This window comes from Diadema antillarum, unplaced genomic scaffold (assembly GCF_040938485.1).
Source record: "Diadema antillarum isolate AM-2024a unplaced genomic scaffold, OU_Dant_1.0 scf00000163, whole genome shotgun sequence".
Lineage (NCBI taxonomy): Eukaryota > Metazoa > Echinodermata > Echinoidea > Diadematoida > Diadematidae > Diadema > Diadema antillarum.
Window position 1 is genome coordinate 1345831 of NW_027271052.1, and position 58292 is coordinate 1404122.

A 58292-nucleotide genomic window follows, 5' to 3' on the forward strand; every position below is an offset into this window, starting at 1 on the left:
AAGAATTTCAGGAAGTTTTCAGGCATAATCCAAGTAAACTATATCCCATAGAAATACAAACTGAGGAAGCTTTTTGAACATCAAGTACAATGTACCACAATTGGAATTGTATGACTCATATCTAGACAAACGTTATTTTAAAGGGATCGAATACTTTCGGTTGAGACCTAACTTGATGTTTTTAGCATTTTTGGTGAGATAATGAGAAAACTCTTATGAAATGTAAAAGAACATGCCATTCCGAGAGGGATTCAACGTTTATTTGATGAAAGTTGGCTTTGAAATGGCCGAAATTTCGAAAAAAGAGCAATCCTAATAAAATGTGGGACCCACCTGTTATTACGATCGCTTTGTTTTACTTTGTTTTTTGATGTCTCAGCTATTCCAAAACTGATTTTTCAGTCAATAAAACGTTACTTTGAATTCCTCTTAGAATGGTATGCCGTGTATTACTTCATTAGTGGTTTCTTGGAATCTCGCACAAAGTTAAAAGCCCAATCCTCATCAGATTCTCCACCAATACGATACCATCCCTTTAACGACTCCTTATCTTCACCTTATTTATAGACGGTAACCGTTTTCTATCAGTAACAACTTTTCCACATGAATACATTACGTGACTTTTATGATGCACTTCGACATTTAATTGAAATTAAGTACAATTACATGCGAGGTTGAGAAACTTGTGATTCATCTGTTCTTAAAAGAGACCGTGATAGGTAGGCCTAATCTCGGCGTTGTTTTTTTAATCTATATTCGTTTATCCTCCAACTATACACTCTTTGTATAATGTATGATGAAAATATGTGACATAAATATAATTCATATTAAATTATCATGTTTTCCGTCCAAACGTCTGCCCTATAAACAGCAGAAAGAAAGTTTGTTCTCTGCAAATTGAGAGAACTCGTAATTGGGATCCACCAATTAGACTATAGTAATTTGCTATAGTTCCATTAACGTTTCGCACTTGCAACCTATAAAGCAACAGGACCCCTCTCATCTCCTAAAAAGAATAATAAAACAACAACAACCAACCAATTAAAGAAACAAACAAATCTATGGCAGCATTGTTGACACAGCGTATACTATCATTTTCATGTGAGCAATTGAACTGAGAGTTTGGACACAACATGGTGCACTGCATCATAATTTCTAAACTCTTGGTCAGGCTTTGATCTTACATGTTGGTGTGCATGCACTAGAAGTTGGCGTGGGCTATAATTATAACCCTACTTTGCAAATAAATGGATCAAGAGTATTTCTTCTGTGAATACAGTTTGTCGGAATCTCTAACGAGAATTTGCTGACCCATTCACACCAGTCATATGACGTTCTCACCCTACTGTCAATTGATCGTGACTAACAAGCTGGAATGCGTACTGACCAATGTGTATTACGGTCCAATAATTTGCATACAAACTGTAGACCTGTTTGACGTCTCGGCTCATTTATTTATTTTCTTTTTATTACATATCAAAACCATCGCGACTGAAAATTAGTTCATGCAGTTATTCATTGTATGCTTAAAGGGCACTGTGCAGAACCCATGTGCATATTGATACTGTTCTTTTAATTGTTTCTGAACATTTCCCCTTATTACTTGTGCTGCAGTGAAGTATTTCAGTAGCGTCAAGCTGTATTACCAATCGGTTTGTTTCGTGTACACTTTATATGAAAAATAATTTCCTCCGAGTTAATCAATGTCGAAGCCAGTCCCTGTGGTCAAATGGTCAAGACGCTTGATTTGCACATCAAGAAATCTGGGTTCGAATCCCAGTGGGGACAGACCATGACAACGACAAGACTCGTTGAAACAATAAGGGCATGAAAATAGCTTCTTGGTATTTTATGGTATTTTTTTTTTATTGCTTCTTAGGTCTAATGATTAAACCACAATAATTGCCTACAGTTTCTTTTCCTGTTGTCACGGCAGAGCAATTCAACGTCGTTTCTACTTCCGTTTTGCATTCTACTGCTCACTGGGACCTAATTTTCTGGTGTGCCCAATACCTTACTCTATTGACTTTGTTACTGGGCCTACTGTCACCTGGTGCTGTACGCGACTCGCAATCATCAAAGTCCGTATGCCCGTTCTGGGCATAGGCCCACTCTTTCAGTGTCACAGTTTGTACTCCTTGAAATGCATGCAATAGGCCTATAAGCCTTACAGTTCATTTTCTTTGGCATTTCAATTGTATTTTAGGTTTTTGTTGTTGTTCGTTAATTGTTCTATCAACGATGAGCATGTTCATGATGGCTTGTTTACGTTTATTTGCTTAAATGTTTGTTTTCATAACGCCTACCAGATTCTTGCTGTCAAATTCTGCAGTACATTTTGTGAAGCTGTTATTCTGCTTCAAAAAAAGAAAAAAGAAATCACCATACTTTGATACGGATATCGTCAACATAACTGGAATTCTTAATACCTTTGTCATCGCACTGATTACAAAGCGCTGCCATGAACACAAATGGTACAAAATCAGGCTGGGGATGATTCTTGCAGAAGTTTATTTACTTTTCATTTCTTCATATGACTGCGCACTGAAGTCAACATATTACTGCAAACAGTATAGAAGCTCGAGGCGGCACGTTTTCACGTTGGCGTGCATGCCTGTGACAGCCTTTTGCTTTAGATCGAATTGTTTGGTTGTGCTAAACAAAGTTTGACACGCCATACGGCATAAGATGTCTCAAATTTGTTCAGTTTTCTATTCTGTTTACGCTTACTAAACACAGCCGTGCTTCTTACTGCACCCATCGATGTATTCATGGACGATGTATCAATTCAATGTATGTAATATCAACATCTGATTAACAAGGCAAATACATGTCGTCATACTAATATGAAGTTACTGCCCATATCTAGGTCTAAGCCAATAAGTATACATCAGATCGAACTTGGATTGCACTTTTTTTTTCCTGAAGTTTCCCCTACGGTCGCATTGGAGCTATTGGAGACTGAATTAATGACAAAAGCCAATTTTTTAATACTATTCTTTAATCTACCCACTCCATTCTCGCTCTTCCTCTGTCTGCCTGTGCCTAATTCATACATTGTATTTCCACATTTGTCGTGTGCGTGCATGTGTGTGTGTGTGTTCGTCCGAGATCCAGACTAGGAAGAATTTAAAATTGTGTGAATTTTATGATTAAAGTTCGTAGGAAAAACACATGATGCCATGTAAATAGAAAATCTGATAAAAATTGAATTTTTAAGGTACTGTATGTAATATGACTAGTCACCACTGATCTCTCCAAGACGTCACTCACAAGATTCGTGTGACGAATAAACAGCGCTTGAGGGCGCTATACCATATCCACAGACGGTACAGCCATAAAAATGACTTTACCCCCTTCTCAAGCGCACAAAGGGTTACCAAATTGTACATGTATTATACATGTACTGTACTGTACACTCTGGGTCGTGCAAATTCATGACATTCTTTTAATGATACCTCGGGTAACCATTAAAATAAACTTAAAAATGCCACCCTGTCTGCTAAAATCGTGACGGAACAGACCTTTGTGATCACCATCTAGTGGTAATTTTTGGCTTGTTTTCAATTGTTTAGTTTGTAACTTACTATCATATTCAATGCAAGCCCACCGCTTTTTGCAGTCACTGACGATATGACAATAAAAGTGGGCCTGTAGATCACAGTAGGCCCTACACATGACATGTTAGGCTCCATACTCAATGGATAGTTTATCATTGTCATCAGATTTTTGTTGCTCATACAAGGGGTGAGAATCTAAAGAGAGAAGAGATAGACAGATGGATAAATACAGTGCATAAATATCGATGGAAAGATGAGATATATAAAGTAGATAGATAGATAGATAGATAGATATACAGTAGGTAGATAGATAGATGGAATTGACAGATAGATAAATACACGTGTAGGTACAGTAGACACACAAATAGGTAGGTAGATAGATAACACACAATGTACCGTGCTTTCCCAATGGACAGACATGGGGGAGGTGTTGATGGATTGCTACCTACTGCAAGAACCATGATTACAATGTATTTCCAATGTTTTGAACATGTGTGTAGTGACAGGCTGAATTTGCACTGCGTCAGTCATCATAATATGACATAGTAAATGTGCAAGTACGTACATGGTAACTACATGTAGTGCACTACTGCAATGTTAGTATGATATTCTCGCACTGGGGAGATGTTTCACACAAGAACGATGCACTTTCTGTCCTGCATTATGCTACACTACACACACTTCAAATCCGAATTACATGTACTGTGAAAAGTGGAAATTTCCACATGTGCAATTTTTCAAGCTCAGTCGGGTGGGATGACTTTCATGTCTTTAAGTCCATGGAAAGAAATCATAAAATGATGTTTCATATAAAAAGCAATAAATATTGTGTGTTTTCATTTTCACGCTGGTTGATTGTTGTGCAAAATTTCTACACTGCAAAAATCTCCACATTACTTAGTAAGCCCTCAAGCTATTCTACTTTGCCTTAGCCATCTGCCTTAGTGAGACAAACTTCACTTACAAAAACATATGTATTGTTGTGCATAGTTAAAGGGGAAGGCTAGTAACTGATCAGTGGGAATGACTGGAAATGCCGGGAGATGATTGTTCCAACCCTTATGGGATTCATCCAAGAGTACATTATATATCTATTGTTGTGTGAAAATTATTTGCTTCAGAATGGTCTCATATTCAAGTAATTTGCAGTTTAATGTTTCCAGGTTAGCATGCCTGGTCAGTGATGGGGCATTAAGCTGCACATTACATGAATATGAGACCGTTTTGAAGCAAATAATTTTCACACAATAGATATATAATGTACTCTTAAATGAATCCCACAAGAATTGGAACAATCATCCCCCAGCATTCGCACCGATTCCCACTGATCAGTTACTAGCCTTCCCCTTTAAACAGACATTGTACATTATTCATAAAACATGCAGCACACACCAAAGCATTGTCACAACACCCCCTTCCTTACTTTCCAATATCTCATAAACTCATATCAGGGCACATGTTACAAAATGTATTGACAATTGTATTAAGACATTTCTGAAAAATTCTCACAAAATCAAAGAAAATGACACAATACAAACAAAATTACATGACGCAAATCTCTCGTTTGAAGAGGCTACACCCCAGTAAATAATGCCAGTGCATATCTTGGCAATCAATGACTTAAAGTCAAAGATATAAAACACCTGTTTCTTGACCCTGGCCTAATCTAAGCATCAGTCATCGCCACAGCGCCACAGGAGGGGGGGGGGGGGGGGCACCGCGAGAGGAGGAGATTGTTTTGGTTTTGGCATGGGCCATGTAGCTCCATGGTGCGTGTGTGTGTGTACGTGTGTGTGTGAGTGTAGACATTCAGCGTATGCAGACAGAGCATGCCTGTACTGTAGTGACCGGAACTATTGTCATTCCATTTTGCTCTCCCCTTCTCCCTCCCTCATCTCTCCCCCCTCTCCCTCCCTCTCTCCCCCTCGCTCTCCCTCTCTCTCTCTCTCTCTCTCTCTCTCTCTCTCTCTCTCCCCCTCTCTCTCTTTCTCAATGATCCAGTCAGCAGGCTGATTGTAACCAGGGAGGTAGTCTCACCTCCCCGTTGTAACTCACTGCCAAATAGCACATTGTCAGCACCGGCAAACTGGCAATGCTCTCCTTCTTATTCCTGTATTTTCGTTATTTACGGGTCAATTTTTTTCGTTCGAAATGTAAAATGGATGACCATAGAATTTCTCAATAGAATATAAAATTGAAAACTTTAGAAAGGATAGAGAAAATTGAGTTCACTTTGAATGGTCTGCCACAGGCAGATATCCTTATCATGCTCTTACGTAATACGACAGCTGCTTTCTCAATGATCCAGTCAGCAGGCTGATTGTAACCAGGGAGGTAGTCTCACCTCCCCGTTGTAACTCACTGCCAAATAGCACATTGTCAGCACCGGCAAACTGGCAATGCTCTCCTTCTTATTCCTGTATTTTCGTTATTTACGGGTCAATTTTTTTCGTTCGAAATGTAAAATGGATGACCATAGAATTTCTCAATAGAATATAAAATTGAAAACTTTAGAAAGGATAGAGAAAATTGAGTTCACTTTGAATGGTCTGCCACAGGCAGATATCCTTATCATGCTCTTACGTAATACGACAGCTGCTTTCTCAATGATCCAGTCAGCAGGCTGATTGTAACCAGGGAGGTAGTCTCACCTCCCCGTTGTAACTCACTGCCAAATAGCACATTGTCAGCACCGGCGAACTGGCAATGCTCTCCTTCTTATTCCTGTATTTTCGTTATTTACGGGTCAATTTTTTTCGTTCGAAATGTAAAATGGATGACCATAGAATTTCTCAATAGAATATAAAATTGAAAACTTTAGAAAGGATAGAGAAAATTGAGTTCACTTTGAATGGTCTGCCACAGGCAGATATCCTTATCATGCTCTTACGTAATACGACAGCTGCTTTCTCAATGATCCAGTCAGCAGGCTGATTGTAACCAGGGAGTAGTCTCACCTCCCCGTTGTAACTCACTGCCAAATAGCACCGGCAAACTGGCAATGCTCTCCTTCTTATTCCTGTATTTTCGTTATTTACGGGTCAATTTTTTTCGTTCGAAATGTAAAATGGATGACCATAGAATTTCTCAATAGAATATAAAATTGAAAACTTTAAAAAGGATAGAGAAAATTGAGTTCACTTTGAATGGTCTGCCACAGGCAGATATCCTTATCATGCTCTTACGTAATACGACAGCTGCTGGAGTCATCAAACCCTGGCTTGGCCTCCAGGTTTGTCACGCCTGAGCAGAAAGCTTATTTGCAATGGACAAGTACTTCGACTCCCAGCTCCCAAACGACAAATATACGCACCCCACTTTGGGTATTCCCCAGTTGGGGACTCGCCTCAAACGAGGGATTGACGGCATGAATACAAAATAGATTGTGTTTGTTTTTTTCAGGGCTTGCTTGGTATCATTCATTTCATTTCTCTTCTTATCACACAGTCAACTTTTACTCACTTTCACTTTACAATTTCTCTGCCACTACATAGCTTTGAAGAATATAATCTGCTTACAGTTATCAGTGAAATTTACATTGGCACGTGGTAAATAGAATGTGAAAAAAAAAAACACACACACACAATGTATGCAAATGTTTCAAACATGAAATTTGTAAATCAATGCACCCCCATCCCGCAAAGAAAACCCAACAATACTGTACTTGTACAATACATGTATAACAAATAATCCTCACAACATCATCCAGAGTGGGTACATGTTTGTTATCACTTCTTGGTATTCTGAATACGCTTAGAAACGTCAGTATGAAGCGCCATATAAATGCAATTATTATTATTATTATTAAGGGAGAGGATTTATTTATAATGAATAGATAAAATGAAATGAAATGATATCATTTTGGCATGGCAGACCAAGAGACCAAGGAACTACCACAGAATATCAACATATTATTGAAATGGTCGGTACATTGTACATTAGCTGCCCGGTGTCAAAAGTAAGAAGTGGTACATGTACAAGTTTACAGATTGCAGTCATGATTCAAAGTCCTCCCATTGCCTACAGAATGAAAATGGTCAATATAAAATCCTTAGTACTTCCTATTCGTAAACCATGACAATCAATACTTTGCCTCACATTACCTTGTACTCCTAACACAGATTGAGGTGAATTTTCTCCACAAGCCACTTTTTTTTTTCCTTAGTGAAGAAGACAACCAGACCCCGTACTGCCCCAGCCCTCCCCCAAGAAACAAAGAAAAAAAAGGAGAGAGAGAGAGAAAAGAATCAGCATTCCATAAGAAGTACGTCACGTAATCCAATATCATGTAATCAGCACTAGACTTAAGTACAATTTAAGCCCTAAATATAATTTCGGCTAAATCTCTTAGAGTTGAGAAATTACACAAATGTACATGGCTTCATATCACACATCATACATTGTATTCAGTTCACTCGACATGAGCCGAAAATATACATTGAAGGAAAAGAAAGGTTACAAATCATAATCTGCCATGTACAATTTTAAAGCAAATTCATATATATCTCATAGTTACATCTGGAAGAAGTTTCAATCTTCATCAAACTTGATCAAGATTTAATCTCATGCCACCTAAAATATAAGCTGGATTGACAAGATGAGATATACTGTCTATCAGAGGCTGCAAACTTTACGCGGCTGAGCAAGTAGCCAGAGAGTCTGGGTTAGAGGCAGCATGCAACCAGGGTAATCTACTGCAGCGGAAGGTTTCTCCTTGAAGTCCTGCTGCTCCGGCTCGTCTTCAGTGAGCCAGGCGCCGATTTGCGCCTGGCAGAGTCCACTATTGGTGAGTTCATGAGGCTGTAGAGCCCTGAGGCAGACAGGGGTGTGGTTACAAAGTTGGGCTTTCCGGACTGTGTGGGTGGGGTTGAGGCCACACCCACAGGGGAGGTGTATGATGATGACCCCTCCTCAAAGACGTCATCATCTGCCGAGGATAGACTGGATTCCTAGTAGTAAAGGGATAACACACCACAAATTGTAAGTTTTAATACACATGACTACTACATGTACTTAAACAGCAAATTAACAACATTACATTTATCATTAGGCATATTTATTAGGCTAACAATAACATTAACTTTCGTAAGAATCAGCACACACTAAAATAATATTTCTCTCTTTTTTATTAAGTAAGATTTAATTCACTGTGTATTCTCAGGCTTGAACGACTAGATATTTCATCAATTACATAAAATATTATGATGACTTCATTTCAAGCAGCATTGATCTAGTGCATCAAATTATGTATGCTCTTGCCCATTCAAAACATTCAAGGCAAACATGCTCATAACTTCAGATCATCTCAAAATGGGTAAAACAAAATAAGTAATACATGGGGTACTGATGTATGAAACAAGCTCAACATCTGAACAATGCTAAGCCTTGCATTACCATCTTGGCAGAATGACTGTTTTCGTTGATTCACATCAACCACTGCCGTGTATTTCGAGAGGACATCTTTCCTTTTGAAACAAAGTGCTTATACAGACTCCGCATAAAACTTTGAATTACGGAAGAATAATTGCCACTTGAAACACCTATTAAATGCATTAATCTACTGATTGCCAATGGCCAATTGACACCAAATGTACACAAAATGAAAAAGAAAAAGAATACACTGTATTCCATGAAACTAGGGATGAAAACTACACTTCAAGCTCCAATTCCATATACTGTGCTACCTGCATTTAAATCTGATTAGGGCCTAAACTGATGATATCTTAAAAGAAAAAATAACAAAATGGCACATTTACCAGTGATGAGAAATCTCTAGAAACAGTGCCATGTAGTGTTGCAGGCTCAGGTGAATCAGTTACTGTCCAGTCCTTGCCAGTGCTGGACCGTTTCAGGCTCACTGAGAGTCTGGAAGGAGTAGACTTGCGTTCAAGAGACTGTGGCAATCGGCTAGAGATTGTAACCTTCTTCTTCTGCTTGGAGATGTTCTTGGGTCTCTTGTTCTCTTCATCTCCAATGTTATCAGCCTTTGCATCTTTGGCAGATGGCTGAACCACCACAGACATAAATTGTGCCTCAGCAGCTTCTTTATTTTCATTCACATTGTCTCCACCATCACCTTTCAAATCCTCTTGACGATATTTCTCTGAAGACCTCTTTTTCCTCAACACCCTTCTTGGACTGACAGCATCACCATCTCCCTTGTTTTCCCTCTGGCTCTGTTTCTGTTGCACATCTTTGCTCTCTGTTGACTCCCTGGACATGGTTTGGTTATCATGGTCCTTTGGTTGAATGGATGAAGCTTTGACTGAATTAGATCTCTGTAAGCTCCTAGAGCCTGATGAAACATCCTTTGACATGTCCCTGGATCTCTGGGATGGTTTTCTCTCCTCCCTTGTCATGTCAGCAACCATTTGGCCATCACTGCTGAACATCATGACAGCATCCCAGTCTGAGAGCTGACCATCAGAACCTGTACTGGAGTGTGACTTCAACTTGGAAAGTCCACCTCAGGATCTGATTCTGTATCACAGTCCAGTCCCTGGTCAGTTATTGTCATGGCAACCCTCCCGGCAAGTTCTCCAGCAACACTGGATTCACTAGAGTTGCTTTGAGAAGATTCACCCAGGTATGAAATGCTATGTTTGCCAAATACTGGGAGAAGCTTCTATCCAATTCGTCTAGCGATCCCTCACTGTTCATGCTGCTGCTGTTTCCTTTTGCTTGGGGGGATTTTCCTCTGGCAGTTGGTAACTGCTTCTTCATAAAATGAGTGAGCTCCATCTTGCTACTTTCTGTTGGATGCAGTAACTCTGTAACATTTGATATATTTGACGATGGTTTTCCAAAAATGGGTGATATGCATCTTTCCTCCAGACTGGCTTTGGCAGTCAGTATGCTTAGTAGACTGCCCCTTGCTCTAGGTGATCTCTTAGGGGTTGTGCCCCCTCCACGTCGTTTCTTTTCACTCGATGTAACCCCTGGGGATTGTCTCTTTCGTTTTCTACCAGACCCTGTTGCTGGACACTTTTTGGTAGAGGACTGCAGTGTCTGTCGCTTTGTTCTGGGTGATGTCCATCTAGCCATGACCTGGTCAGTCTGTTCTATAGGGATATGTTTTGAGGATGCTGCATCTTGCTGGAGCATGGAGATGGCGAATTGTATCGAGGCTTTTTTCCGGGGCCAGCTGTTAATGGATTCTGGTGTTGTGCACTTTGATGCAGGCACAGAAATGGGAAATGAAGCATCCTTTGTAAAACATGATGACTTGCTTCTTGGCGTGCTAATGTCTACCTTCTCAGGGGTCACCCTCTTACGCTTTCTTCCAAACACATCTTCTTTGTCATCACTTTGTACATCATCTGGAGTCTCCATGTCAATCTTGTCTATCCATGCCAGGGACTCCTCGGGATGCATGGGTTCCCCTGAAGGAATTGATGCAGTGCTTGTTTGCCCTTGCAGTTGTTGCCCTGTACTGTCATCACATGGTACATCTTCTTGCTTAATTGTAGTTCTTGGTGAGCTCATTGCTACTTCCTCTACTTTGCATAGTGTGCCAGTGTCCTGACCGCCAGATTTTCCAATGGATTCATACGCCTCATTTCCTTCTTCAGCAATTGATTTATTGTGGCTGCACTCCTCTGGAAAATGCTCACTGACTGAGGTGATATTCACTGCATTTTCCTCTGATTCTATTTCATTTCTCACAACATCCAGGTTGCTTGGCTCTTCTTTTCCACAGCTCTTACTTTGTTCAACAATGACAACACTAGTTCTACACACTTTTCCAGGGCTCTGCCTCTGAGGTCTTTTTACTCCTTGAGTGTCTGGATCAGATTCATTCCTGTGCTCAGACATTGATGATCCAATAACTCTGAGATTTTCTGTGACTTGTGGGGAGTGTTCACTTTTCTTTTTCAGCCGTGGTGAGTGTCTACAGACAATATTTCTGGACATGCCTGGTGACTTAGCAGGGGATTTGAAAGGGGACTGGCTGGTAGTCATGCCACTGTTCACTGCAGGAGGTTTCAGGATTGCATCTTCCATCAACACATCAGTTAGGCGTCTCCTAGCCTTGGCACGTGGGGTAGTCTTTGATTCCCTCGCAGGCACTACTGAACTCTCAGCTTTAAGTCCCTCTGGAGTTCCTGTCACCTTTGATCTTGTGTTCCTACTAGGGGAATCTTCTAAAAGGCTACCTTCTTTGACAACTGGACTCATTATCTTGCTGAGGAGGAAAGAGGCAGGTGAGATCTCCTTATTGTTCTCAGAATCTTTGCCTACAGGCAGTCGAGGTTGCTCTTTGGGTTGCGCTACCTGACTATATGTGCCTGCAATTCTTGCTGCCAGCAGTTTGGCATGGTGAATCTCTTGCTTCTTGGAGTAGAAGGATGGCCTACGCTGCAGTGTGCGGATGCGGGGACTTCTCCTGGGGTCTGGATGAAGAGCTCTGACAGGCTTTTCAGGGGATTCCTCAATAACAAGCAAGTCTCCTCCAGGTGGCACCTTGTCCTTGTTGGTGTGTTTCCTGGAAAAGTACAGTCAAGGCAAACACACTGTAGATATATGAATTCTGATGATGGCACATGTGGGAAGTACATTCACACAATCCAAGCATTGAGACAACCCCCCCCCCCCCCCAAAAAAAAAAAAAAAAAAAGAAGAAGAAAAGAAATAAATTTGAAATTTGTACTAGTGTCTTGGTCGGAGGGGACCAACAAGTGATATTTGTTGCTCAAAGCTAGCATGTGAACTGGTTTGATGGGATCCACAAAAAGGAGTGCAATGTAAGCATTTATAAAATGGGTTCAAGAATGTAGCCAATAGGAAGCGCTGAAATGAGACACACCTCCTTCCTTTACTTCAGTACAATTGCACTGCCTGTAATCCTATGGTAGATTACCGATCGTCTGTGCGCGCGGCGGCTCCTTTGATGAATTGCATGCATACGCGCTGTCAATCCTGTAAACAACTTCTAGTTCGGGCTGCCGGCCGGCCGCCTGTCTTCCCTTAGGCCTTGTGCATAACATGTGTGGCGTACGTACGTATACTCTACTATACGTACACTTTGTACAGTACAGTAGACCAAGCGTTATGGGACCGGACGCGTACATGGAGTCACTTTGAAGAGCAAATCCAACGATTTAGCAGGTTAATTCTCACGCCGTTTTCAGAGTATGTTGTCTAGTAGGCCTATATGAGGAGTCTATATCAAGTCTTTAAGGTAAAGGGTGCATATTCTATGTAAAATAAGTAAGTTTTCGTATACTCTACTATACGTACACTTTGTACAGTACAGTAGACCAAGCGTTATGGGACCGGACGCGTACATGGAGTCACTTTGAAGAGCAAATCCAACGATTTAGCAGGTTAATTCTCACGCCGTTTTCAGAGTATGTTGTCTAGTAGGCCTATATGAGGAGTCTATATCAAGTCTTTAAGGTAAAGGGTGCATATTCTATGTAAAATAAGTAAGTTTTCATGCGGGAACTTAAGTGTCCGGAAACCCAACCCCCCATTATACTTATACTGTATGTGCGGGACTTCCGCGAGTGCGACGTGCGTAAATGTTTGGGACGAACATCTTCGGACGTCTTGACCCACAAAGGTACATGAAAAACGCTGAAAAATGATGTTAGTTTTCGAATTTTCGACCCATTTTATAAAACAAATGATGCACAGGATTATTTCATGGCGTTAGTGGAGGCGTAGCTCACTCTCGGGTATTTACAATCTAGTGCAACATGCACTCGGCTTCGCCTCGTGCATGTTTCACAATTGTAAATACCCTCGAGTGCACCACGCCTACACTAACACACTCTATCCTGTGCATCATTTGTATAATAATGCAACTTAGCATCTCACTGTAGAAACAAGATTTTCACATTAAGAAGTCAATTTTCTTAATTTAAGGGGGAGCTTAATTTGTCAAAATTGTAAATATTAATTCTTTCTGGTCCCCATCATAATGCACAGTTACATGTAGTCCGATTAGTTCCTATCAGTATAAGCATCCGGCTAGTTCGCTAAATCAGAATCTTCATTACAGTTAGAAAAACTTCACTGTTTCCACAATACTGTTCGACAGCAATTCAATTTTAAGAGCAGAAAATATTTTCTACAGTAGTAAGAATAACCCTTCATCTCACCTTGCTCTCTCTAACTTGTTGAGCATTGCTTTCAGCACTTGTTTCTTGCCTGGAGTCTCCTTGACAACACGAGTCTTCAGAACAGGCTTAGTGGACCGCATGGCCTTCCTTGGGCTCCTTCTGTCACGCAAAGAAACATTAATATTATAAGTGAAACAGACACTTGGTACATTGCAGGGCTTGACACTAGCTTTTTTTCTCCAGCGACCTGCTGGGGCCACTAAAATCTTTGAATTTTAAATTTTGGTGATTTGAAAAAGAGATGCAGTGTCCCCGAAATAAAAGGAAACATGAAAATTAATTTTGAATTTCAGCTGCCTGATCGAGCCATCAGAAGATAGCCTTTCTGAAAATTTGGTGACCCGACATAAATTGCTGTGGCCCCAGGCCACCACCAAGGTTGAATCCCTGCATCAATGTTATTTCCGCCCTCACAATAGGGAATACATGTAGCTTTATTTCAGTGTTTGCTCAATATGTATGAAATAATCACTAACTTAAGTTGAACTGATGAGCCCACTTACCGGAGAGCTTGACTTTCCATGACAGCAACAGATTTCCTCCTGCTGAGTTTGGTATTTTCCGTACTCTCCTCTGTGAAGAGGTTGCGACGTACCATTTTGGCCTCATTGTCCTGATCCTTCTTCGGCTTCTGCTTCTCCACGACACCCGTCTGCTATATAAATCAAAGGTTATGATGTCTGTGATTCAGAATCAGATATAGACTTCTATCATAGTTAGTACAGTAATCGTAATATTTTGTCTTGGGGGGACTTTCAGAGACTCCAACTCTCCCGCTTTCAGCGGGAGATCTCCCACTTCTAGATCACTTTCTCAAAATCTCCCGCTCTCTCCCACTAGAGATTAAATTGGTTCCACTCTAGCTGTGTGTTTTCTCACGTACAATGTACAATGTATTGTCTCTCACTCAAAATTTAGCTTCCTCCCTACCAACTTTACTTTCCTCATGAATGTTCAGGGCCCCATTTTATCGAAAGATAAAATCGATTTTGAATTTCTTTACCACACAGGCTGCTATAGACTTACAGTTGAAATCAACTATATAATCAATTTAACTCTTAATAAAACAGGGCCCAGAAATAAGTCTTAGATAGCACTATAGAGCGTCTACAACCCTAAAGCTCGCAGGACACTTGGGCGGGCCCTGGACCCTGGCCACAAGGAACATCACGCTTTGCTTTGCACAAAGGATTTATTGTTGGGACTGTGGATGATGTAAAACTGTGTATACAACCTACTCCTTCGTAGTCACTATACACATGTTACATAGTACATGTGTATGGCCTGGTCTTCATATGTGGCAAATACAATAATTGCTGCCTGATGGCACTTCAAGCCAGAAGTTCAAGCAGAGCATATACATTTCATGTAATAAGCAATTGTACCACCATGACATAGAAAGCAGAGGACTTTATGAGTTAGGACGGTTCAATCTCATCAAGAACATGGAGTACTATAAACGTCAATATTTCTGCGCGATTAAATTTTGCACTGAGCAGCCAAAAAACATATTTGTGGGTTGATTTCCTGCTACGCAATTGTCAGCCCTTTCAAGATGTGCACAGAAAACTGTGAAGATATCTTCACGGATTTAAAATTTGCGCTTGCCAGAAAGTAGCGCTAAATATGTGCAAATTAATGTACCATGAAAAATGTTCTGCATTTACAGTATCATGACTTTTTGCACTCCACATGAATTACCTGCACTCAAGGTAAAATCTAGAAGCCCACTGATGTAAAGCAATGCTGTCTCATAAGGCAAATAGAGAGCAAGTGAGAATATGCTTGTGTTGTTCACGGTTCAGATAACGACCAGTATGAGTGTAAACTGGTGTCAATATAAGCCACAGTATGAATACAAGCCACCATGTCAATACAAGCCATAGTGTGAATGCAAACTGACATCACTATCAGCCATAGTGTGAATGTAAAGTGGTGTTGATACCAGCCAGTGTGAAACTACTGAATGCAAGCCACAAAGTTATTACAAGCTACAGTGTAGATACTAGCCACAGTGTGAATATAAGCCATAGTGCAAATAAAAGCCACAGTGTATATACTAGCCACAGTGTGATTGCAAACCGCTGTGTGCATGCAAGCCACAGTGTGAATACAATCATAAGAGCCACACACAGTCTCATGTCATACCACCCTACACTTGCACCACTTACTTTCTTCTTTTCATTCTGCAGATGCCTGGTAGGAACTCCGATGATTCTCTTGGGCCCTGCATCAGCCAGACTCGGATGACGAACAAGAGCTCTGGATCTACATGAACATATTCAGGCAAAATTAGAATATCAACCTCATGACTGTGGACTTATATCACATCTCTACTTGATTTAGTAAAGAACAGAACAGATTTACTCATCGTATTTTTTGTACCTATTCAAATTCCATACCTCAAAAAATAAAAAATAAAAAAAGAGAGAAAAACAAGGATAAATGACTAAATAAATAACAAGAGACCCGCGGGTCTAGCGCTCACCTGAGTATCGCAAGTTCACCTTTCACGCAGTCACTAATCTAAATTATTCACAGCTCTACCAAAATTTGACGAGGCATTCTCAAGTGGAAGATGAAAATGTACAATAAGGGCCCAATTTTTTCAAGATTCCTTAATTTGGGGGAATTGGGGCCCCCTGGGGCCCTCTGGGTGGGGCATGGTGCCCAGTTTGATAAATTGAGATCCTGACCACCTAGGGATGCTACCTGCCAAGTTTGACAAAAATCCATCATGAGGTTTTCAGGAAGAAGATGAAAATGTACAATTCAGGCCTCCATTTGGACCCTTCCAACCACCCCCCCCCCCCACCCCCAAGAGGGGCACCCCTGGATCTCCTATGAACAAACTTGAAACTACAGTCATTACTGTACTCACTCATAGTATTATCTCAGCTCTATAACTTCTGATTCTAGAGAAGATTTTTAAAGATTCCTTCATTTGGGGGGTTTGGGCCCCCTGGGGGCCCCCTGGGTGGGGCATGGTGCCCATTTTAACAAATTGAGATCCTAACCCCCTAGGGATGCTACCTGCCAAGTTTGGTGAAAATGGGTCATGGGGTTCTCAAGAAGAAGATAAAAATGTACAATTTAGGCCCCATTAGGACCCCTCCTCACCCCCACCCCCCCCCCCCCCCCCCCCCCCTGGGTCCAAAGGGGGGCACCCCTGATTCTGCCATGAACAAACTTGAAACTACAGTCATCAATGTGCTAACTCATAGTATTAACCTAGCTCTATCACTTCTGGTTCTAGAGAAGAAGATTTTTGCGGATTCCTTAATTTTGGGGGGTTTGGGCCCCCTGGGGGCCCCCTGGGTGGGTCATGGTGCCCATTTTAACAAATGGAGTTCCTAACCCCCTAGGGATGCTACCTGCCAAGTTTGGTGAAAATGGGTCATGGAGTTCTCAAGAAGAAGATGAAAATGTACAATTTAGGCCCCATTAGAACCCTTCCCCACCCCCCTCCCCTGGGTCCCAAGGGGGGCACCCCTGATTCTGCCATGAACAAACTTGAAACTACAGTCATCAATGTACTAACTCATATTATTAACTTAGCTCTATCACTTCTGGTTCTAGAGAAGAAGATTTTTACAGATTCCTTAATTTTTGGGGGTTTGGGCCCCCCTGGGGGCCCCCTGGGTGGGGCATGGTGCCCATTTTAACAAATTGAGTTCCTAACCCCCTAGGGATGCTACCTGCCAAGTTTGATGAAAATCGGTCTTGGGGTTCTCAAGAAGAAGATAAAAATGTACAATTTAGGCCCCATTAGGACCCCTCCTCACCCCCCCCCCCCCCCCCCCCCTGGGTCCAAAGGGGGGCACCCCTGATTCTGCCATGAACAAACTTGAAACTACAGTCATCAATGTGCTAACTCATAGTATTAACCTAGCTCTATCACTTCTGGTTCTAGAGAAGAAGATTTTTGCGGATTCCTTAATTTTGGGGGGTTTGGGCCCCCTGGGGGCCCCCTGGGTGGGTCATGGTGCCCATTTTAACAAATGGAGTTCCTAACCCCCTAGGGATGCTACTTGCCAAGTTTGGTGAAAATGGGTCATGGAGTTCTCAAGAAGAAGATGAAAATGTACAATTTAGGCCCCATTAGAACCCTTCCCCACCCCCCTCCCCTGGGTCCCAAGGGGGGCACCCCTGACTCTGCCATGAACAAACTTGAAACTACAGTCATCAATGTACTAACTCATATTATTAACTTAGCTCTATCACTTCTGGTTCTAGAGAAGAAGATTTTTACAGATTCCTTAATTTGGGGGGGTTTGGGCCCCCCTGGGGGCCCCCTGGGTGGGGCATGGTGCCCATTTTAACAAATTGAGTTCCTAACCCCCTAGGGATGCTACCTGCCAAGTTTGATGAAAATCGGTCTTGGGGTTTTCAAGAAGAAGATGAAAATGTAAAAAGTTTACGCACGACGCACGACGGACGACGCACGACGGACGACGCACGACGGACGACGGACGACGGACGACGGACGACGCACGACGCACGACGCACGACGGACGCCGGACGAAGGGCGATCGCAATAGCTCACTTGAGCCTTTGGCTCAGGTGAGCTAAAAATGGAAAAATGTTGTCCTCATTTCCCCCTTTTTTTTGGGGGGGGGGGGGGGGAGGGGAGGGGAAGGGTTTTTTAATGTATATGGATAAATGACTAAACAATGGATAAATGACTAAATAAATAAATATGGAAAAATGTTGTCCTCATTTCCCTTTTTTTGGGGGGGGGGGAGGGGAAGGGTTTTCAATGTATATCTGCTGGGAACATGCACATCCCTTTGATAATCATGACAGGTGTTCTCGTTATCCTTGTCGAACAAAAAAAGTAAAAATAAAATGGATTACATACTCTGCAAGGTACCTCAAGAACCAATTCAAGATGACATTCTGAACTAAACAGAGATAACTCAGCATCATATCAAGCTCTATCTCGCCTGTTTGAATTGGAGCCCACAGCGTTGAGAGAACCTCCAGAGCTGACAGACCTGTAGGAGAGTGGCTGGAGGATAGACTGAAGGTTGGTGGTATCACTGCCTGGAGACATCAGAAGGGCAGGAATCGGCTTCATCAACCCATCATAGATGGCTCGTAGAACATGAGGGATTGTTTCCATGTAACTGTCACAAAAGAAACAGTCATCATTGAGACTTTAAAGGGGAAGTCCACACAACTTCCTTAATTTCACATCAAGTAGAAAACAAATTGACAGCTCAATGTACAGATTTGTGGAACTTATTGTGATCCTTGACCAGAGAAACCAATACTCTGAAGAACCCCAAAACAAATTACATTGAAATAAGATGATGATATAGGAGGCTCACATGCATGTATTACAGATGTGTAGCAATGTAATTCCATTACAATATTGCTGGCTTAACAAGTTCACCTGTGTAGAATTTATGCATGCTTTCTTCTTTTGTTCTGCTTCCTTGAGCCCCAATCATGCATTTTTGTGTGAAGCTTCATGTTATAAGCCTTGTTCATTTTGGTTTCTTATAAACTTTGTAAACACTCTTATTCCTCATTCCAATCACTATAAATTTTGAAACTCTGTATCCAGTATAACCAATTTACAGTTGTTTAAATGTAAAAGTATGAAAATCATCTGGAGGTCCCCTTTAAGGTACATGTAATTCTCATTACTGCATGCAAAGAATGAAACCTTCACCCATTTGGTACAGCCGCCTTCTACAAAAGCCAACTTGCATTTTAAGAGTCAGCGAGCCAGATGCTCTGTCTGCGTTTGTAACTTGCATGATATCTTTTGAAGAGATCCACAAAATGTTTAAAGTGTAATAATCATTAGTCGAGAACTCAGCTGTGCTTCCCATTAGGCAACTGATGTAACTGACTATTCAATAACAGGGTCAATGAAATAGAAACATCGTTTTATACACTCTTTTACTCACTTTGCTAGTAGAATGTCACTCAAAAAGGTGGATAACTTGTCTCCTGATGCAAGGAGTGGTACTGTGCTCAACATTAAAACAATCTGTACATGGATGATTAAAAAAAGACAAACAGATAGGCATGACTAACTCTCATGAATAAGGCAAAATAATACCAAAAACAAATATATTTGTAATATTCATTAAAGGGATGGCATAGCATTGGTGAAGATGATGATTGGGCTTTTAACTTTTAATGAGATACCAAGGATCAACTTATGAAATGATACAGAGCACACTATTCTAAGAGGAATTCAATGTTTATTCGATGAAAATCTGTTTTGAAATGACTGAGACATCAAAAAAAAAAAGAAGGAAAACAAAGCAATCGTAATAAAAGGTGGGTCCCACCTTTTATTAGGATTGCACTGTTTTGAGCTTCTCAGACCTGATCAAATAAACGTTGAATTCCTCTTGGAATTACATGCTCTTTCACATTTCATAAGAGGTTTCTCATCATCTCACCCAAAAATGTTAGAAATCTGAAGATAGGTCTCAACCAAAAATATACAATCCCTTTAACAATTGTATACATATTCAGAACATGGATGCTAACATTTTTCTGTGGAGAGCAATGCACATTAATTGGAGTCAGAAGATGCTTGGACAAGAAACAGGTTGACCCCATGACATGACAGACTGGTCACTCAGGGAGCAAAAAATTGACCCACCTCATCAACTGTGCCCATTAGAGGCTCTGGAAGATCACTCTCACTGTCCTCCTCCTCCTCCTCCTCATCTCCTCCACCGGTCTCTTCTCTCCTCCTCCTGGACTCCACCCTGGCTGCAGCCACATCAACAGGTGACATGGATTCCGCTTCCAATCGGAGCAGTGTCTGCATTTCGACCTCTCGAACTCTGACCTGTCTAACCTCAGGGTCATCACCCTTTTGGACATAGCGCTCACGAAGCTGCTTGTTGCTGATGAGGATGTTATCTGAGATGAGTTCTTTCATCTTAGCCTGCCAAATTACAACATTGAGCATTAAAAAAGCAGAACACATCCAGCACCTAGGAAGTGGACTGAACTCTTGATTCTGCTGAAAATATTCATCATCACGGTCCAATTTTATACAAGATGTTAGGATAGCAACTCTTGCTAGAATAGCAACTTCTTGTAGCAACAGCCACTTTAATAGGAAGCTGGATTCATGTCACTACCATGACACTTGCCATTCCAGCAAGAGTTGCCATCATAGCAACTTTTTTAATGAAATGGGACCCATAAGGGAACAAAAGGCTATAACAGAAGTTGAGCAGTTTGGAGTGCAATAGGGTCTAATAATCCACGTTTATATAAAACCAGTTGATCTTTTCAGTACATACAAATCATTACTACACAAGAAGTGTCACTTGTACTACATTTGATTTACTGAGACATGCATTTTTTTAAGTACACACAAACTAACTATAATTTTCAGTCTCATGATATTGAATTGTAAAGAAAATGCAGCTGCTGATATAACGACGAATCTTTTTACAAGCCAACCAGTTAAAAAAGAAAATGGATAAGGATAAAGAACATGCATTCTTAGGATTAAGGTGGCGACATGAAACCAACTCACCATACTGTCATCATGACTGCAACTCTCCTTCGATGATTTGAAGAAATGCAAAACTAGTGCAACAGTGGATTGAGTGAAGGCTAGAGAACATGAGTTCTACGAACATCAAGATGAAGAAAGCAGAAAGGCTCATTCACAATCAGTTTTTAATCCAAACAATTGAATCTAGATAGGTGTTAAAAATATTAAGCTGGAAAAGTCTACAAAAACTTGGCCTTATATACATTACCTCACTATAATTCAGCACTGATGCTAAACTGCACTTACAGATAATTCTGCAAAACAAGCTCATAAACTACATATGAACTGCCTTTGTTATAGATATCAGCTTTTCGAGAAATTAACTTCAAGTTAGCTCAAAAAGTTATTTTGTTTGTGCGTGTGTGTGTGTGTGTGTGATAACCTGAATTAACTTTGATGACACCCAGTAGGTCAAAGACCTGTACAGGACCATTTGAAAGGCCTAATTCTCAGCCTAGAAAGTTTATATGTGACCCGCTACAACAAAATGATCCTAAAGTCGGGCGAGGTCGATTATTTGAAAATTGCATGATATTATCCCCTAATCTTTCTGCTTTAAATTGATATACAACACATTTTATAAAAATAATCGGCTGCGGAGATATCGATGTTTAAAAGAGAGCATGTCGAGACGTCTGGAAAATCACTGTTTCGAGAAAAGCGCCCTAAAAGTCTTCCTTTCGACGCAATCGCGATCAAGGGACACGCTAGTCAGTTTTCACCTCTGGACAATAGAAGGTAAGCCCTAGCAACCCCCGAAGAGTTCATTCAAGCACATCAGCGTCGGCGGTCTCCTCACCAACCAATCAGTGACCAGGATGTGAGAAGCGGCTGAGCATAGCGCACCCCGCCCGCACGCACCAGTCGACTGGGCAGTGTGCGAGCTTCACACTTCGGTTAGCAGCAAGCAGCAAACTGACCAATGAGATCACTCTGGTCGTTGTTAGGGGCGGAGTCTATCTGTGGCGCTCAATCCAAATTTTCGAACCAGTTTCTGCTTCGTTGAAACGCCAAAAAACATGGCTCAGAAAAACGCTATTTTTTTATCTTTCCTTTGGTCATTTTGCTTCAAAATTTCGACAGATGATAGAAGACATGTTAGACTCCAATAATATATCAAAATCAGAAAATCGTAAGTTTTGACCAATTTTAATGCTCTGACTTCAAACTTGATTTTCACGGCTTCGACCGTGCGTGACTTTAGGACCTTTTTGTTGTAGCGGGTCACATATGATGTATCTATAGGGTGGTAAGTTTAGGCTGCCTGGATTAAATTGATTTTTCTACTGTTTCCAACAGTCATTGAGATTAGATTTGAAGGCATCAAGTGATGATTCCTCAACAGTACCACTTCTACTGGACCAGTAGAAAGACTGTTCACGGAATTCATCAATCTCTGGCTGAGTGTAACCTCTTACTAGTACAACATATTCCCTTTACATAGCTTCAACTTATGATCGCATGTAACTTGATTACTAACAAAGAGAACAGCTGGATCAAAATCTTCTACATCCTGTAATATCTTGAAGACTTGAATCATATCTGCACTCCAGGGATGATGTGCAAGCATGTGTAGTAGAGACGGCTTCAAAGGAATCAACACGTCTCTTACACTCAATATCATTCAATACATACATACCAACTCCTCCTCTATGCTTAGTTTTCTATGATTTTCCTCAAATTTATAATCATTTTAAAACCCTGTCTTCCATGACTGGCAACTACATTCTCTCCTCCTATGAGTTTGACATAGGATATTGCTGTGTAAAACAGAGATACTGTAAAACAAAATATTTTCGCGGCATGAAATTTTCGCAAGTTGCCTCTAACATTCAATGCGTATTTAGTGTAGACAAGAACTTTCACATGCAGATTAATTTTGCGAATCTTGGCTCTCGCGAAATTCGCGCAATTAAAATGCACGCGAATATTCCTCGTTTTACAGTAACCATACCTTGGAGAGAGTGTCCTCATAGCTCTGTCTCAAGTGTGTGGTCAGATCCTCCAAGACAGTAAAATCTGTACCAAGATTTAATTTACAAGTGCTGACTGGACATTTGATACGTACAATAATATGTTTAACATTAGATGTTAAGAGGATAGGTATTACTATGATCTCTTAGAGTATCTTAGCATATGAGACATGCATATTACATAGCAAGTAAGGCAAAGGGCACAAATAAGGACAAAAAACATCACATAAATTAATCTGACTAAGCAAAGAAAAATTAGTACGAACAATCCAAATATTCATTCTTTTCAACCCACTACAAAGGCTTTGGAGGCTATATGCACAAATACACTCAACAAAAAGAAAGAAAGAAAAAACACTTTTTCAAGATTGTATTTCTCATAGAACATTAGGCTAAAAGTTAATGAATTATATACCATATGTGACCCTGCACCTCAAAACAAACAAAAAGTCGCCAGACATGAATTTTTAGTTAATACCATATTCTGAAAGACCAGACTTCAAGCTTTAAAATGATGTATAACTCAAATCAAATGGACTCTCCTAACCTATCTAAATATTGGAAAGAAAGCACAAACTCAGGAAAAGTGTGAATAGAGAAAAGAGGCTCTGAAGTTTAGTGTCTATTCAAGCACTTAATCTTTACCAAACCGTGCTGGTTGTGCGATGAATGGGACAAAAAACAGGAAGTAAACCACCAGAGTAACAACAATGAAGGGATTATCAAATTAAACTGAAATTAGGCATGCCTCATTAACACATTCTGTCCATAATTAATGCCAACTTTTAAAGCAGTAGCACTATCCTTTCAAAAGTTATTAAAGCTGAAAGTGAAGAGTGTGGACAAGGTTTTTCAGAAATGAAAAAGGGATTCTAAAGACCCCACCTGATCACACTATTCTACCAAAAATGTATGAGATAAACTGCTAAATTACACACTTTCCTGCCCATTTTATGATACCAAATTTTAGCATAATGTAAAAGAAGACCCACTCTCTCAGAAAATGTGAAAAAGTCAAGTTCGGCTAGGTTGACCCATTTCACTTATTTTCAGTCCTCACGCAAAATCAGTATGTGCGACTTTATGTTCGTTTTGAGGTGCACGGTCACATATTGAAGGTAATTTAATTGGCTATCAGCCTAGTAGGTCAATAAAAAGGGAAACTTTACGCATGAGTGAACATCTTTGTTTTTCTCTTCCAAGGCACAAAAGCAAAAATTGCAAAATTGAACAAGTTGTTATTCATGCGCAAGTGCTCTTCCATATTACAATAAGAACAAAATACAAATTTAACACAATTAGATACATGAATTAAGTTGCAAAATTAAACCTTTGATCTCTACAATATCTTTGAAGCCCAAAATATCAATAAAACCAAAAATAAGGGAGAAAATTGAAGAATCTTAGGTCAAACCCATATTCTAATGAAATAAGAGAAGAATCAATATTAACAAAAATTGAAGAAATTTCAATTTGTTTTCAAATTTCAAATTAGGAAAATTGTAAATAATATTTGGTTCCTAAATTTATCTCATGAATCCTTAAATCACTAAATAAGAAGAGTAAAATCAAGAAATTATGTTTATTTAATCATCTTCATGCCATTACTTCCTATGTCGTTTGAAGTTTAAGCTGGCAGAAAATTCTTATTTCCCCCTTTAGTTTCCAATTTTCTTTTTGTTTGAAGTTATAAAGAGACAAAGAGAAGCTTGTTTTTGCTATTTCATTCATGCCTCTCATTGTGTTAAACTGGCTTTTTGTTGTCATTGTTATCTTGAAGGGCATTGCCAAATGAAAGACAACTTATCAAATTTTGCAATTTTTACTTCTGTGCCTTGGCGGGCAAAAATGAATGTGTTCACTCATGCGTAAAGTTTCATTCTGTATTACCCTATTAACCTGATAGCCAATTAAATTACCTTCAATATGCTATATAATACACTGATTTTCACCAAAATCTTCTATGAAAAATATGATCTCGAAAAAGTGTTTACTTTCTTTTTTTGCTGAGTGTATATATACAATCATACAGAATAAAAAAAAAATCAATGTAAACAATCTTATCCTTCAATCAATATCTTCACGGGCTTCCATCTGAGACGCAAAAAGTGGTAGACACTATCAGTAATGCATGACTTAGTAACAAATCAAGGTTCTTCTATGAGAACACTATGAGCAGATCAAGGAGTGATGAATATAAAATATTTTTCACATTTTTAGATTTGGAATGCCAAAGCTGTCTGGCAGTTGTCTATATACAACAATTACATGTCTCCTTCAGATAAAACTTTGTATTAGGACTGATCAATTCACAAGATGAATTGTTGTTTAAAGAAACATCAAGTCTTTCCACATCAGACCTCTCCACAATTCTTTGAAAATGAGAGCTACACATTAAAAAACCATGACAATAACCATCAAACCTTAAACAGCGTTTCCGCTAAATGTTTTTAGAAGAATATAAAACAAGACAGCAAGTGAGTTTTTTCCTCACCTGGAAGATCAGCTGTAATGGAATCATTCTTTCTCTTTGTAGCACCGGTCACTTTCTGTTCCTTAACTGGACTCTTTGGCTTGGTGGCCTGCAGAGTACGACTGTTGGCCAAGATACGCGCTGTCCGAGCTCCAACAAAAGAGGGCAGGCTCTTTATCCGTTTTAGGCGACCACTCCGCCTCACGGAACTTGCTTCTGTAACAAGTTTAGCATGAACAGTTACACATAAGCAACTTTCTAAACCACATTCAGAATAAACATCTAGACGGGAAAATTTTTGAAAAAATTGAGTACGACAGTTTGAACAATCAGGTCATGATTCTTGAAGACTGAAGGTTGCATTACATTAGCCCTTTGAGGATGGACTGATTTTGCTACAACATGCATTTCCCATAGACACCTGCCCCATTATACTCGGGATTCGTCTTAATGGGGTAAAGATTAAAACTGCTGAATCTTGTTAGCACTACACATGTAGACATGTCATAATATGGAGCTGGTGGCGTAGTGTACAAAATTTTTGTGTCATCCTTTACCATATCTGGAGATACAGCTGTAGTGAAATATTATGAAATATGATTGATAAAGGGAGATATATGAATGAATGCATAAATTATGCATACATGCTGAGATTAATAAATGCACACATATTGAATCAAGGCATTAGGGAAATTACCCAAAAGTAGAGTCCAAACCAAGATGAATAATGTAATGATAATAAATATGATTGGAATCTAATCAGTCTGCATGTTACCAGGATTTTCTGGTAATTATATAATTTGTGCAGTAAACATAAACAATGTGAGAGAGAATTCTCATGATCTACAATTTGTATACTCCCAGTGACAGCGTACCTTCGACAGCCATCTCTGCCCCTTGCCCATCAGGCTGGGCCCTAGGAGGGGGATCCTTGCCGGCCTCTGCTCCACTCTTGCCTGCTATAAAACCCTTGACACGCTCCATGAACTCCTCGTGATGGGAGGCTTGCAGGCTTGGTGAAGGTCTGTCATCTGGAATACTGGATGACAAGAAGGCATATTAAAGGCATTATTTACTATTTGCAGATGAAACAAAAACCCAGCTTAAGTGCTTCAAAATAGTTCTAAAATGTGTGTTACAGTTAGAAACAACAAGTGTAAAAGTTCATCAGTATAATCAATGTTGATATTGCTAAATATGCAAAATGTGAACAATAGTTATAATAAAATTGTTTCTAGACTAAACTGTCTACAGTTATGGTTTAATGAGAAACACAGTGATATCTCTCTATATTTCAGGTTTTATTGCAAAATTTTTATATGGTAGGATGTTTTGTGATACAACTGACCTACACATATCTATTAAATGTGATAACTCGGAAATTTTCAAACTAACTGAACTCCCAAAGGTGAACTGTACCTGTCATGTTATTCAAGTCATGTAGATAAAATGAGAAGCAAAGTATCACAGACAAAAACGTCATCCTTATGACAGATATAGCTCATTAACTCTAGGTCAGGGTGTATTTTTTTGTGGGTAAAACAAAGTATAAGAGTTTTCTTCCTTTGGGGTACAATTTTTGTGAAAGAAAAGTGTTATCATAACAACTTTCTTACTTTAAATAAAAAAAGCAATATTCATCCATTGAGGACACTCTGATTTTGCTACAACACGCATTTTCCATAGACACATGCCCGAGTATACTCGGGACTCATCCTCAATGGGTTAAAGGGGCATAGTCCCGGTAGTATAGAGGGCGCTGTTGATGATACTGCCGATCACCGTTAGCATTGATACGAAGATTACCGAAGTTGAGCTGTCATCAAGAATAAAGTGCGTAGGTGTTGCTAAGTAGCGTTGCCTTTGTTGTCTTCTCTGTGCATTGCACAGTCTGTAGTAATGCCAGGGTGCGTGCATATGTGCTTCATATTATGACATCACAAAAGAAGTTTGCTAAAGCTGTCATCCCCCTCAGCCGAATCATGAGCCGAACTGACTACAGTGGATCGGACTTCTTCGGACTCGGGGAAGTGGCCAAAACACCGGGACCATGCACCTTTAATATGTATACACATGCAAATACACCATCCATTTTTAGTAGTACACCAAATATTTTTTTTTTTTTTAAATCTCATAATCATTCATTTCTCAGAAAGAGACTGGCACTGCAACGTTGACACACTACCTGAGCAGCTGCTCCACAAAGCGATCACAAGAGTTTCTAGATGGAGCTGAGATGTGCCATGGTTCCAGCCAGTCGGGGTGAAATGGGTTAACGGGACCCGCTTTTACCACAGCTAACTCTTCTGTTGCGTCTGGGTCACTTGTTGGAAGCACTGGTGACTCTAGACAACACAGACAGGCAAATTAACAATCAACCAAAAATACTGATGATACTGCAGACAACACAAAAAGTAATAGACACACATTAAAATATGCAAACATGTGATATTGGCAGTGAACATATAATACACATAATACAAGGTGAATAGATTACAGAATAGTACACCAACATTACCAATACTCAGGGATACTAATAACTATCAGCAAATGAGGAAAATAATTCCAAGTGAAGTTTGGCTTTCCAGACATTTAAAAAAAATAATAATGATAAGAACTTATCCACACACAGCATGTAAAACTTATCAACCTCTGACAAAAACATGAAATTAATATGGTTTGAATGCACAATGTAGCCACAGATTGCAGACATCTGCCTGAAGGCCTAAATACACAGGGTTGATTATGGCATAACAGAGTCTATTTGATATCACTATGTGCTTGACAGATATCATGGACACTGCAGGAACATTGACATAGATGATGACAGAAATGGCAAAAACCTGCAGATTGACTGACCCATCAGACTGGTTTGAAAAGCTATTGAGGGATGGTGTTTAAAACTCCATGATGTAATATGTCAAACTGTGAGGGTAGAATAGAGTATCAAACTGTGATGCATTAGCATAGCCATTCATCGCCATGGAAACTGGTTCTATAATGTTAACAACCTCATATAGCCCAAATATCAGTAAACAAGAAAGCTGGTGATCATGCTCATACCCCAATTCCAACCTACTGCTTGAAGTCATGTGCAAGGATATCTTGTTTGGAACCAGCACTAAGCTGAAACTAGAAATGTCGCTACAGCGACTGGTTATACCCCCGCCAAACAACATTTCATAAGCTTCGGTCAAAACAACATTTCATAAGCTTTGGTCAAAAAACTGAGGAAGTAGTTAAATCCGCAAGATCTTTCCTTGATCTTCTGCCATTAATATGCCGTTACCATGGCAACGTACTTTGGGGTACTGTCGAAAAATGCGTCTTGCACATCTACAACCAAAGGCACACATCTGTACCAAGTTTCATGGAAATTGGGCAAAAACTGAGGAAGTAGTTTGCAACACAAAATTTTCCATCATTTTGGCTCATAATATGTGAGCTGTTACCATGGCAACATACTTTTTGTCACTGTCAAGAAATGTGTCATGCTGACCTATATCCTAAGACAAACATTCAATATGAATTCCATGAGAATTGGAAGAACACTGATGAAGCAGTTTTGCCATGAAGCATTTTGCCCTATATTTTACCAATAACATGCCGTTACCATGGCAACGCACTTTTTGCCACTGCGGAAATATGTGTCTTGCACATTAACATATTCAGATGAACATCTGTACCTAATTTCATAAAAATTGATCAAAAACTGTGGGAGGAGTTCGCGACGCAAGATTTGTACCCATTTTTGCCCATCTGTATGCCGTTACCATGGCAATGTACTTTTGGGTACTGTCAAAAAATACGTCTTGCACATCTACAACCCAAGGCACACATCTGTGCCAAGTTTTATGGGAATTGGTTGAAAACTGAGGAAGTAGTTCGCGACGCAAGATTTGCAACGGACCGACCGCCCGACCGCCCGACCGACCGCCCGACCGACCGCCCGACCGACCGCCCGACCGCCCGCTGATTCCTATATACCCCCTTCAAACTTCGTTTGGCGGGGGTATAACAAAAGACGGACATCCTCATTTCAGAATTCTATAATCTTTACACTTTCAACACAAGTCATCCTCTGTTACATAACATATGATTGTCAATGTACTCTGAGAACACATTTCAACTTGTCATAAAACACTCTCATGAGAACGACACAGCTATTGTTTCACACACTCCAGAGGCTTGTTCTTTTATCAACCTTAACTCACATCGATGTATGCATTGCAAACTATCAGTCAGTCTTGGTATTTTACAGCTCTGCATGGAATGCAAAAAAGTATATATATCTTACTTATTCTACTAAAAATAAAATTGTTCAAATGTTCTGTATCAAGTGCCATTTGTTTACAGAAAAGATATTCTCCTACGAGTCAACATGACAAAATGTTTAACTATCATGCGATTATGTTTACCCGATCCCTGGGTAGCAAATAATAAACCCATGGAATATATCACGTCAGATACCTCCAGTGTCTGTGGTACATCCTTCCTTGTGCCTAGTTCCTCGTCCCTTCAAGATTTTCCGTGCCGAAGATTCTACAAAATGGCGCAGGCAGTCAGTAGATTTCTTCTTCTGTTTTATATGCTCATTTGCTCGAGTTCCACTGCTGGATAGTGGCTGGAAGGCTAGAACTGTCACCAGAGAGAGAACCGACTTGGAGTGAAGGAGACGAATAGAGGCCAGTGAAGGTGTCAATGGCTCCATGATCGCCATGGAAATAAGGCTTGAGATTGGAGATGCTACCTCAACAATCTAGGGAAGACAGAATAAAAATCAATCCATCAGTCTAGATGATCTACTCCCATTCACAATTCATGTTCACATTAGTATTCATAGATAATTACAAAAACTTTACAAATATTCAAATAAGCTTGAAACATTTACCTTTCTGGAACTTTCACAGCATGTACAACAGAGGAAAGGCACAAATGTCAAGGCTACTTGTGATAAGAAGTGATACATCTTTGGGCATGACTAGGGACACTTGAGGGTATGGAAGAAATCAAAGTTAGTTATGTTCTCTCGATGTTCCTCGACTTAAAGTAGAGCATGTTTTAAACTTTGATGATTCATGCATAGTTCAGTGCCGTGTAGACGCGTGAAAAAGTTAGCTATCTTAAAAATTATACGATTTGAACGACAAACTTTCTTAGAGTACATGGTTTATCCACAGATCGCAGGGGGTCCCGACTTGTGTGGACATCATGTGGATACGATAATCAACAAACATTGAAGTTAGCGCAACATCTCTGTGAACTCTATTCCCCCGTCAACTTTTGGAGTCAATTTCCAGAGTGTGTTGTACGCATCATATCACTGCACCATGATCCAGTTTATCGCTAGTGCTGTGTGTACAGTGTATGTTATTCTGGTTCTGTGGTCCTAATCATCAAGCGGGACTCTTGCTCAAAAGTTCAGCTAAGATTAGGTGTTGTGTGAACGCGCGTCACAGTTTCGGGGGCAAGATCCTATCATTAATGATTAGCTTCTTGTGTGAATGTAACTATTATTATCACTACAACCTACCAGTGCTGATTTCTGCTTGCTGAGTATCACCATGGCATCCATAAACCACCTAGACAGCCGGACATCGTTGCTACACTGACCACTGGCTGCAGCACACTCAAAGCCAATACAGGAGAATATCCTGGATGTCTCAAAGGCATCCAGGGTCACTTGATCCCTGCCTATCTTTGCTCTGATTGTCACAGTGCTTTCATCCGATGATTGAGTTGATGATGGTGGAGTTGGTTCTAACTGGCTACGCGTCTCCAGGGTAAAGAGTGGTGGTTGGTGTGAGGAGACTTCAGGGTTGGATCGCTGCGAGCGTCTCCTCGGTCCTGTCCAGTGCTCCTCAATGCCATGGATGGCAAACGTCCGGGAAGTCTTAGTTGACTGGTCACTAGGTGTGTCTGATTCTACTGCTGCTTTAACACTGCTGAGTGAACGTGGCAGAGCAAAATCCCTGAGTCAAGAAGTAATCAAAACAAATCAATGCAATGAAACTGCATACCAATTCCTATAACAATTTTCGTCTGAAGCTCGCTTTCAGAAATGTAAGCACTGCCTTATGCACATTACACCTATCCATATAGCTGCTGCTCAGTTTCTTTCATGTCCACATACTAAAATATGCACCATCTTTACTCCCTTTGGAATTTCTTGTCTGAAAAGCTACTCATGTCCGTATACACTGACACCATTAGGAGTCAGTAGATGCTCTTGGTTACAGTATATATGGCAATGTGGCTTATACCACAAGATAAAAGTGATTGCTTGCAGATGCTTGAAACCACAATCTTATTCTTTCATTGAAGCCACCAAATGATATCTTAATGCGTCTCACGTAATCCCTGTAAACAAATCAAAGCTTGTAGATATTATGTGTATTCTTGGACATTATAATCTTTCACTACTATATGTACTGGTACCACTACATTACAGATTTCATAAACAAATAATAGAAAGCTCATTGAAATATATGAGTACATAATCAGTGACCACCTACACTGGCAATGGTATAGAATAAAAAACAAACAAACAAACATACATACTTACATTTCACCAGAGAACATTGACATCACTTTCAGCATGCAGTGAATGGTACATACTGAACCTGCACCCAAGGCAAACAGAGAACAAGTCATTGTAAATTGGTTGATAAACATTTTATATATGGTCAAGCACTTTTTGTTTGTGTATGTGCTATGATCACAATTTTAATCACTGAGCAATGTAAGCTAATTTGTGTTGTGCAATATGGACCAACATGAACATTGTAGAAATAGCACAATACAAAAGTTGCACCATGTCAGACACATTTTCACAATGAACAGCCTACATAATTAATGACATTGCTTGTCAGGTTAAGGAGTTGGTGAGTTCTCTTCAAGGAAAAATCACTTCATTAATTCTATTGTAAATAGCATTCTGGAACTTATGACAAGAATGACATTTGCTCAATATCTATTTGAACAAAAAGTCCTTTGGAATCTTGGATGGAACTCACAGCCACAAGTCACATGGACGCTTGCTTACAAGTACCCACTGTACTCAGTGTCTTTTATTTGTTGAAATGTTTGAATATGTATATGCATGTAAATATATGATATCTTTTCATTTTGAAGCGCCATGAGCACTGAAAAGTGGACCTGTGCGCTATACAAGTAGCCACTATAATTATTATTATTACCCACTGATCCCATGGCAGCTACACATAGGCTAAACAAGTCATGATTCCATTCAATATGATTCAATTTGATGTAATTCAGGTAAATAAAAAAGGGTCAAATGTATAAAGGGTATTCCCACTAGAGAACTCTGTACAAAAAAAAAAATATTGATGATTTATTTGTAACAAAATCCTTTCAAATTTTGAGGACATACGTACTATCAGTGACAAACAAAGATTTTTTTTATTTTTTTTTTTTACTAGGGATGACTGGCATTGTTATGCAAGAAAGAGGGATATGTGATCACTAAGAATGAATGACTAACAGAGGAATAGAGAGAGAGATCAACAAACCTCTCCTAGTGCACAATCCTGCTTGAAATGAGGCAAAGGGGAATGAAGATGAGCTGTTCATGTCATCCTGGCAAGCATCAAAGTGGTATTGCATGATAGCTGACAGTGGGAAAAAACTCCTTGGCACTGGAATCTTCTCAGCAGGCAAACCATCTTCTTCATTTTCATCCTCCTCACATTTCCTTTGATTCTGGTCCTTCTTCAGTCTTTCTTTCTCTTGGGCCTGCAGTTTAAAGCATGAATATAGAAACCATTTCCTAGCCATTACTAACTGTCACGTTTGGTTTGATAGAATTCGAACATGATCCAATCAATTTCAACAAGTGATAAAGGCAAAAAATGACTGTATTGTTTACATTGAAAGCAGATATTGGCTGCTACTAGAGGTTTTCTTAAAGGCACATTCAAGATTTAATTTCTTTTTCATTCTAATACAAATTTAAGTTGTACAAGAATAGACAACTTCATCAAACAAATAGACCAGTCTAACAAAATGAAAAAAGAATTATGTATGATATATTAGTGTAAATTTGTATAAAAGAAATGCAGTTTTGCAACAACCTAAAAGTTTTTATACCCTGGTGTAAACGAAAATGAGAAAGAAGAAAATCCCTTTCAGTTTCACATTATGAGTAGATCCGAAAGTTGTTTCTTTTAATACCCTGTATTACAGAATAACATACATTATTATGTACAGTACATACTGAGTACCAACTATTTATCTACTCACCTGATGAGTGGCTTCCAGAGAATGTAAGCAGGAAGTCACATGGTAATCACTGCTCAAGAGCCCTCTGACAGAGATCAGGTGACCATTCACCTGACTCAGCACATGGTCCAGAAGCTCCCTATTTGCATTGCCTTGAAAGTCCTGATTAAAAAACAAAAAACAAAAAACACACAGTAGGTCAGATCAAAGTACATTATCATTAGAAAACTTACATCTCTCACCCATTACGTTACATACAACAGTCGTCATAGTGGCACAGACAAAGAGAAAATCCACCCCAAAATAAGATAAACTTCAAAAGAAAGAGAGAATATTTCCCACAGAATGATACAATGGCAAAATCTGACAAGAAATAAGGAAGATATGACATTTTGATATTCTCACATTTTATCAGAAAACATTTCTTGATCAGTCCCTATGAATATTAAAATCAGCAAGTTGACGATGTCATGCTTTACAATGTATTAATTCATTTCATACAGAGAAATGACAAAAATCTCATATTTCAAACATGTAGGCCCTATGAATATAAAACTTGTCTTAAAACCACCAAATATAAAAAAGAAGAAATGTTAACTCTGATATACAGTGTGTCCTGATATGGGAACATGCATTTACTTGTATTAATTAGCTAAAAATAACAATTTTCCTGAATTTCATATATAACATAGTAATTTAATAGTAGAATCTAGGGCCTACATGAAAAATGACAAATTGTGAGGGTATTACTTCATCGATTCAACCAGGGGGGGGGGGGGGGGGGGACTGAAGCATTTCACCCTTGGAGAGGGGGTTCTTGACCTTCACATCCCCGTCCCACAGCCCCAACGCTTGCTGAAAAACATTCCACAGCCCCTGCGGCCCTGGAGATCTACATCTAGAACTATGTTGGAGAAACATTGTGTTCTTCAAGTTGATACATCAAGATGGGACCCATCAATCATGGGATCCTATAACATAATTATGATAATGCCAACAGTAGAGCACAGACAATGACATCACAAAGAATCTTCTTCTAAGTTCTAGCTACACAATATCATCTTACCAGGCTTGAATCCAGCCAAAAGAGTGAAGTGCTCTTTTGGGCACAAAAGTCCATCAAGAAATCCTTTGCGATCAGAGTATCTCGTAAAACTTGAACTGACTGTAACTTTGTCACATCTCCGACAAAGTCCTCCATCTTGGATACAGTCGCTGGACATTCCATTACGAGAAATATCATCCTCTCTTTCCTCCTCTCCTTCTGCCTTCCATCTGTCACACTAATCTTGGATATTGCACCAGAATTATGGGAGGACTGTTTGTTGGAGTTGGTCAATCTGAAGTTATCTGTTCTTTTCCTTGGTCGTGCAGACTTTAGGGATGATGACTTTTTCGTTGGAGAACACATGTCAGGTTCTTCCCATTGAAAGTCGTTCATAACATCTTGCAACGCATAACGCAGAGCATACGCTGAACTCGAATCATCAGCTTCATCCTCGTTGATCGCTTTGTCCGAGACGCCAATTTGATCATACCCGGAGCTCCGGCGGACGTGTGAACTGCCGCTCGCTTGATTCGCACTTCTCCGAGCAACCGGAAATTTTCGGCGTATTTTCTCACAACGGCAAGATATTTCATCCCGAAGATGGTTCTCAAACTCCACAAAATTCTTGTGAGTGTGCTGGAGCCAACCAGCTCTTTTCCGGTACATTTGGCACTCCTTAGCTGAATCAAATATCTTGAATCCCCATTTTAATTTCTCACGCACAACTGTGTTACCGTAGCCTGACGACAGATGGGTCAACGTTTTCAACACAGCCAACCTTATCGCGGTCAATGTTTTTTCACAAATTTCTCCGTCCTTGCACGCCGATTTACTATCTATCAGAAACACGAGTTTACCTGTAACTTGATTCATTGTTTGTTAGATGAAGTTTACCAAAAGTACAAGAAAAATAGTCAATCCATTAAAGCGTCACGATCGGTTGCAGTGTTTTCCTCCGTTGGCGGCCATTTTTAAATTTACTCCGGACGTAAACGCAATGGCCTTAATCAAGCAGTAAATATATATTTTACAAATACAATCGATTTATCAATCATCAATCAATCTACTTATAACCACTGAGGTCACTTGAGAGGACATAACGAAGATACCGGAGGTAGTCCTAGAGATAATAGAATTTAAAAAAAATATCATTGGAGTGTATTTGTAAACCTCCGATAAAGCCTACTGTCCCGATGAATAAATAGGCTTGCGGTACTATTTCCTCGCGATAAGACTAGAAGTTTCCCGCGCTTTGTGAACGTTAGTAACAATAATGAAGTTACTTCCCGTAGGATGCTGTTCACAAGAAGCAATACTTTACTAGCAACTAGTAGTAGGACTTCGTTACTTAATGTAGGCCTATGTTGTGCTCTGTATCTATCAGCCTTAAACTTTATGAATATTCTAGGAAAAGGGATCAGGTAGAACATGTTAGCTACTTTGTTTGGGGCTTCAGCCGCAGGGGCACAAAGCACACGTCATTTTCGAGGGTGTCGGTAAATTGGGTGGGGGCTTCCAAAATAAGAGGAAATTATGAAAACTACACTCTAGTTTTCTCCTTTCACACACAAAGATACAGTGTAGGACCTTCCAAAAAGCGACATTTTAGACAACCCACACACAAGCATACACATAGACTTTATTAATGGAGTTCATGAAAAAGAAGAACCGGAAAGAACACGCATTATTGTAATCCGGAGGCCCTATGTAAATACTCCTAATTCAGCAGATGAATGAATGTGATTGGATTTGAAGGGGGTGGGGGGGGGGGATAGAGGCGAGAAGACGAAAAAAATCCAGAGATGATGAACACGATGCGATGATGATCATGATGATGGTGACAATGATGATCGATTGTGCCGTTGTAGGCGTGAAGATGATAATTGGTACATGATATGTGCTTATTGTGATCGGTATGAATAGGTCTATAATAAAGCTTGTATAAATATTGTGTATTGAAACTGTTTATTCATATAGAGTTCTCCAGGGTGTCCCATTCCAGATTCTTCAGCATTTGTGAGACACTGCTCTGTTGTTTGTAGTCATTCATACAGAATCTTGATAGCAGTGCCTTACGTTGAACGGATTCTATGAGGTGAATATCTCCTTTGTCATACGGATCCCAGGTAGGCTCCTACTCTAAGATGGGTCTACCATAATGCTGTGTAGGCAGTGCTAGTAGCTTTGATGGACTTGGTACGGAACCATATAGGTTCCTCCTCATGAAATCAAGAACCTTGTTGGCTTTGGCGGTGATCTTTTTGTAGTGGGTGTCCCATCTCAGTTTGTTGTCAATTTCTACCCCAAGGTATAGATGCGCGCGCTAACTTCTTGGAGATGTTGCCCACAGAAGGTGTAGGCCCTAATTCCTGTCTGGTGGATTCTGCTTGTTTGAGATTTTCATCACCGAGCATTTAGACGCAGGGGCGGATCTAGCTTTTTATAAAGGGGGGGGGGGGGGGGTTGGGGCGGTATGCGAGGGGGGGGGGGAGGGTGTGGGAGGGGGGTGTCCCCCCTCCCACAGTAGGGAGAATTTTTGAAAATCTGTGTGTGAAAATGGCGTTTTCTTGCATCTAAAACACCACTATTTTTGGTATAGAGGTCATTGCCAAAAAAAAAAGATAAGATTTTCTAAAAAAATGGTCCCCGGATTTTTTTTATTTTTTTATTTTTTTTATTTTTTATTTATTTATTTTATTTTATTTTATTTTATTTTATTTTTTTTTGGGGGGGGTTGCAACCCCCCCCCCCCCCCCCCCCTCTAGATCCGCTTCTGAGACGGGTTGAATGACATGGCCCATTTGCTCTGCCAGTCTTCTAGCTGGTGAAGATCTTCTTGGAGAGAATCTTTTTTATTTGGTTTTTTTTTTTTTTTTCGTTGTTTTTTGCTTCCTCACCGGATTTTCGGAGAGGGGGGCTAAGTAAATTAAAATAGCAAAAAAAAAAATAAAAAAATGTGAAGACCCTTTGTGTGTTTGTTTGTTTGTTTGTTTGTTTTTGTTTTGTTTTGTTTTGTTATTGCTTTTTGTCATGACTCATCCCATCCCATTGGCATTGGGTCACCAACCCTTCCCCCCCCCCCCCTTCGCCCCATGCCCCCCCCCCCCCCCCCCCCCCCCGACCCCTGCCCCCTTACCGGCTAGCGGCTACCATCATCGAGTACTAGTAAACAGTTAGTTACGTACCAAAATGGGTAGGCCTACTTTTACTGCTAGCTGTATCTGGTGCTGAGCTCGTGAAGTCATCTGCTGATCTTTGATCTCTCATTACTTAGATCTATACTTTATCTGCATAATAAACATTTTCAATGTGCCTTTGAAAATGATTCTTGACCCACGGCGGCCCGGGGTTTTCTGGTGGTAGTCGTAGCATTGAAGTGCCGTCTTATTCACCCCAGTAGCCTACAGTCCGAAGTATTGCGGTTTATGTAAGTACAGTTCATGGTTGTTACCTGCTGCGTATAACAGAGTACCGTGGCGTCTTTGACACCTTTGTAAATTGTATGTGTGTTTCTCGTTTCACCAGCTTTTGGTTAGTTGTAGAATCTACGTGCCATAGAGTTCTATTTCTGTGAAAAAAAAGTTTTGTGCAGAATGCATGTCATGATATGATAACCATCAAAATTATCAAAATAATAAAATTAGATATGAGGCAAAAAACGACTGACCAAGCATTTATTTGCATGCTGTGGGCATTGCCATGCCCATGGCTTATACTGCATATGGATCATGGGCATCAAGACAGGACAGAGACCAAGTGTCGAGTGATTGCCAATCATTCCAAAGATTTCCCTGCCTTTAATGATACCCAGCAGAACTCTCTATCACCAAAACTCCTTACCAAGAACCATTAGAGGATGGAACAAACAGAATAATAATACAGTACCCAAGGAGGTAGCCGTTGCCATGCAAACTCATTGATTACAATTTGTGTCACAAGCCTTGGCCCAGCAGTAGTTACTTTAGATCTTATAGCATACATTTTTAAAAATTATCTTATTGTATTTTCATTTTTCATTTTTATGGACTTGCTGGTGTATTGATTATTTACTTATTTTTATGATTGTTATTTCTGCAACTACTTAGCACTTGAACCCTCCAAGACTTGTGATTTTGCAACTTAGACCTCCCCAAAGGTGACAGAATAATTAAATCGGCAAGTAAATTGTGGTCACTTTCACTGAAGAAGAAGAAGGGAATTGTTTTGAAAAATAGATTCTAGTCAGTGTCTTCATAGCAGTGACATATACATATAACATTGGCACCATATATATTTTGTATTATATTTCTATAATCGAAGTGTTACTGAGGTTTTCTTCTTCCATTTATTCTGCCGCCTTTAGTCTTTTCTTCTTCTTTGCTTGGATTACCTCCAGTCAGGAGAACTGCCAAGGTTGCAGGGTCAAATAACACATGCATGTTGTTGTTGTTGTTGTTGTTGTTGTTGTTGTTGTTTTGTTTTTTTTGGGGGGGGGTTTAGAAAAAGAGTACCGGGAGTTGACACTGTCACTGGCTTACAGTGATGATTACACAATAGTAGGCTCTTTTTAGTGTGTGAATATCATGGATGTAAAGAATAAGAAGGATAGAAGAATAATAATGATACTGTATGTAACAATAATAAAAAGGAAATGGCAAAAGTAGTATTTTTTTTTTCTTTTCTTTATCCAGGGTAGTCTCTTCAGCGTTGATACTGTTCTAACAGCGGGCCCTGTCATTATTATCACCCTAGCATCGCCATGGTATTGCTGTGTGGCTATAAAAGGAATATGATCGTGATCTTGTTCAGCTGTAACTTCAACAGTTTCTGTGTGTGTATTTATCCTACTCCATTTATTTCTGTTCATTCTGTCAGTGCATGCAGTCTTCATTCACACTCCAGCACCCCAGACTTAGTACACAGTGGAGGTGACATACTCTTTTAGGGCTACTTTTTCTTTACTATTCAATAAGTCTTTTTTCTAATCCTTCTCAATGCACAATCTTGAATTGATTGCCTTGTGTGTCATTAGGGCCTATGGATAAATCTGACTTCAGAGCACTGTAACGTATGCTGGCCCTAACTTGGGGGGGGGGGGGGGGCGGCTTCCAAAGAAAAATAAAAAGTACTACCAAATGGTTATGCAATGAGCCAGGTGCATTGCTATGTCATTGCTTAAATTATCTTTTGTTAGGCATACTTGAAGCCCCCAGTTAGAAATTACCATAAAAGAACAGTACCCACTTGAGTCAAATTGGTCTATATCCTTCATTCATTTAATCTCTTCCTATGTGCTACCTGTTTGTACATGTAGTAGAAATTGTTGTCCTCCTTAATGCAACATTCTTGAATTTACATTCAGATTTAGTCTTATATCTCTTAAATAAAGGGCAACTGATGCCAGTTATCATGAATGGGAAGGACTTGCATTCATCTTGGAGGGGCTTTCTTTCAAAGTATGTGTGGATCTTTCTGCTTCCTATAAGGTACAGTGTATGATGTAAAAGATTTTCCTGTTTTGTAGTCCATGGAAACTATGTATTGTAATTCATTTATGTTTGCTGATGTATCTGTAGGCATACTCTTCAATTCATGTCATTTGAACATTAAACACTGCACTCCATTGCATACAAAAAATGATTTTATACTTTGCAGTTGGCAAGAGTTTATATCCCAGATTAGTGTTCCAGAGTCATACAGGGCTGTTGACTTTTAAACACAAAGGAAAATTGTACCAACTCCTTGGTATAACCAGTGAAACTTGCACACATTGATATGTGATATTTGGGGCATTGTGCCATAAACGTGACACCTTGCGATCAAGTACTAATGATTGATATAGAGCGATCTCATAGCAAAATCTGACTGATCACTTCGAGTAGGCAACCTCAAAGGATGGAAACAGAGCTAATGGTAATGATGCTAACTTCGTGGAAACAGAGCTAATGGTAATGATGCTAACTTCTTTGTCCCAGGTACAGGTACATGTAACTAACAAAAGTCAGAAAAAGATATCAGTCATATAGGGATCAACAGAAGCCCCCCTACATTCCACCTCTTGAAAAATAAAGGAAAAGAATGACTTTTCACCAAGAGATTCTTCCTGTCGAAGGTAGTGGGGGAAGGGGGCATTGACCTTTGACTCAACCAACCACGAAACCACCCTTACCCCCCCCCCCCCCCCCCCATTAAAAAAGGTGCAGGGGTCCTTGAATTGGTGGTAATACAAGTATCTACTATATATTTTACACAGTTCGATTTATACCAAAATGTTGCAGCAAGGACAAGGTTCACCAAAGTTTATTGTGTATTGTGCACCTCTTGAACTATTTTCCTTTTTATCTCAATAGAATTGTGTCAGTGCTTGGTATTTGTGATTGCATGATTTTTCTTTTCTTTTCATTTGCAGTAATGACATCTCCTTTTTTATCCAAGGGAGTAGTGAGAAATAACCTATGCCATGTTGATTTAAAATTCTGTTGAGAAGAGAAAAAGAAAAAAGTCTTGTTTCGGTTTCATGCCAAAATATCCTTAATATCAACAGTAGTTGTAAAATAATCACAGAACCTTGCGATGTTTTGTTTGTTTGTTTTTTGTGTCACTGTTCAGGCAAATGAGACTTTTTGATATTCCTGATATAGAGTTTTGTAAGCTGTTATAATCAGTTTGAAATGTTTAAAGAGAAGAGTTTGTGGCTCACGTGTTTTCCTCTTTTTTTTCTCTCTCTCTCCAGTGTGCTTATCTATGGCTCACATTCCATTTTGCTGAATCTGTGCAAAGATGAACGGGGCAAAATTGTGTTCAACTCAGCTGCTGTTGTCCTCCTGACAGAATTAACAAAGGTAAGATCCTAACAGACTGATGGTTGTATGACACGTTTATTGAAGGCTTCTTTGCGAAAACTTGAGATGCAAGTTTTTCCAAATGCGAGGTATAAGATGGAAAATGTTCAGTTTTCAAGAGGAAAAGGCATTTACTCACGAATTGATTTAATGTGTATTTAAGTTACACTGAGCATCGGTAAAAAGAGACACATTGATCGACAGAGTCAGAGATAGAGAGATAAGGGGGAGGGAGATATAGAAAGAGAGAGAGAGATATATATCATATGTATAATTAAAATAGAAAGAGAGAGAGAGATAGAATTGAAAAGATATTGTATGGTTTTAAAGCTTGGTTTTTATGACACACTGATGGTACTTAAAAAAAAGGTCAGTATTTCCTTTTTGATACCCAGAAAAACAAAAGCTGTCCCTTTCAGGAGCACTGCACATAATATAAAAACAAAAAAGAAACCTGTCTACAGTCAAGGATGGATATCTACTCTGCCTGACTACTTACAGTTGTTGATCTCACTGGCTCTCTGGCTCTCTGATCTGAGTAGTGGTAAAGATGGAGGCAAGTCAGCCAGGATGCTTCCCTTTACCTCTTGCTGGATGTTTGCCATCCCGGCCTTACTCTACGCCATCAACAACAACTTGGTAGTCTTCATTCAGGAGTTTATGGATCCAGCCAGTTTCCAGGTACATTGAACAGTGGGTTGGAAAGTAGCTTTATAAGCATGTGTACGTAACTTCATGGCCATTGGGTGGGAAGCATTGTGAGCATTGATCTCTTACATATTGAGTTTATTGCTAGTTATTCCACACGATGATTACTGTAAAAGTGGTTTCTTTCGCGTACAGAAACTTTCGCGGTTTCCATCGGTGCGGAGTTTTTCGCGTGTGTTTAAATTCGCGGTCGGTAATGATAGTGTTGTACAAGCTACGAGTTTAAAACATTTTCGCGTGATGTTAAATTTGCGGTTCAACCTCAAAGCGCAAAAAGCGCGAAAATAAAACCACCGCGAAAGAAACCACTTTTACAGTACCCACAAACCTAAAAACTATCATTCTCTTTGTCATTGTGAGAGTCACTCTTCTGTTTACGCATTCCGAAATACTCTAAGCATTCTTAGGAGATTATAGTTTTTTGTGGTTTGTATCCCAAATCACTAAGAAGATAATTCTGAAATTTGACCATTGCTGTGATAATGCTGATGTCATAGCCCAGTATCATGTGCAAATAAAATGTTGAGAACATTGAGAGAATTTCTTTGCAGAATGTTTGCTGTCAGAATATGACTTCAGTTCTTTATGTTTTCTGTCCATCCTTCCCTTGGAGACTGATACTGTACTCATTATTTTAAATAAGATTACTATGGTCATGTGAGATTGTAAACAATGAAGAAAGTAAATTATAAGAATGAATAGCTTGGCTTGATCAAAAGCAGTGAAAAATGTATATATATATATATATATATATATATATATATATATATATATATATATATATATGTATGTATATATATATATATATATATATATATATATATATATATATATATATATATATATATTATATATGTCTTTATAGCTGGGTCTCTCCACAGGGTGGAACCATTTTTTTCTGAATATACTAGAGCTTAAAATGCAGGCCTCCTTTAAACCAATATCTACCAGTGATGACTTCAGAAAGAAAGCAGTATCCCACCAAGTTTTAGTGCTCAAACATCATGGGTATTGCAATAGGGTGTAGTTTAGACTGGAGAATTTATTGCCAATGTCATATAAATGTGATGTCCATGTGACGGAGGTTAATTTGCGGTGCGGCAAATCCATAAAAGATTGTTGTCGTTTTTTACATTTAAGCATGCATCACTATAGCAGGGGGGCAAAGTGCATATTGACACAGTAAAATTTAGCCATGTATGACCCTGCACCACAAAACAAACAAAAAGTCGCCAGATATGAATTTTTAGTTAAGACCACCTTCTGAAAGAGCAGACTTTAAGCTTTAAAATGATATATAACTCAGATCAAATGGACTCTCTTAACCTATTTAAATGTTGGAAAGAAATCACAAAGTCAGGGAAAGTGTGAACAGAGAAAAGAGGCTCTGAAGTACAGTGTCTATTCAAGTGCTTAATCTTAACCAAGCTGTGCTGGCTGTGCGATGAATGGGACAAAAAAAAAAAAACAGGAAGTAAACCACCAGAGTAAGAACAATGAATGGATTATTAGATTAAAGTGAAATTGAGCATGCCTCATTAACACATTCTGTCAATAATGAATGCCAACTGTCAAAGCAGTTAGCATTATCCTTTCAAAAGTTATTAGAGTTGAAATTGAAGAGTGTGTACAAGGTTTTTCAATTTAAAAGAGGATTCTAAAGAGACACCTAGTCGCACTATTTAACCAAAAATGTCGGAGATAAACTGCTAGAAAAACACACTTTCCTGCCGGTTTCATGATCCCAAATTTTAGTATAATGTAAAAGAAGACTTGGTCTTTCAGAAAAAATGAAAAAGTCAAGATTGGCTAGGTTGACCCATTTCACCTATTTTCAGTCCTCATGCAAAATCAGTGTGTGCGACTGTTTGTTCGTTTTGTGATGCACTGTCACATATTTAAAATGATCTTCATTGTGAAATGAAAACATTGATACCTCTGTTACATGACATCATGCAAGTTGTTGATCCAACCTGTTGGACTGACCCAGCTCTGAAAGGCAGTATGATCAATTTCCAGCATGTTGTACAGTATAAAGCAACCTCACAGTGTAAGTTCAGTGTAGATGGAGACTTGACTGCAAGTAAATGTTGCAGGATGCACACTGATTGGATACACAGTGACATGCTTCTGTCATATTTTAGTGATTTTAATAGATATTGATTATCATTAGCTGTGCCTTTAGAAAACTATCCATGCTATGTAGAACCAATTATTCGCTCTTACATTTCAAGATGTGCACGCCACTCCAGAAGTTAATCATTAGTCAAATCTGCACACTCCCCACATCAAATGTACATGTAGTTTGGAACATCAAACTTATATGACTCTGTGGACTCTTAATAACCTTTGAAGGCATTCCTAGCTTTATTTCCTCTGCCATTGCCATGAACTTTGTATTGGTATTGATGTGTAACAAACATGAAGCCATGAAAACCTCACTTCCCACAGTTATGTCAATGTTTGCTTTGTAAACTTCCATCTGAAAAAATTAATGGTTTGTCCCTCTGCACCACAGATACTTTGTAATCTGAAGATAGTCTCCACTGCCGTCCTGTACAGGATCTTCCTGAAGAACAGGCTTTCTTTCAAACAGTGGCTGGCGATTGGCTTGCTGCTGGCTGGCAGTGTGAGCAATGGGTAAGAAATCAATGCCAATGTTGATTGCCACAAAATCATGTAATTGATGATGCTCCCAAGATAATCTCAAATCTGTGCCATGACTAATATCATTGTAAAGCAAGCTTTGAAATTTAGGGTGTGTTTTTATGTAGTTTCTTTTTTGTTATACGACTTTTATGTTCACATGCAGTTGTCTCCATTTACAATCTCATTCAATTTCTATGAAATTTCCATTCAAGTTGGTGGCTTTAATGAGCAAAGTGTGGGTTCATTTTTCCCTCAGTCATTTAAGCTGGAATTGAAAGTAGTCTGTTGATTCAAGTATCTCACAAAATAAAATATGAATATAATCCACATGATAGAATGCTTCTCTGGTAACGTGAAAGTGATATTTAATGATAATGTTGATCATGAGAGTTGGCAGTGTTATCTCCAATCAGCTTTGCGATTTGTTTGTGCTCGTTATTTGGAGAAATCTTCATGAATCTTATTCATCCCTGAAATGCGATGTGCTGCAATGCCTGTTATATACAATTTCACCTGCAAGTAAAGGTCTTATTACATCGACTGAAGTTAAAGTGGGTATCTCTTTGGCTTGGAGACTTGGTGGCGATACGAGTCTCCCTGGTCACTGAGATGTCTGTGCAATATCTTCACGACGTCTCCAGGGATTCATGCGAGAATCTTTTCCGAGATTTTTACCAGTCTCCAGCTGGCCTCAGAGATGTCTTCACGATGTCTCCTTAGTCGCAGCCAAGTCGCAAAGACTGATTTTGTCCACTAGGGCTCAGAGACGTCTCCACGACCTTGCAAAGATCTACTGGCAACCTGCCAGAAATGTCCCTGTGACTGAAAAAAAGATGTCTCAGAGACGTTACGGTGATGTCCCCATGACTTCCAGGCAAATAAGTTGTCACCTTGTTTGGAGATGTTTCAGACATCATCCTGAAGTTGCCTTCTTGGTGAGAGCTCAAGCCATTTTATGGTCTGTTTAGTCGCACAAGTCATGGCAATTGCCGTGAAGTCTTCTCTAGTAAGGTTCAAAGTCGGGAGATGTAAGGGAAGCTGCTGGCAGACTGAATGTGTTGTCATCTGGCCAGATAGAATGTATTCAGAGTAGTATGAGTAGGATCCATGGAGTACCTCCTCAAAATTTTCCCATGGTTATGTTTATCTCTTCTCTTCTTTTCTCTTTTAGTCTTGCAGGCATCACATCTAGTGGTAGGTCCAGATCCCTGAGTGAAATTTATGTAACGATACCCGGCTTACTCCTCATCCTCATCTACTGTTCCATCTCTGGTATGTCTGGAATCTACACAGAATACATCTTGAAGAAATACAAGCAGGTAGGCCGCTATACTTGCGCGTGTTTTAAATGTTTTCTGTTGGTGGTGAAATGAAGGCCGAAGACAAGCATATTTATATACTTTATGTAACACTTTCTATAACTGAATGGGCAGTCTGTATCGGAAATGAATGTTTTGAAACACCACAGCTTGAGTTCCTTTAGTTGAATTGGTTTAACTGCATCAATATCCTTCTGTATGCATCTTTCAGTCTTTCAGATTTCTGTAGTTTATCCAACTATCGCAGTTGTAGCAAGTGAAAGAATTGATTTCAAACCAATGACTCATCTTTTTCTCATACAGACTTGCTTAAAGTTTCATATACAGCTTTCTGTATTTCTTCTCCCCTTCACTTCTTCCTAATCTAATGTCATAATTCTCTCTGTCCCCCCCCCCCTTTCTCTTGGCTGTTCACACTTTTCTGCTCTTCTTATTTTGGCCAAAATTACCCTTAATTCTTTATAACTCCCATCCTACCTTCCTGTTTGTTGATTTATATCTACATTAATTTTTTTATCCATCTATTCATCTATCTATTGTCTTCCTTTTTTATTCTCTGTCTTTTTTCGTAAGTATTTTTCTATCCAGCTATATGCTGCTGCACTCTTTCACATTATATATCCAAACTCACTCTAACTCTATCCCCATTCCCTCCCCATGAACACAAACACTTGCACTTTCCTACAAGAAACCCTGCCATCACTGATGGTCCTCTTTCTTTGTGCTGCTTTGAATATGATTAAACTTTTGATACTCATCCACTATTGAATGTGGTTTGTGATATTCCAGGTATCATTACACCAGCAGAATGTGTTCCTCTACCTCTTTGGCCTTGTCTTTAACTCCATGGGTTACATCATGACATCACCAGGGAGCTCTGATGGTTCCGTGGGAGGTTTCTTCACAGGCTTCAGTACTTGGACTGTAGTCGTCATTCTCACACAGGTGGGTGGCTGGTATTAACTCTTTGGCCTGAATTCACGAATGTGGTACAAATGAAACCATGGTTTAAACCATGGACAAAAACCATGGAGCGCCAAGTGTCGCACGGAATATTTCGTTACGACATTGGTCATTTCGTCGACAAATGACCGTTTCGTTAATAAAATTATCATTTCGTGGACGAAATGTTCTTACTTACTTACTTACTGCCCATTATGCCTCTATTGGCATGTAGGGCAGCAACGAACATCCTCCACTTCTGACGGTCCTGGGCGAGTTTCTGGATAGATCCCCATGTATGTTTTAGGGCCTTTAATTCTCCTTCCACTGTTCTTCTCCAGGTGGTCTTGGGACGTCCCCGCTTTCTCTTCCCTTCGGGTGTCCAGTGAAGTGCCACACGAGTGATATTTTGAGCATCCATCCTGAGTACATGCCCAATCCATTTCCATCGTCGTCTCAGAACAATAGTACTCATGTCTTCTTGGTTGCATTTGGAGAGCAGTTCTTCATTAGATATCTTGTTGGGCCAGAAAATTTGAAGGATTCTTCTGAGGCTTCGTGTATGGAAGACTGACAGTTTTCTGACGTCTCTTTCTGTCATTCTCCAGCACTCTGATCCATACAACAAAGTGGAGAGGACACAGCTTTGGTATAGCCTCAGCTTTGTTCTTGTGCTATACTGTTTTGACCTCCATACGTTGTTCAACATTCTGAAGGCCGTGCTGGCTCTATTGAGGCGTTGTTTGATGTCATTTCCTGCACCTCCGTCGCATCTCACAATGCTTCCAAGATATCTAAATTCTTCTGCAGTTGGGACATTTTTTTTATTCACTTGTATCGGTAATGGATCTGAGTTATTCAATATCATCACTTCTGTTTTACTTTCGTTTATCTTTAGACCGATTTGCTGTGCAAACTCACTCAGGCGTGTTGTTTTCGTTTGCATATGCTGGTGTGTATGAGAAAGTAATGCAAGATCGTCAGCAAAATCAAGGTCTTCTAAAGTTGAGAAAATGGACCATCTGATACCTCTTGATTTGTCTTCAGTTGTTCGTTTCATTACCCAGTCAATGGCAGTTATGAAGAGAAGTGCGGACATGACACAACCCTGTCTTACTCCAGACTTCACTTCAAACTTTATACCACTGCTTCCAACACTGCATGAAAAATGTGAGTAAAAGCTCTTTATGACAAGAACTATATCGCGTGGTATTCCATACATACGCAGAATTTGCCACAAGCTCTCTCTGTGGATACTATCAAATGCCTTCTCAAAATCAACGAAATTTATGTAGATCTGTCTTTGCCATTCTGTGCATTGTTCGATGATATTACGCAGTACAAATATTTGGTCAATGCACCCCCTTCCTCTGCGGAATCCTGCCTGTTCTTCTCTAAGCTCTTGGTCGACTGCATCCGTCAGACGTTTTACAATGATCTTTGAAAAAATCTTGCTTGGTATCGATAAAAGGGTAATTCCACGCCAGTTATTACAGTTCCTCAGGTTTCCTTTCTTTGGAATTCTAATAATCACACCTTCGGACCAGTCTCCTGGAATTTGCTTTCTTTCCCACACAGCTCTGAAGAGTGGTTCAAGATATCCAGCTGCAATCTCTGGTTCTACTTTAAACAATTCTGCATTGAGGTTGTCCTGTCCAGGAGATTTGCCATTTCTTAAGGACTTAATGGCAAAGATAATTTCATCTTTGGATGGAGGGTCAGTGTTTATGTCAAGGTCTTCTTCTGCTTCTTGAATGTCTGCCTCTACAGATGGTGGTGGTCTGTTCAGCACTTCACTGAAATGTTCTGCCCATCGAGCTTCTTTTTCCGTTTCTGTGGTAAGTGTCTAGCCCTGTTTATCAAAAACTGGTGCATCTGTCTTTCCTCTGCACTTTCCACTAATTATCTTGGTAAGTTTGTAAACTTTACCTTGCTCCCCTTTCTTCGCGGCATCTTCTGCTTGAGATGCTAGACCATCTAAGTAGCTCCTTTTATCTGCTCTTGCCTTTCTCTTGACTGTCCTATTCATTTCCTGATACTTGCAAGTATACTTTTTCTTTAACCGTTCTGACTTTGCATTAATTACAAGCTTCTTTACCTCTTTCCGTTTCTTTATGGTGTCCCATGTGTCTGCTGAAATCCATTCTTTCTTTTCCTTTCCTTTGTAGCCTATGCACTCTTCGCTTGTCTGAACAAATGTCGTCTTAGTTTTCTCCCACATTTCATCAATTTCCCTATCAGTGTCGTCAAGATCTGCTAAAGCTTGAAATCTGTTCTTCAGCTGAAGAATGAAAGAAGATCTGGTCTTGGGATCGTTGAGCTTTTGAACATCAAACTGTCTCCTTCCTGTTTTCTTGGTGCCTGCTCTCTTAAGTTTTACTCTTAATGATGCCACTACAAGATAATGGTCGCTGCTAACATCTGCTCCTCTCCTCACTTTGACATCAAGGAGCGAGTGTCTCCATGTACCATTTATTATGAGGTGGTAGATCTGGTTCCTGTCTCTGCCATTTGGTGAGATCCAAGTCAGCTTATGGATGTTCTTGTGTGGGAAAAGTGTCCCTCCTATGACCAAATCATTTGTTGCACAGAAATCGAGCAACCTTTCACCGTTGTCATTCATGTTTCCACAGCCATGTCTGCCCATAACTCTTTCAAAGCTGGTGTTGTCATTACCTACTTTTGCATTCAAATCCCCCATTACAATTTTCATGTCGTGTCTAGGAATTCTGTCCAATTCAGCTTGTAGTTGCTCATAAAAATCATCTCTAACAGATTCATCACTATCGTTGGTTGGAGCATAACATTGAAGAATTGAGACATTGATATGCTTTCCCTTCAGTCTAACTTCGATCAGCCTACTGCTCACAGGTTTCCATTCCAAAATGCAGTTTTCAACTCCTTTCTTCAATATAACTGCAACTCCTTCACGATGTTGGCCGTCATCTCTCCCAGAGTACAGGACAGTCTCTCCACTGTTGGTGGTAATCTTACCAGATCCTGTCCATCTGCATTCACTGATGCCAAGAATATCTATCTGATAGCTTCTCATTTCTGCTGTCACTTGTGCCAGCTTTCCTGTTTCATACAGTGTCCTCACATTCCAGTAACCTATCTTAGTACTACGTTTGGCATTTAGAACTTCCGTTTTCCTGCCAGTGGCTTCCTTGCGGCTTTCACCACTGCCATTCATAAATACATCTGTTGATGAAGTTGGAAGCCCATCACGCCTGAAGTTCTTGGTTTTGTTCGTTGCTGTTTCCGTAACAAGTTGTTTTTTACAGGACAGGGTTGTTAGCCCTGTGCCCAACCCCCAACCTGGAGGACCAGTGAATTGCTTTTCGTCTCGTCTCTACCCTTCGACCTGTCCAGCCTGGGTGGCCCTACCAGGAGATAAATCTCCAGCTGGCATAGCTCTAGGGGTCACTGAGACACGCAAGCTCTCCGACCACGACAAGGTTGCAATCCAGTCCGGAGAGACGAAATGTTCATTTAGTTACAAAATGTTGTCATTTCGTTACAAAATAATCATTTCATCGACGAAATGACTGATTTCGTAAGGAAATATTCTTTGCGACACTTGGCGCTCCATGGTTTTTGTCCATGGTTTAAACCATGGTTTCATTTGTACCACCTTCATGAATTCGGGCCTTTATGTGCCAATGAGTCAAATGTGTATAAATTTCACACACGTACCTATGGACAGGAAATTAACTACTAATGTGGCACACAGAGGGTTGATAGGCTTTATTGAGCAATTTAAAAATTGTAGCCAATGGTCATTGTCTATTTAGGTCACATGACCCAGCATGACTATCATGCAACATGCACCCTGATCCCCCTGCCATGCAGCTCACTGAACTACGTGGCTATACATGACTAGATCATAAATGGTCGTGGGTTCATGCAAGAAAGTGTTGAAGTGGCAATGAATCTAGAGAACAAATACGGCAGGTGAGGCAGAATCATCTGATGATATCTCTACAGAATGGAAATTCTTTTTATAGCTATTGCAAGCCTCATCATTATAGCGGTGGCCTGTTGGCCTGGGGCCATTAAAAATTGATGTCGGGCCACTAAATTTCCAAACAGGCTATATTTTGGTGGCCTGATGGGGCACCTTAGACACAAAATGGATTTTTGTGTTTTTGTTAACTTCAGATTCAAAGATTTAGTTTCCTGACTGGGCCACCGCAGGAAAAAGTAAGTGTTGAGCTCTGGCTATTGTATAGCTGTGATGATTTGGGAAATGGGAGAGGGGACGGGAGGGGAATTTCCTGATTGTCATTACAGTCATTCTTTGAATGAAATCTGACTCGATGCAGGGGTAGATCCAGGAATTCTGTAAAAGGGGGGGGGGGGTGCAAAGAAATATTTCTGGTGCCACTTCCCGGTTTCCCCTTCATTTTTGTTTTAATTTCTTTTGTTTGAACAAAGAATAAAGGGGGGGGGGGCGCCCGGTGCACCCCCCTCTGGATCTGCTACTGTAATGTTTTGATTTTAACTCTCAATGCTTTGTCACCACCAGTCTCTGAATGGCATGATTATGGGATTCCTCTTCAAACACGGTAACAACATCATGAGACTCTTCACCATCTCGGCCTCCATGTTGGTTACCACGGTATTCTCTGTCATCATCTTCTCACTCCAGCTCAACGTCTTCTTCTACATGGCATTATTGTCTGTCTTGTTTGCCCTCTGGCTCTATTACAAGAAGTGAGACAAGCAGTGAAGTGAATAATACCACACATGCCAAACCTAACTCAAAATTCAGCGCCAGAGTACTGCTGGGAGTTCAAAGTCATGATATCATTTTCATGCTTTTATTTGCAACCCTGACCCCACAGAACTCAGTCACTCCAATGGAAACTGATTTACAATGATGTTGGTTTGCCAGGACTCAATCAAACAACCAACTAATTTTCTGGCCATATTGTCATTTTACAGGCCCAAATGTCTGTTGCCATCACTTGTATCATCCTATGCAGTCTGCCGTGTCTTTTTTTCTGACATCAGAAACAAAGAAGCCAATTTCTTGTTTGAGAAAAAGAAATCTAAATCCTATCCACTCTTGCCTAATCCCTATTTTGAATAACTTTGTGTGGAGTTGCAAATGCAAGCTAATCAGGAAGTATTATGTAAAGGTGTAAAGTGCAATTTGTAATTTTGAGCAAATACACTCGGCTGATTTTAGATTTTATCATCTTCCACCGCACTTGGGTAATTTGGGCTATACATTATAAAAGTGATATTTGCCGTATGTAAAATTAATGTGACATACATGTATCCAAACAATTCACTCGTGGTACAGATTTGAATTCTTTAAAGCCATTGAATGTTCACTCATGTATCCTTGTAACTAATTCTTCATCAAAATCACGATTTAAATACACATTTTGTTTTGTCTCAAGTATCCAAAGAATGGTATAGTCATATAATACTGTAGTAATTTAATTTGTACTTACGATGGATTTGTTCATGTGAGGATGTTAGCAAAAAGTGTCAAATGTGTGAAAGAACAAGGAGTTTTTCATCTATTCTTCTTTTTTTGCACACACACACAAAAGAAAACAGTTGATCACACCTACTTGATATTTTCTAACTTGCACAAATTGCTCAATTGCTACACCACTCAAAAACTGAAATACTTGTACTATTTGTATGTTAGATAGCTTCTTTTTATTGTTATATTTCAGGGAAAAGCTCATAACAGAAGTGAGAAAAGAGAAAAATTATATACCAAAGAATGCATGACGCATGCATGTTTTAAAGAGGCATTTGATTTTAGGAGTGTCTTTCTGTGTTTGTGCTTATATAAGGTCTGCCAGTTGTGTCTTTTTGCTGCATTTTTGGAAAATTTTTATCCTAACACATTATGAAGTACCAGTTAACTCATGGGAACAATGGTGTGGTTTAGTGCAATCTTTGGAAGTCACTATTATGTATATAAAATGTATTCTGCAGTATGATTGTCTTGCCCTTGTTTTCAAGGGAGCAGTACTATTTACTAAGAATGTGATTCATACATTCTCAGAAGGTCTTTGGATCTATTGCAACTGATTGACAAATTGCCCTCCATCGACGTTAATAAGCACTGAATTGATCGGTGTTTTAGTAGTAGCCATGATAAAAAAATCATGGGCATATGTACGATCTGTTGATCTAGTTCCATTGGTTTCATAACGCCATTAGATTCCTAGGATGAGTTTGGTCCTGAAACGGACCTCTTCATGATGAAGATTAGGGTTCAATTTCATAAAAGATGTTAGGATAGCAACCCTTGCTGGAATGGAAACTTTCCATAGCAACAGCCAATCAGGAAGCTTGATTCTCGTCGTTACCATGACAATTTCCATTCTAGCAAGAGTTGGCAATCTTATCAACTTTTTATGACATGGGGCCCAAAATACATCCTGATGGAATCGTAAAGTGAGTAGATCGTCTTCAGGACCACATTTGTCCAAGAATAAAATCTAAGGTGTGGACCATAGACCAACAGAGCTGTATGAATCTTTGATATCAAAGTCCTATCAGTGGGCTTTGTTATCCCTGTACTTCAGTGCACACACACATGCACGACGCACATGCACCACACACACACACACACACACACACACATCATATTAACATAAAAACCAATTTTCATCAAATAAACATTTGAATCCCTCTTGGAATTACATGCTCTTTCATATCTCACAAGAGGTTTCTCATCTTACAAAAAAATTTAGAAACCTGAAGTTAGGTCTCAATCAAAACTATGTGATCCCTTTAAAGCTAGTAAGATTAATACATTCTTGATGAGTGTGCTGTTGTTGACAGGAAATTTTCATGTCAGAGATGTTGTGCTGGGGGATATCCATTAATTCGTCCGTCCATCCTTCAGTCTGTCTGTTTGTCAGTCCATCCTGCCCAAATGCTACAGATCTTTTTGATATTACAGGAATGATCTATGATGAATTGTCATGGGTGTCACGGGTAAAGGTGTCTAATTAGATTTTTTGCAAAATCCACTCAGATTTAAAAATGTCTCTGAACTTTTGATGAAATTATTCCTTTTTAAGCATAAATTTTGTTTTCAATGTCAATTGGTGCTGTGTTTTGGTAAAAAGAATAAAAGTAAATGAACAACTATCAGGTAAAATCAAAGATCTGGATCTAAGTTCTCTGTTCTTTGCCTGAAAGTGTTACTGTTTGGACAAAATGAGGAATTTGTGGTCGTTTGTTGGCTAGAACAAAAATTAATGAATATTTGATGAAAGCTCAAAGGTTCAACATGAAATTGTAAGGTGAAAAAATGTAAGTTTTCAGCTGTAACATTAGCTAGTAACATGTGATGGTAATATGATGTACTTTGTAGAAGGGAGGACAAAAATATATACATTGTACACAGTTGTTGAGGTAAAATGAAAGGCCGCAGTCAAAGGTCACTAATACTAGGCCAAGAATATAACTTCCAGCCAAAGCTTTTGTTGAAATGAAAAAGTGAATTAGGACTCTTTCCATTATGCATTATGAGTAAATATGTCAATCCTCAAGATCTTCTCCAAGTGTTCATGTGAGAAAGCAGCCATCCCAGTGGACTTTATGTTGCAGTGGGATTGCTATCTTGTCTGTCATTTTAATGAGGAATGTCATTTTATGCAAGTTCTTTACTTGGGAAATTATGAATTGCTTGTATCATTCTATAACTTTTTCTACATAATTGTGTATTATACATGTAGTCATGTGTTGCATGACAAATGAGCCTGAATATTAAATATCTCAGCCATTGAAAAAATGAAATATGTGTCATTCAGTTGTTGCTCTTTTTGTCTGCCAGTAGTCTCAGATGGCGTAGTGTAAATGATTTTTTTTTTTTCACTAGTGAATCCTTTTTAAGACCGACAATCAGCCTGTGTGTCTGGCCTCTTTGAGCCAAGGGTTGTCTGTTCAGTAAAGATTAGTGCCTGAACAGTCGTCTCAAATCATTCACTCCAGGAGGATCGGCCAATTCTATCTGAATTGGCTTCACAGTGTTCATTATGTGTCTGTGTGTGTGTGTGTGTGTGTGTGTGTGTGTGTGTCTCTCTGTGTGTGTGTCTGTTTGTCTGTTCGTATATTTTTACATGTGAGTAAGCCACTCAGGAAACACATGAGGTTGTAAAATTACGTGTTATAGATTTTGTACCATAAGAGAATCAATATTACAATTCATTTTCAAATCACCCTTTTCAAATGTCAAGGAATATGAATTGAATGAAATGACAATGAAAGTTGCAAGCATGTACATGTACATTTATACACAACATACTCCTAGAAATAAAGGTGTGTAACAGTGTATTAGTCTCGATTTTGTAAACACTCGAAATTTTCACAAAATTTCTAGACCATCCTACATTTTGCTTTATTGAATACAAATTAAGAAAATGGCCAGTCTGAGGGCATTGATAACAGGGAGAGAGAGAGAGAGAGAGGTAGCTATCAAGAAGTAGAGCCGATTGAGAAGGCTGCAGATTTTTGTGCCACATCATGATCGCCTTCGTATGGATGAGGCACATAGATTGATAGATTGATAAATAGATAAATGTATATGTATAATTTATGTATGTATGTATATATATATATATATATATATATATATATATATATATATATATATATATATACTGGCATCAAAAGACTTAACCACAACATGGCGGGCGGTGCAAGAACAGTAAATCTATTGACATCAAATCTTGCACATTAATAGACGTGGCTGGTGTTGGGTAGCACCCCTTTAATCATCGAGCTTTCGGGCGAAAAGCCCTATAGATCCTGAAGAAGGGCTTTTCGCCCGAAAGCTCGATGATTAAAGGGGTGCTACCCAACACCAGCCACGTCTATTAATGTGCAAGATTTGATGTCATATATATATATATATATATATATATATATATATATATATATAGAGAGAGAGAGAGAGAGAGAGAGAGAGAGAGAGATGCTATTTTTGCCGGAACTAAGACTCTGCACAAGCATGCAATATTTCGACTGAAAACGCCATTATCAATACTATTCCATATACCAACAACACATTTGTATGTTTAGCTCAATAACATGATAAGACTGAGAATTAATCATCTACCGTTTATATAAGATCTTTACGTTCTCCTGGTAACACGTAAACACACACACACATGCACACACTATAAATATGTATCTAATATATTTATGTATGTGTATATCAGATTATATATATATATATATATATATATATATATATATACATATACATATGTATATTGTATATATATACATATACATATATATTTACATATACATACATACATACATGTATATATATATATATGTGTGTGTGTGTGTGTGTTTGTGTGTGAATGTGTATGTGTATTTAGATCAACTTTCTCCAATAAGCAAACTACGTTGTGTTACCAAATTTCTGATACTGTACATCATTGCTTAGGCCATCAGTTGTTTTACATCTACATGAGACAGCCATACACTGTACCAGAAATGGTATAGGTCTTTGGTATATTCAATTATTTAAAGTTCCATGGCATAGGTAGACTTGAAGGCTAGATACCATGTGTTATGCTTTTCAGTCATGATCAGTGGCCGCGGGGTGGGGCTGGGTACTGCGCCCCCCCCCCCCCACGTTATTTTTTAATGGGGGGGGGGGGGGTGGGGTGGCTTGTCAAAAAGAAAAGGAAATAAAAACATCTGAAAAATTCAAAACACTCACGAATTTCCAAAGGTTCCGTCCTCATATTCTTCTTGAGTAAACACGACAAAAAAAAAAAAAAAAAAAAAAGGGGGGGGGAGGGGGCGGGGGAGTACCAGGTCCGACAGCGGACCCCCTCCCCCTCCTGAAAAATATTCCGCGGCCTCTGATGCTTTTTGCCATGAGGAAGTGACATGAAAAATGTCCTGATAGCACAAAGTTGAGGTAAGAAGGAAGTGTGAATGCATAATGCCGTCACTTTCATGCAAAATCGACAATGTATTTTCAGAGCAACGATCAAACCATGAATCATGATTGTCGGCTCAACAGAATTAAAGATCTATAGGATGCCATTATGGCTGCCCCAAAAGGTCAGTATAATTCTGTATGTTTTGAATGTTTTCTCCCAGGAAGCGTTGGAGGCTAGTTTGTTTTGCTCGGCCACCTAGCTTGGTTCTCTCTTATCAACAAGGTTATTAAAGATCCTATATGAAGGGAATAAATGTTCGTAAAATTCGTTTGTAGATGAAATATATGTTGGTAATTGACCAATTATGCAAAAAGTTTGGCTCAAATCCCCGCAAGCATCTAGATATCCGCTATTTGCAAGTCCCAAACATCCCCCTCCCTCCCCCTCGAAAACCAGCCACAGTACGGGACTCCAAAAGTTGTGACGTCACGCCAGGGTAGTTAGAGCCACGGGCCCCGGATGCTCTGTAGAAAAGCATTTGGCATCGGGAAAGAATTTCTGTCAATTTTTTTTCAAAGTCTGAAATCTCTGCTATTTATACTTTTGACACCAACTCTTTACTGTTTGTCTACACTTAATAGTATTATCATGAACTGCTTCTTCTCAAACAATTATTTTGTATTACTATGATCTGCAACAAGCCCAAATTTCACACAATTATCACAATTTTCTCCTCATAGTTTTGGTGCGAAAGTAGATCCGGTCGGCCGTCGGTCGGTATGACGTATCACCTCGCAGCTCGTATCGTATGCATTGTACGTACGTACGTGCGGTTCACATTTGTATCATCGTAACTTTTTCATAGCGGTTCGTTTCGAAATTTCGCGTCGATCAATTTTGAGCTTTCACTCCTTCCGAAAATGGCCGAGAACAGTGAGTTATCAGAGTGATCTTTTTATGGACTTTGAGGAGTACGTTAGTGAAGAGGAATGAAG

General features: G+C 39.5%; 1 protein-coding gene, 1 non-coding gene and 1 pseudogene across 2 annotated transcripts; 2 read left to right on the forward strand and 1 right to left on the reverse strand.

Annotated features, from left to right (window-relative positions):
• The first annotated feature begins 1715 nt into the window (after positions 1-1715).
• Positions 1716-1788, forward strand: Trnaa-ugc (transfer RNA alanine (anticodon UGC)). The gene has a single exon. It is a non-coding gene; the product is annotated as a tRNA-Ala (tRNA).
• Positions 1789-8251: 6463 nt separating this feature from the next.
• LOC139722351 (uncharacterized) lies at positions 8252-35910 on the reverse strand (annotated as a pseudogene).
• Positions 35911-38208: 2298 nt separating this feature from the next.
• Positions 38209-52466, forward strand: LOC139722302 (probable UDP-sugar transporter protein SLC35A4). Its single transcript, XM_071633611.1, has 9 exons — positions 38209-38395; positions 39639-39778; positions 40337-40433; positions 41681-41789; positions 42291-42470; positions 45016-45137; positions 46318-46465; positions 47255-47410; positions 51936-52466. Exons 3-9 carry the CDS (start codon positions 40345-40347, stop codon positions 52125-52127), a joined length of 996 nt encoding a protein of 331 aa, XP_071489712.1. The 5' UTR covers positions 38209-38395; positions 39639-39778; positions 40337-40344; the 3' UTR covers positions 52128-52466.
• The last annotated feature ends 5826 nt before the right edge of the window (positions 52467-58292 follow it).

Excerpts from the sequence above, each read along its gene's own strand:
- LOC139722302 (XM_071633611.1), top strand. The coding sequence starts at position 40,345 with ATGCCAGTTATCATGAATGGGAAGGACTTGCATTCATCTTGGAGGGGC. Across the intron at positions 42,471-45,015 it reads TGGATCCAGCCAGTTTCCAG|ATACTTTGTAATCTGAAGAT; the intron begins GTACATTGAACA and ends TCTGCACCACAG. Across the intron at positions 46,466-47,254 it reads TCTTGAAGAAATACAAGCAG|GTATCATTACACCAGCAGAA; the intron begins GTAGGCCGCTAT and ends GTGATATTCCAG.